General features: G+C 44.2%; 1 protein-coding gene across 1 annotated transcript; it reads left to right on the top strand.

The window, feature by feature from the left end:
• The first annotated feature begins 53628 nt into the window (after positions 1–53628).
• Positions 53629–65995, top strand: LOC127347458 (probable ATP-dependent DNA helicase CHR719). Its single transcript, XM_051373643.2, has 12 exons — positions 53629–54133; positions 56341–56476; positions 57080–57144; positions 58168–58362; positions 58454–58603; positions 59445–59801; positions 61294–61553; positions 61656–61871; positions 63407–63608; positions 63799–63952; positions 64376–64975; positions 65085–65995. The coding sequence occupies exons 1-12, from the start codon at positions 53846–53848 to the stop codon at positions 65753–65755; spliced, it is 3294 nt and encodes a 1097-aa protein (XP_051229603.1). The 5' UTR covers positions 53629–53845; the 3' UTR covers positions 65756–65995.
• Positions 65996–71343: the final 5348 nt, after the last annotated feature.

Below are 71343 nucleotides of genomic sequence, written 5' to 3'. Positions count from 1 at the left end.
GCGACATCTAGTCTGTGCCCGATCTGCGGCCAGGAGGATGAGGATACATTCCATGTGTTTTGTCGATGCCCCCATGCTCGCCAACTATGGACTGCCATGAAGGAGGTCTGGGACCTCCCCGCTGATGAGCTTCTTAAGGCCACGGGTCATGAATGGCTGCTTCATTTGCTCCTCTCGATCCCTGAGTGTCAGCATGCTCCAACCTTGATGACCTTCTGGAGGATCTGGCATGCTCATAATGAATTAACCCATGATAAGCCTTGCCCTTCAATTGAGGGATCCCGACGTTTCTTGGTAAGCTATTTAAATTCGTTAATGTTAATCAAGCAATTCCCTGCTGCAGATATTGTTAAAGGTAAAATGTGCGTGGACCTGGCGCAAGGGTTCAGACAAGTACGTTTGTATGATGATGGGAGACAGAAGGTTAGGCAGAGATGGGAGAAACCGGCTAAAGGTGTAGCAAAACTGAACACAGACGGAGCTTTCGCCGAGAACGGAGCAGCTGCCGGCATGGTTCTGCGAGATCATATGGGAGAGGTCATTTTTACGGCATGCTGTGTGCTCCCACATTGCAAGAATGCTACAGAAGCTAAGGTCTTGGCCATCGAGGAGGGTTTGAAGCTGGCTTTAGTTTGGACGCCTCTAAACATCACTGTTGAATCGGATTGTGCTGAAGCAATCGAGCTTATCAAGGATACCACACCCAACACCTCATCCTTGGCCTTCAGAATTAATGTCATTCGAGAGTCTATTAGGGAAAGAAATGTGAAGTTAGTTAAAATTAGCCGTGAGGCTAATACTGTTAGCCACGAGTTAGCTAAGTTGAGTAGAACTCAGGGTAGAACCGCCTTTTGGCTACAAGAGGTACCACCAGAAGTAGCTGGGGTGGTCGCGCTTGATTGTAACTCGGTTGTGGCTTAATATATTTCTTTCCCCCGCAAAAAAAAGAGAAAGGAGGACGATCACGTTCACAACAAACCAATCTAGGCGCATCGCCACCCCTTGTTTCGAGGGTTTCTTCCGGGTAAGCACCATGCTGCCTAGATCGCATCTAGCGATCTAGGCGGTATATAGTTTATTCGTTGTTCATGCGTTGCTCGTGCTGAAGCCCTGTTGATGGCGAGCAACGTAGTTATCATAGATGTGTTAGGGTTAGCATCGTTTTATCTTGATGTATGCGTTTATCTATGCTATCCCTAGATATCTAGCTGTCCTTACACCTATCTTAGGTGTAAGGACATCACCTTGCTTAGTCTTTATTCAGTAGATTTGATCTGTTATGATTGATCCTTGTTCTTCAAGGATTAGTTTGATATCTACATAGTTAGGCCTTGCAAACGGGTTGAATGATCCAGTAGCACGTAAGGTATAGTTTGCTTATCCCAGAGAGGATGTTCCGGGAATCAACTCCACGTTGGTTTTTAGGCCTTGTCTAGGGTTGGTTTATTATCATCTTTCGTGTCTGCCAGGCTCAATTACGTGTAGGATGTTCCGGTTATGTGGTGAAAACCCTAGATCGTCGTAGATCGTTTTAACTTAATATTGATCAAGCAGGACCACCATGTTATCGTAGATCTCATACGAATCATGGGTGGATCGGCTCCTTGAGCCGATTCACAGGACAACCTGAGAGCCGATCGAGGCTCGTATTTAATGTTTACGTGTATGCCATGCAGGAAACTAGTCGAAGCAATCCATCACTTTCCTGACTAGGTATAGGTCAGGTGGCACGCCCTTGCACCAGCATCGGACGTGCGTGACGGAGCATTGCGGGCCGTCGCCCGAGGGACCAGGGCCCACCAGCAGTCCTGGGAGCCTCCCGGCTCTACGTGTTGCCCGTCGCTACTCGCCGGTGGGTTTTGGTGGTCAACACATTCTGGCACGCCCGGTGGGACGTTCTTCTACAACAACTACATCAACATCCGCATCAGAGATGGCGGAAGAACCAGTCACGTACGAAGATCTGACTGAGGAGTACAAGAAGAAGTATGACGAGATCAAAGCTCTCTTCGAAGCCGACCTCATCGGCTCTTTCCAGAGGACCCGCTCACATGGCATCAGGTGGAAAGGGTTCTCAGCTGAAGGCGCTCTCGATGGAGTGGATCTGTCTACTCCTTCAGAAGAACGCACCAGGTCTCTAAGTCAGGAGATTAATCACATGGTAGCTCATTCGCTACACCGCCATTCTGAGAGCCTGGTGAACACTCTCGAGCGTGTCGCGCTTCGCGTGGTCCAGGAAATCATGAAGCATCAGTACTCTCCGTCAGGACCTGCCCTAGGGACTCACCAAGGAGAGATACCATTCCAGACCAGACCACAGCTGCCATTCGCGCTGGCAGCACCAGAACTGCCGAGTTCACCGGCATACGTCGTCTACAAGATCGGTGGCGATCCTAGTGATTACCAGTTCTTGTATGAACCGCCTAAGGAGATCCCGCACAGATACATGTGCACATATGTGCCAGACTGCAATAACTGGGCACGCACGAACCAGATTGCAGCAGGAGGGATTTCTGGAACAGCAGGAGGGGTTTCTGGATCGGATTCCGAGAAGCAGGCGTGGCTAGCTAAATATGCCACTGCCACGGATCATCAAAGCTCAATTCCTGCAGCTAGCACCGTGGATCAGATCAGTGCAATCTTGAGAGACCAGTTCGGCATGGTGCCGAAGAGGAGGGCAATCGGCTATTCCAAGCCGTACCCCAATGAGTATGATTTGATCCCACTACCACCCAAGTATCGGCTCCCTGAGTTCTCCAAGTTTAGTGGATCAGAAGGCTCTAGTTCAATTGAGCATGTGAGCCGATATTTGGTGCAGTTGGGCATGATCTCAGCATCAGACCCATTACGTGTGAGGTTTTTCGCGCAATCTCTCACAGGATCGGCTTTCAGGTGGTACACCTCGCTGCCACCAGATTCAATTCGGACTTGGAAGCAGATGGAAGAACAGTTCCACATGCAATATCACTCAGAAGCTTCCGAGGCTGGCATTGCCGATCTGGCACAAGTACGACAGAAGCGCGGAGAAACGGTATCGGAATACATTCAGCGCTTCAGGACCGTCAGGAACCGATGCTATTCGGCTCGTTTGAATGAAAAAGAAGCAGTCGAGCTGGCAGTGGTGGGTCTCGCGTCACCGATCAAGGATATGGCTTCCCAAGCAGAGTACACTTCACTGGTGCATATGGTTCAGAAAGTATCATTATATGAACAGCGCCACCCAGAATTGTACCAAGATAAGTTCAAGCGCTCGGTAATCCTGGTTGAGACAGAAGAAGATGAAGACTCTGCAGGAGATCAGGAGGTAGCCGTGGCTGAATGGACTCGGGGGGCAAACCCCGTGTCCTGCAAATGGGTTAAACCACAAGGTCCTGCAAAAGGGTTTGACTTCGACGTAAGCAAAGCTGAGCAGATTTTCGACCTCTTACTCAAGGAGAAGCAGCTGAAGTTACCCGAAGGCCATAAATTCCCTACGGTGCAAGAGATGAACGGAAGGCCATACTGCAAGTGGCATAACTTGTTCACCCATACCACCAGCGACTGCCAAGTGTTGCGTCAGCAGATCCAAATGGCGATAGAACAAGGCCATCTAATTTTCAGCCAGTACGCCATGAAAGTGGACACGCACCCTTTCCCTGCCGTTAACATGGTGGAGTGCACTTACCCTGGGAGGTGCCAGCCAGGTTTCTCGTTCAGCATTAACATGGTAGGACCTGTGTACCACCCTGGTAAGGACAAAGACGAGAGCAGTCGCTCTCGTGGCAATGAAAAGGAGGAGGCCGTCCCACGCGACCGGCCCCGACATGATGACAAGCGCTACATCACAGAGGAGCAAGTGAGGAATGTGCGATACCAGCGACCTCTCTCCGAGCACCTCCTCAACAAATATGAGCATCAGTACGACCAACGCCGGCGATACGACGACAACGACGAAAGAGATCGTCGGGCTAGTGTGGATAACAGGAAATATCGTCGGTATGATCGAGACGACGAAAGATATGAGCACCGTGCTAAGGAAAAGTCAAGAGAGCAGGACGACGTGGACAGACACTGGGATTGTCCTTTCTTCAAGCATTGCTGGGATTCAGGGATGAGCCGATTGCCTACAATCGGCAACTGCCCAGAGTGTAGACAAAAGAAGAAGGACACAGGAGACGTGTCAGTGTTCAAACGTCTAGGGCCTCTCCCATCTCGGAACAAGCAAGCTGAGTCCTCTCGGGTAGAAGATCTCGAGGAGTTAGAAGATGTAGATGAAGAAGAAGAAGATAGATACCACCGGCCAAGGTGGTGCCCTGATGGACTCAGTCATTCTCAAAAGCGTAGGGTTCAGTGGCTACGTAGTTTGGAGGAAGCCGAGAGGTTATACCTGCACACACTGAGAAAGGCGCGACCTGGCCGCGAAAATTCAGCAAACTTTGGACGAAGAGGGTCGTCCACAGAAGAAAGAGTGGCGCCCCAAGCCGAAGAAAGCCGATGATCAGACATCGACTAGCACAAACATGGTGTTCATACTTCCGTCGGAGTTTTGTGCACCAAGAGCAGAAGAGGCATCTGTAGCACAACTTGACTGCGGCCCGCGGCCAGTTATCTTTGAAAAGCCGCGAGAAAGGAGCTACAGACACCTGAAGGCCCTGTACGTGAAAGGTTATATCAACGGGCAGCCTGTCAACAAGATGTTGGTCGACACGGGAGCGGCAGTCAATATAATGCCATACTCCATGCTACGTCGCTTGGGACGCTCTAGCGCAGATCTGATCAAAACCAACGTCACATTGAACGACTTCAACGGCCAAGCATCAGAAGCACAAGGCGTTCTGAACGTGGATTTAACTGTAGGCCGAAAGACCATCCCTACGTCATTCTTCATCGTCGACAACAAAAACACCTACGTTGTCCTGCTAGGGAGAGATTGGATCCACGCTAACTGCTGCATTCCATCCACGATGCACCAATGCTTGATACAATGGGATGGAGATGAAGTGGAGATCGTCCATGCAGATGATTCAGCCGAAATCTCAACGGCTGGCATGAACATTTGGGAAGCGGAAGACCAAAAGCCGCTCTCCGGAGTCAGTTTGGACGGCTGTGAGTGCATCGAAGTGACAAAAAACGGGGTGAGGCTGGTCTTATCCACCAGCCTGACAGTATAGCAAGAGCAAAGGCAATGGACATACGTGGCAAGGCCGATCCCTGCGATCGGCCCCAAAAAATAAAAAGTGATGATCTCATCTCAAGCATGTCACGTAGTCGCAGTAAAGCACGAACAAGATGTAAACCTTCATTGAGCAATACAATCAAAATGGGGGCCGATTCCAGCAATCGGCCCATACTATCTGCGCCATACGTTTTGCCTGTGTTTAACATCGATCTAGCAGGTGACGGAAAGCTAGGGTATGGGTTTACATCGGCTGATGAGCTAGAAGAGGTTGACATTGGTCCTGGGGATAAGCCACGACCAACTTTTATCAGCAAAAAGTTAGATCCACATCTGAGGAGCCAGATGATAGCTCTGTTGAAAGAATACCCAGACTGTTTTGCATGGGATTACACAGAGATGCCTGGGTTAGACAGGAGCATCATTGAGCATCGGCTCCCTCTCAAGAAAGGATTTCGGCCGTTCCAGCAACGTGCACGTCAGATGAAGGCCGATATCCTAGAAGAAGTCAAGAAAGAGGTCGAGAAAATGTTGACCGCCGGGTTCATCAAGCCATACAGACAGGATGACTGGAGAGCCGATATCTTCAATTACTTGAAAGATTCGGCTCGGGGGGCACCTAACCCATGAACAGTGAAATATGGGGGCCGATGCATAAAAAATCGGCCAGTAAAAAAAATGTACATACAAATCACAGCCGATGCACAGACATCGACTTGAGAAAATATGCAAGACAACAGTATAAAAGTACAGCCGATGCACAGATATCGACTTCAGAATAAAAAAGTCGATGCATAGCCATCGACTCTAGAGGAACAAGTTCAATGAAGCATTTATCAGTTTACACAGAAAGGCTCTACTGAAGGAATACATTGAGGGCATGGAGGGCGTCAGCACGGATACGATCCACCTCGGCGATCTTAGCCTTGTCATCCTCATCCTTGCCCGTCACCAGCTGGCTGTTCAGGGCACGTATTTCAGCCAGATCAGTCTTCAGTTCAGCTGTGAGGCCTTTTGCTTCCTCTTGAGAGCGGGCAATAAGAGCTTCCTTATCTTGGATAAGCTGCTTGGTCACCCTGACCCTCTCTTCAAGGTTCTCCAATTCCTTACGCAGGGTCTCAAGTTCGGCACTGCTGACAGAAATGTCAGTTTTGGCGTCCAAGGCAGCCTTCTTCTCATTAAGCCGTTGACACTTGTCTGCAATATCGGCTTTCAACGGCAGCTGGGCGTGGCGAAGGTCAATTCTCTGGCGAGCCAACTGCACTCTTGACCTGAAGGCTGACAGGGTCACAACTAGCCAAAGTTTCACCTGCAGTGTCACCGGGAGATGGGGCTGAATGTCTTCAAGAATGCCATTTACTTCCTCGGGGTTTTCAACCAATGTCTCAATTGAGGAGGAGAGAAAAGCCTTGAGACGCTGGAGTTGACCATGGGTTGTGCTAGGTCTTGGCTCTTCACTTGCCCTGGAAGTAGCTGGTTCGATGGATCCAGGGTCGAACGTCAGCAAGCTTGAGAGGTCATAACCCTGACAGACAAACAAGAACAGCGTCAGTATGCAGCAAAAGAAAATGGTAGAGCCAAGGGAATGTAGTGTACCTCTTCTAAGACCGGAGGGACAGCCGATGTTGTGGTGATCGGCTTTTCTGTGGGCTTGGCTAGGTTGGCCACCTTGTCAGCCGCGCTCTTTGAAGTTGCTAGATCCAGGGTGGCGGATGGCATCAGTATCTCCTCGACGTCCCCACTAGAGGTGTCATCAGTCTACAAAAGAAATGGTTAGCCGATCCGAGTAGCGATGGGATAGTATGAAATATGAACCAGTGGAAGTGGTTACATTTGAAACCTCCTGGCTTGGTGAAGAAGCTTGCGGTTATTTGCGAGCCCTCTTGACGCATCGACTCTTCGTGCGTAGCCCTGCTCTGATCGGAGCTTGGAAAGCAACAGGTTCGGGAGCTGACCTTTTCTTGGAAGCCGACGGTGGCAAGTCTGTCTGGCTCTATGTGGTGGCTCTCCCAGAGTTGCCTGAGCTCGAGTCCCTTCGACTGGACTGTGTCTCCTCGCTGGAGTTCTCCTCGGTGGAGGTCTGTAGAAGAAATACAAGTATGTTGCAGAAACCTAGAATGGCAGATGAAATTAGCTAAGGCACAGATCAACTTACGTGTAAACTCTCTTGAGCGGGAGTAGGGTTTTGGGGCCTCAAGGTCTTCCTGGCAGCTACTTTCCTCACCGCTTTCCTTGCCTTGGTTGAGGCTCGGGGGGCAGCTAGCCCAGAGGATGCTTTGCTCTTGGGAGCCGATTTCGGTGAAATCGGCTGGTTCTGCATCACAACCTTCTTCAAGGGTGGTGAGCTTTTGCAGAATAGAACCACCGGAGCTGGTGGAAGGAATTGGAAGGGGGAGCCGTTAGTTTGCACAGGTTCTGGGCCATCTTGTTGCTGCAAGGAAATAGAGCCAGGTTACAGACAATCATTGTGAGTCACTGCAAGAAAGTTGTGAGTAGTGGTACCTGTGCTGCAGGAATATCGTATTCAGCATCAAGTTGCTTCAGCAACGGACCTAGAGCTCTCCTGAAGGCGTGGGTCTTCCACATTGACCACCAAGTCTCAAAACCATCAGTGGTGGTGGTGAAATGAAGGTTGTGAGGGATTGGAATGGCCAGAGCATCAAAGAAGGAGTAGCACCTCTGGCCAGTGAGGACATCAGGCAACTCGGCTCTGCTTTCTGTCAAATGGTGAAGGAAGAAGTGTGGAGACACTTGCCCGAGACCAAACTGCCTGGCCACTACCACCGGCTGATAAGACTCATAACCAGGTTTGATGATCCTGTTTGAGGTACTCATGCCAACGGGGAGGAAGCAAGGACGGATCATGATGGAATACAAGTGCCGAGTGCTGGGGTCATCGGCAAAACTGTCCAACCTAAAGGAGACTGGATTCTCAAAATTTTCAGATTCAGTGTAAGGAAAGAACAGGGGGTTGTCCAAGCCTTGGAAAAAGATTCTGAACCATTCCGATGCTTCCTTAGGGATCAGCCTGCTGCCTGGAAGGCTATATAGAGCTTGGCCGTAGCTAGTGCATCGGATCTGCTTCCCATTAGCATCTAGGAAGGTGCAAGTGGCCAAAGGTGGGGAGTTTGGGATCTGGTTTTGGAAGTACAGTTGAGCCCATAGCTGAATAAACCACCAGGGGCCTCCTGTTTTTACTGTCTTTTGGGAAAATAGTTTGACAGACATCAGTTGGAGAGATCGATAGACCTCTCCAAGGAATAGTTTGTCGATGCCAAGCTGAGTGCCTTTGGCAAGTTCATAGGCCAGGGAAAGGTAATTCTTGGTTGGGGCGAGTGAAGGGCCACAGAATATGAAGTGTTCCAACCAGAAGTTCAGGAAGGCCGTGTGTTCTTTCTCTGTCACAGGGCCTTTGGTTTTCATGTAACGTCTAAGGTAGGCACCCCAGCTTGTACACTCTGTTTTGGAGGAGAGGGTAAAAGGAACCTTTGGCAGCATAAAAGCAGAGGGGCTTGGGGATGCAATGTCTAGACCTGTGATCATGGCCACGTCTAACAGAGTTGGTGTCATGGGACCATGGCCAAACATGAAGCAATTTAGTGCATCAGACCAGAAGTAGCCGATGGTTTTCAGAAGGTTCTCGTGCTTCTCAAGGGGAGACAATGATAATGACAAAGCATCGGCTATTCCTATGGTTTCCCATGTGGCATGGTGAGTTTTGGATACTGTACTGTACCATGCCACCCAACCCTCAGGAGGATTAGGCCAGGCTCGCAGGCAGTCGGCCCAAGAAGTCAGATCTAAATTCTGGTTTACGAAGGGAATTCTATTGGCCTCGCATGAAATTAAATGAGCAGGACTCTCGGAAGAACGGGGGCCAAGACAAAGAGAATTTGGGAGAGAAGGATGCGGCAACAGGATGTCTGAAACCTAAAATTAATAACAAAATAGGACATTAATTCAGGTGTTTGCTGTTAATCCTAACATTTACTTGGATGGCGAGGGGCGGTTAAGGATTACCTTCAGACCGGAGACCATGGCGTTGGCGTTGAATGATTCCGCCATTGGGTTCGCCGCGGAGTTGATTTGGCGCGGTTGAGATCTGGGATTCGTGTGGCCGTGAGTTGGATCTGTTTGAGCGGCGATTTGGGGATCTGAGTTTGCTCTCTCGGACGGAGGTTGCAGGTTACCGTTTGAAGGGGCAATTGATTTGGCCTTACTCGCGTTTTATGGGAAGGGCCGATGCGCTGCCATCGGCTCTTTGGGAGTTGACTGACTTTGATTATCGGCAAGATTAATTGGAAACACTTCTTCATTAATAAAGGGGTTTTTTTACAATGAAGAGCCGATTGCTCAAGGAAGGAAGAACAAAAGAAGAGCCGATTGCTCAAGAACTGCTACTAGTCCTATACTAGTAGTTCCTATTCTAAGGGCCGTCGCTGGCCTCGTCGTCGCCGTCGTAGCTGCCGTCGGCGCTGCTTCCGGCGGGCTCCTCGTCGCTACTGTCGTAGCCCTCGGCCGGGGCTCCTTCCTCCTCATCATCATCGTCGTCGTCGTCCTCCGACCAAGCGCGGAAGCGCTTGGCCGGCGGGTACTCGTCGGAGGAGTCGTCCTCCTCCTCTTCCTCCTCCTCGTCGTAGGAGGTGAAGCTGGCCCAGGAGTAGAAGTCGTCCTCGCTCTCCCCCTCCAATTCCCCATCGACGAGGAACTGGAGGTCCACCTCCCCGTCGGTCAGGGACAGGTCGTCGTCTGATCCGACGGCAGCTAGGGGCAGGTCGTCGTTCGCCCTGACGGTGAAGTCCCATTCTTCGTCGTCCCAATTCTCGGGAGCCTCCTTCTCGTATTGCGCCATCAGGACGTGCTCTGGTATCGGCTCGCTGGAGGAGGAGGATTGGAAAGAGAGACCCGACGAGGCGGAGGAGGAGGAAGAGGAAGACATTGCTACAGAGGAAGGGGTTTTTTTGTGCCGATGGCTAGTACAGAGCAAGGGGATGAAGAGGTGAACTGTTCGGCGCGGTTAAATAAAGGGGATATAGTGGAGATTTAATGCCACAGCGGTTTCCGAGGAAGCAATGCCAAAAAACTGTCAAATCGTGCAGAGAAGTTGAGAAGGCAAGGCATCATGATGAAGGATACTGCGACGGTTCTGCTCTGCCACGACATGACCCGACGAAAAAAAAACAGAGTGGTTTTGGAATTATCATTGCCAAAACCAGGGGGCATGTGTTATCACCAGATTTTAACCAAATCAGAGGTGGGCCGTGATTGAGATGGGCTTAGAGAATATGCATGGAAATTATTCATGAATCGGCCTTGTATAAAGAGTTTGGGCCAAATTGCCCGTGTATCTGTAAATTATAGTAGGATACGTGTCGGTTAGGATTGAAAGATAGAGTCTAGCTCGTACACGGTTGGGATTATTCCCAAGTTAGAGAGTCTACGGACTATAAATATGTATCTAGGGTTATTGAGAAAGGAGGACGATCACGTTCACAACAAACCAATCTAGGCGCATCGCCACCCCTTGTTTCGAGGGTTTCTTCCGGGTAAGCACCATGCTGCCTAGATCGCATCTAGCGATCTAGGCGGTATAGAGTTTATTCGTTGTTCATGCGTTGCTCGTGCTGAAGCCCTGTTGATGGCGAGCAACGTAGTTATCATAGATGTGTTAGGGTTAGCATCGTTTTATCTTGATGTATGCATTTATCTATGCTATCCCTAGATATCTAGCTGTCCTTACACCTATCTTAGGTGTAAGGACAGCACCTTGCTTAGTCTTTATTCAGTAGATTCGATCTGTTATGATTGCTCCTTGTTCTTCAAGGATTAGTTTGATATCTACATAGTTAGGCCTTGCAAACGGGTTGAATGATCCAGTAGCACGTAAGGTATAGTTTGCTTATCCTAGAGAGGATGTTCCGGGAATCAACTCCACGTTGGTTTTTAGGCCTTGTCTAGGGTTGGTTTATTATCATCTTTCGTGTCTGCCAGGCTCAATTACGTGTAGGATGTTCCGGTTATGTGGTGAAAACCCTAGATCGTCGTAGATCGTTTTAACTTAATATTGATCAAGCAGGACCACCATGTTATCGTAGATCTCATACGAATCATGGGTGGATCGGCTCCTTGAGCCGATTCACAGGACAACCCGAGAGCCGATCGAGGCTCGTATTTAATGTTTACGTGTATGCCATGCAGGAAACTAGTCGAAGCAATCCATCACCTTCCCGACTGTGCATAGGTCAGGTGGCACGCCCTTGCACCAGCATCGGACGTGCGTGCCGGAGCATTGCGGGCCGTCGCCCGAGGGACCAGGGCCCACCAGCAGTCCTGGGAGCCTCCCGGCTCTACGTGTTGCCCGTCGCTACTCGCCGGTGGGTTTTGGTGGTTAACAGTACCTTTTCAAGTAAACCATTTGATTACAGTGGAATTATAAATTTGTACACATAAAAGAAATTAAGGAAATGGAGCATGGCATGTTTAGAATTCTCACTTGCCGATTTTTTTTTCTATTATTGTGTTCCTAATGTTGTCGTTTCTGACTGCTGGAACTGAAAAATTATTAAAGGTTGATGAGGTTGATATGGATTGAACATTCATGTATTATCCGCCTCATACAAAATTGGTCATGGCCAAACGGGTCAATGCACCGAAAGTATTTAGGTTGGCCTATTTTTTGTAATCTGAAAGATTATACAGCTAACAATACACTTCTATGTTAAGTGGGCTCACAATATATACCTCACCTAACATAATGTGCATGCCAAAACAATTTTCTCTTATGTATGTGTTATTCATGTTTGTCCTCTACAGTAAGCACAATAGATATCGTCATGAGATATGTACATAGGTTCTAAGTTAACTAGATGATATCCTGCGCATTGTTGCAGGAACATAGGTACACTATCAGTGAATCACTATATAAATAAAAGCAACATTGATAGTATGTCAATTTGATAAGAGATAAACTGAACCTTTAGCTGAGTACCTTGTCAATTTATGAAATTAATATCGCATACGATTTGAGAGTTCGTAAAATCATGGTACTATTTGACTTAATGCGGCAATTCAACACGTTTCAATGAAAACATAAATTTAGTGTAGATAGCACACTAAGTACAAAGTATCTAGCTTCATTCGACGATTATTGCATTCGGGAGAGCTGGCGTTTAGGTCACCGGCCTGGAAAAAGAGTAGGCAACCTTAGTCATCTACATGGTGAAAATATTGGATGGATTCTTAGGAGGCCCCTATTTTTTAAATAAAAAAATTAATATTGTAACATGTAGCTAGTTAATAACAACATTGGTAGGAAAGTAGCAAACTTAAAACAAATTATAGAGTGTTGTAAGTTGAGAGCAAATATGGCACTGCTACAAAATTGTGATAAACCTTCAATTAAGGGGAAAATGGCATACGACTGATAAGATTGCTTGATCGACAAATCAGATTGAGGTAGATTTACCATGGGGCATCGTTTCAAATACCTGCACAGTAGATGTAGCACCAGTACCAACAGATTTATGAGTTAATGAATCAGATGATTGAAAGAAAGAAAACAAATGTTCCATTCTAATAAAGGCTTACCAAAACTGAAACACAATACCTAGATTGTGATTGGGAGTCTTACCGAAACTGAAATAAGAAAAAATATTGGGGGACATGACTGAAGAATAGGAAAACGACTCTTCATGTTTATTCCAAGTTTACGTAAAAAAAATTACTCTGAATATTTTGGTTCATAACGGGACATGAGACTGCGGCATTAATATGGGAAATTAGATAGCATAATTTGAACACCAACCAATAAACTTATATCGTACAGATGGCAAATACAGAGTAACACAGATATTCACTCATGTATGAACACTTCTACAGAAGGCAAGGAAGAAACATAATTAACAATCATGGAAGATAATCTCATTGTAATTTAAGAAAATAGTACAGGAGGATTAGGAGAAAAACCTGCTATAGTCAAGGGACTAAAACATGCCACGGGCTGAAATCTGAAATGGCAGGCCTAAAATTCATGTATGGGAGAAAACAGATCACGCAGGAAACAATAATAACTGCATTGCGTGGCTAATCAGGAATATTTAATTAGGGACTAAAACAAAAGGGTTATTTACATGATCATGGGCAGAGATACCAAAGACGAAGCCACAACATCGACATTGGAAGGCATCCGCCACAACCTGAAGCTGAAGGCACCACAGGGACGTTCGGGTCAATGCCTCCTTCTGAAACCATGGGACCGACGGGAGGGGTTTCAGTTCGTCGACTCCAACATGTTGATTTTTTTTTACAGTGAACCCTGAGGAATCCTCAAGAGCATGCTTAAAACATTATAATATAATTATTAATTAGCACAACGATGAACTTTCTTTTCCAATATGGTAAGCCAGTTGCAAAGACAATGGCGCGTGAGCTGTGTAGTACAACTATGTGACAATAAAGGCAAATAAAAACAATCTTAGAAATTCCGCAAAAACAAACACGATTAGCTTCAGGTGTAGAACTCAAGCAATGCTACAACAGTCAAAGGAGGACGGTATGTATATTGTATAATGATTAAAATAGAACTTACATCTATAGATCGGAATTTGGATTTTGAGAGCACTGTCACGGAAGTTTTCATCCCAGCTAATAAATAATAAATCACATGGAACTGCACTTGGCATGAAGACAGAAGACAGAGGTTAGCACCTTCAAATTTACATACGTCTATACAGGTCCACGCCCTAGAGAACTGCAGATCCAATCAATATATATAGTTAATTATTAAAAGAGCACTTCAGTGTTAACAAATATAAAAAACACGTGTTGGACGAAAAGAAGATTATAGAAGCATAGATGAGACTATGAGAGGACCCTGTGTAGTTCTGCAAGGTAATTTATCCACTCACAGTAAATTTGGATGAACAATACATACCTGATACCCCCATGGTCCATGGATGACAACATCGCTTTCCTCAGGGGCTTCAGCAAGCTGATTTATAAATCTATGGTTTTGCAAACGGAGACGGCTAGAGCAAATCGGAATAATCGATAGAAATTATGCACCCTAGATGGATATTTAGATCTCGTGTGTACCTAGATAGTATTGACATGGGATGTCTCTTCTAGTCGTTGGAATCGTTGTCGGGGAACCCTCGACACAGCAGCGCTACTCGTCATTGCCAAATCGATGCTTCCATCGGTTGCTGCTTCGGTTGGACGTAGTAGATCGAGGAGAGGCACGTCACCGCCGTAGTAGAGGAGGTGGGGATGTGTTCGATGGTTGGGATTCTAGATGTGAGAATAGGGCATGTGCAGCATAAATAGGAGAAGAAGACCAACGGGAATGCAAAGTGACAGAAAGATCGATGGGGAAGAAAAACAGTAATGATCTCTGCATGTGGACCGTTCGTATGATTTTGCCATGTTGAACAAACTGAACGAATGAGTGGAACATGGACAGAAGGAAACTTGCTGATGTGGCAAATATGTGATGTGGCATAGCTGCATGTTGAGAGAAATAGGTTAGTGGGGATGAACTACTTAGTTATATAGGATGATATGTCATCTTAACAATTTTTTTTTTTGAAGTATTTCTTATCTGACTGTGAGTTGCTACCATCTTTATGTTAGAACTTTCCACAATAACTAATTTGTGTCCCTTATTTTGTAATATTTTTATCATACCTTTGAACTTACAATCCATACATGTTCTTTTGTTTACATATCTGAAATCGTGTATCATTTCCACCGAAACGCGCGGGGTACCAACTAGTTGTATATATTTTCTAGACCCATCGAAAGTTAGTAATCTTAATATATACTAAATATACGTAAACATACTACTATTATTTATGATGCACATGGAGCTCGTCTCTGCATGAAACTAGAGTTTATGACATTGATTTTCTTTACGTTGAGATTATTGTGATGTTGTCTTCTAGAATTTGGTATCCAATGCTTCTATCACTATGTTTGGTAGCAAATGCAGCCGGAGAGGGAGATAGAGTGAGCACTTAAAATGATCTATGTTCTTTATCACCAACCCAGTTTAGCATGATGGATACATACCCCACTACAATTAGTTATTGTGCACATTAACTATAGTTAGGATAACTGATATTGTTCACTAACATGCATGTCCAGAGCTTACTGTGATGGTGTCTTCAAGCCTTATGTGTTCCAATGCTTCGGAGTAAAATAAACTGTAAATCCTATAAGTGTTTAGGGGGTGCCAAGTTATTCCCAATTCTTCAATAGTGCACATCCTGATTATAATTTTATTGTATGTGTGTCACCATGGTCCTAACCTCGTTAACGACAATTATGCAAGTTCTTCCTAAAAAAGTATTTAGAGCAGCTTTGACTGAGCTTTGATCGGTGCCAATTATGCAATTACCCCCTAAAAAGTTATTCCTTCTAGTTTTATGCCCCTATGTAGTCAAGTGCTTGATTTGGTTCTATCCTAGACGTTCCATGAAAAGAAATCCCCAAAAAGATATAAATATGTAGCTACATAGGTTCACCACATATGTACCGAAGATAAATTGAGATTTGCACCACGCTGTTGTGTGTTGTGTGTGCAATTGTTGTTGCTTTCACGAACTTTTATTGTGTGCACAACTGTTGCTTGCACAAACTCCTCTGCAATCTGATGGCAAACCATATGTGGGGTCGCACAAGAGATGGATGTCGGTCCATGCCATTTCTCCTAATTGGCATGGGCGAGTTGCGGCTAGATGAGTCGGGATTATGGTGGTGGCATGGAATGGTGGTCTAGGAACTAGCAGCAAGGCGGTGCTTGCGGCATGATGGAAAACCAACATGGATTCTGACTTGGTTATGCAATGACTAAAGTCATGTGATACTGATTTCCTAACTAGTCCTTTAGTATGGTTCAAAGAGTGTACACTTCAAATATCATACGACGAATACTTAAATACATGTACAACCAATCATCATGCTAATGAAGCACTATAACTCGAGCCATGATGACCGGTATGTAAAAAAAGGAGCTAGGTTGGCCGCGTGCGTTGATGTAAAGCTTATATATATCTAGTGTGCGCTTGTCCAAGACGGTATCGGTCGTTAATTTGCTAACAAGAAGAGGCTACACTACAACATGTCTATAAATCGATTTTGTTAGTGATAGTCTATCAGAAAATATAGATTTATGAATGAGATTCATCGAGAAATCTTTGACAACAGAGAGGTGAAGTACCACTCGGTCTCGGGCACCGGTCACCGCAGCGTGCGCAACCACAATTGTATTCAACCGCCGCTGCAGAGGTTTTAGCCGCGCGCGCCGAGCGACGACGACTACGATAACTTTGAAGACATGCAACATAGGGCTAGACATGAGTACAACAAAGCAGCTCATGAGCTTTCAAGTCATGTCTCGACATCTTTGAACTAGGAAATATGACTTCACAACGTTCCTAAACCTATCTCTCATGTAATCGAACAAGATTCTTCTCCTCGTATTTTGTATGAATACTACTAATCTAAAAGAAATATGATTATTGGAAGGATTCTTTTCTCTAACACTAAGGGATTAGTTCCCATCGACCAAACAAGACCTACATGGACCTTTTTTTTGGATTTTCCTCGTAGCTGGCTTGGAAAAAGCCATCATGGATATCGATTTAGTTACGCGATGAGTAATATTGTGGAATACCAATTTCCTTATCCTTCAATTTGGTGGTGGAGTTTTAATAATCTAGAGAATTAACCCTTCAAGTCTCATACAAGGAAGGTACAACCAGTCAACATATTAATGAATCACTTTAAGTTAGGCCAAGAGAGCTAGGTTGCCTGTCCACGTTAATCTTAAGCTACCTATATATAGCACCAATCGATCCAGAGTCCGGAACATAGGGTCCCCCTCTCGAAAAAACCCTATATATATAGCTAGTGTACACTTGTGCAAGGCAATATTGGTTGTTACTTTGCTCCGAGGTAGAGACTATAATTCACCATGTAGACTGATTTTAGGTTGGGAAGAGTATGTAAGAAACCAAGATTTATGAATGGGAGATATCAAGGAATCTTTGATAGCAAGTGGAGAGTGATTGCCTTCGGTATCTATCGTGAAGCAAACACTACATCACATAGCATTGAGCCCTTCTCACGCACTCGGCATGCTACTGCCTAGATTGGCCACCCTACGTTAGAGATGACCAAATATGTTAGCTGTTTGGGGATCTAGTAGGGATGTTTCCTGATCGCTAGCTCTACGACATGATCATGTGATCAAGGCGGTTCTTGCTCGTTGTGGTAGCCCCAAATTGGCTACACGTATCTACACCGAGAAAAGATCAAAGAAAGCAAACTCTGATCCATGGTACTAGTACGCATACAATATTTTCCTTTTATTAGAGTAGATAGGAATTCAATTTGTACTTAATTCCAACTAGCCATCATTTTCTAGCGGGCTATAGGCCATAGAGATAGCCTACGAAAAAGACACAACCATCTTTTAACGGTAGCCGCAACTTTCTAAAAGGCTAACAGGGTTATAGCTGGCTATTTAAGCTTATACCTACGACTCAAGCAAACTAAGGTAGCTTGTTCCTCGAAACTTAATCAATCATATGATAGCAACAATTAGAATGGTCAGTTGATTTAGGAGGTGACTCAGATAGGAGTCTAGATAGGATTTACCCCATGAATTATTGTTGTTGCCTCTGTACCTAGTATATCTATGAGTGAGAAAGTTGAGCAACAAAGTTTGCCATCGAAAAAATAGCTAGGTAGGTACCATGTAGTAGTTGTTGCGGAACTGATTGTAGAATTTGGTATCAAATGTACCAAGAAAAAGATGGTAGAATTACTTTCAAGAGCATAAAGGCACCCTTAGAACATGATACTATAATTTCCACACGTATAGACGATCAGTTTTAGTTGAACAATACTAAGGACACTAATCGCATACATACGATATTGACTCTTGGTTCGCTGACCGGAAATACAACACGGACTATACTATGGCCAACAAATACCCAACCTTGTTCTCCCACGCAACCCGTCTGAATTGCAACATGACATTCGGTTTGTCCTCTCTGACCCTAAACCTTGCTCTTTGGCTTCTTTGGAGCTTTTCTCCTCGAAACTTCAAATGGCTTATGCTGCTACTTTAGACTTACTGGTTCTAGATGTTCACGTGGGCGTCATCTCAACCGCGAAATTTTGACTACTAAATTTGCTTGCATGTTTGCCTTCCACCATAAGCTTGATGTAGTGTTTGCAACTCCGTCTTGGAAGAACTTTGTGATGAATAAATGCCGCCTATTCACCTGGTTGGAAGGGAAACAACAGTTGTTCACCAATTTGTGCCACTTATGGAGGGGTTTAGCAACGAACTTTGTGATAAATATTTAGTGTGCCGTTTGTCTCTGGTTGCCGAATCTACCCCAAAGGTGCTTAAGTCACTAGCAATATATAATTTCCTGGTTGCCATCATGTTTAAAAGAAAACCTCAGTTTGAATCCCATAAGCATGCAGTTTAATGGTTTACCAATGGATGAATTTGGAGTACCATATTTGGTACTCCTTCCGTTTCTTGAATACAAAGCCACTATGAAAATACTTTTTTCATGTATACAAGGCTACTAGCAATAATTGTGTGAATGTTGCATGATCCATAGAGAAAGAGACACCACATGCAACACATTTAATTAACCCGCAACACAAAAGCATTTTCACATAATTAATCGTGTTATTTATTGGTTTTCTATGTTTTCTTGGTACCTGGAATTTGAGTTTGTGGCTTTGTATACAAGAACATAGGGAATCTATACTTCTTATAAAACAAAACCCCACTAAGTGCAATTAATATTTGTCTATCTCAACATGCAAGCTATCCACATCACCTATTCCCTTAGCCAATCATTTGTCCACTTTATCCCACTAATAGTTCTTATTTATTATCTATCTCTACATGCATGATATTCATATTATCTATTTTTAACCATTTAACTAGCAATGCCATCTTTTGTTTTCCGCTCGATTGATAGTATCGCACCCTCATATTATATCATTATATAGTTAAGTCATGTACAATTTGAACATCGAATAGTTTGACAACGAAAATAACTCTTTGCGAATTAAACTCAATGTTAATTACGTGCCCTCATATGTAACCACATATGACGTTTTTAAAAACATGCGGCAATGTGCATGTATTTTTCATTCAAGTCATCAATATCATTTTGTTCTTTATCTTATCTAAATCAATCACGTACACCTCTGAAATATAATGATCCTTAAATTTTCAAATACCTATCCATTTTATGGCTATTAAATTTACTGTCTCAACTCCTATGACCAACTAAATATTGCATATTTTATAAACCAAGTTTTCTGTGTTTTATTAGATTTCTTAAAGAGATATCCGCTGCAACGCGCGGGGTATTGTTCTAGTATTAAATAATATATAGGACATTTTCGACGAGGAGACTACCCATATTGTTATTTTCTTTCTTGCACGAAGGTAGTTGTTATTTAAGTAATCGGTGTAAAAAAATCTAAAATTACATAGTCTTTACTGAAAAATGGAGCAATAACTCGAGACCATTAGAATAGTACTATAATTTCCACACAGTCTCTTTCGATTGAACAAGTAGCAACTAGTAGGGACACTAGTACCGTCGTTTACTAGACCGCAGTGAACTCATGTTGGCATCTCAAATAATTGTATGGAAAATTGAGAATGATTTTCGGCTCAAATTGACAAAGCTACCCCTTTTTGAAATGTGCTTAGGCCACCCAGTAATTCAATTCCTTACTTGCCATCGGGTTTGGAAGAAAACCTCACACTGAAATCTACGAGTCATATCGACTTACAATAATAAGAACGAAATTCGGGGTGTCATATTTGTGTGAAATCCTATATAGTGCCCGTTTTGATAATTATTGTTCGCAACATTTTTGTGACATATAAATATGCACGTACTTACATTTTGATCCCGTCAGGGTAGCTATGTTCTTAATTAATTAGTCATGCTACGTATTCTCAAACAACAAGCCGTTGTACCGAAAACGCAATCACCTAACAAGGACGTGAGTACCAGTTGGACAAAGTACTTCGTATCTCACAATTCCCCAGCATAAATATTTGTGGATCAATAGGACACCAATAAGCTCACACATTGCGTGGAGTGATATAAAAAGAGAGGGATACGATGAAAGTTAATCCACAATTCAGTTATAGATATCCACACGGTAGGAAGCTATTGATCATGCCAACAAAATATCAACACATGCAAAAAAGCGGTTCATACGAAATTGGCATAAGAGGCATCATGAATTCAGCCACAGTGCAAGAGTCATGACATGAGTCTTCAGGAACAACAGCTAGATACAACATTTTGTGCACTGCTCGTCACACTGGGTGACGGCGAGCTGTAGTGAACTCCAACTCATTTGACGGAGGCTATGGTTGTGTTAGGCTCGAGAAAGCCAATAGCTACACCAATCTTTTTTGACGAGAGAGTAGGATAGATGCATCGCCATGATGCAACCAACGTAGCATTCTTTTTCTGGCCAGAGAGAGTATGACAATATGTGTTTGGAAGAGCTTTTGAGGTGCATGGCTCTTGTTTCTGTGAAACATCGTCTTTGTGAGGTGATTGTACATGCTTGTAAGAAATGAAACTCATTACATAGCCCACCGCTGTTTTCCAAGACTAACCGACAAGGCGATAACAATCACCAAGTTTGAATAGGTTCTCCTTAGTTATTTTTAGATTCTTTTGATGATTATTAGTAGATCGGTGAAAAAAAGTTAGACATGCACATGTTTTTTTTTCATTTTTTAAAGGTGGCGTGCGTTTTTCATGTACAACACAAGCACGGACCGAAAGGCTTTGGCTTAGCGTGGCCTCTTGCGAGCCCTGCAGGCTGCAGTACTCAGTTCAGGCCCACAACTCCCTTTCCTCGAACCCCGATCTAACCCAACCGCCCGGCCCGAACCGACCCGATCTGACATATATTATCCCGATGCAGTAGCAAAAGAACGAAGAAAAAGGAAACCTAGAAATTCCCCACCCGAAGCCCAGCCTCCCCGATCGAAACCGAAGAAGCTTCTCCCCTCCCCAATCCATCCTCTGTGACACCCCCGCGCCAAAACATAAACACATCACATCCCTAGTAGAGTAGTAAACCTAGCGCATAGTGATACGCGTACAACACGCGTCCGTTGGGAACCCCAAGAGGAAGGTGTGATGCGTACAGCGGCAAGTTTTCCCTCAGTATGAAACCAAGGTTTATCGAACCAGTAGGAGCCAAGAAGCACGTTGAAGGTTGATGGCGGCGGGATGTAGTGCGGCGCAACACCAGGGATTCCGGCGCCAACGTGGAACCTGCACAACACAACCAAAGTACTTTGCCCCAACGAAACAATGAGGTTGTCAATCTCACCGGCTTGCTGTAACAAAGGATTAGATGTATAGTGTGGATGATGATTGTTTGCAGAAAACAAGAGAACAAGATATTGCAGAGATTGTATTTCAGTATAGAGAATTGGACCGGGGTCCACAGTTCACTAGAGGTGTCTCTCCCATAAGATAAACAGCATGTTGGGTGAACAAATTACAGTTGGGCAATTGACAAATAAAGAGGGCATGACCATGCACATACATATTATGATGAGTATAGTGAGATTTAATTGGGCATTACGACAAAGTACATAGACCGCTATCCAGCATGCATCTATGCCTAAAAAGTCCACCTTCAGGTTATCATCCGAACCCCCTCCAGTATTAAGTTGCTAACAACAGACAATTGCATTAAGTATTGCGTGTAATGTAATCAGTGACTACATCCTTGAACATAGCACCAATGTTTTATCCCTAGTGGCAACAGCACATCCATAATCTTAGAGATTTCTGTCACTTCCCCAGATTCACGGAGACATGAACCCACTATCGAGCATAAATACTCCCTCTTGGAGTTACAAGCATCTACTTGGCCAGAGCATCTACTAGTAACGGAGAGCATGCAAGATCATAAACAACACATAGACATAACTTTGATAATCAACATAACAAGTATTCTCTATTCATCGGATCCCAACAAACGCAACATATAGAATTACAGATAGATGATCTTGATCATGTTAGGCAGCTCACAAGATCCGACAATTAAGCACAATGGGGAGAAGACAACCATCTAGCTACTGCTATGGACCCATAGTCCAGGGGTAGACTACTCACACATCACTCCGGAGGCGACCATGGCGGCGTAGAGTCCTCCGGGAGATGATTCCCCTCTCCGGCAGGGTGCCGGAGGCGATCTCCTGAATCCCCCGAGATGGGATTGGCGGCGGCGGCATCTCTGGAAGGTTTTCCGTATCGTGGTTCTCGGTACTGGGGGTTTCGCGACGGAGGCTTTAAGTAGGCGGAAGGGCAGGTCAGGAGGTGGCACGAGGGGCCCACACCACAGGGCCGCGCGGCCAAGGGCCAGGCCGCGCCGCCCTAGGGTGTCGCCACCTCGTGGCCCCACTTCGTCTCCTCTTCGGTCTTCTGGAAGCTTCGTGGCAAAATAAGACCCTGGGCGTTGATTTCGTCCAATTCCGAGAATATTTCGTTACTAGGATTTCTGAAACCAAAAACAGCAGAACAAGAATCGGCACTTCGGCATCTTGTTAATAGGTTAGTTCCGTAATGCACGAATATGACATAAAATGTGCATAAAACATGTAGATAACATCAATAATGTGGCATGGAACATAAGAAATTATCGATACGTTGGAGACGTATCAGCATCCCCAAGCTTAGTTCTGCTCGTCCCGAGCAGGTAAAACGATAACAAAGATAATTTCTGGAGTGACATGCCATCATAACCTTGATCATACTATTTGTAAAGCATATGTAGTGAATGCAGCGATCAAAACAATGTATATGACATGAGTAAACAAGTGAATCATATAGCAAAGACTTTTCATGAATAGTACTTCAAGACAAGCATCAATAAGTCTTGCATAAGAGTTAACTCATAAAGCAATAATTCAAAGTAAAAGCATTGAAGCAACACAAAGGAAGATTAAGTTTCAGCGGTTGGTTTCAACTTGTAACATGTATATCTCATGGATATTGTCAACATAGAGTAATATAATAAGTGCAATATGCAAGTATGTAGGAATCAATGCACAGTTCACACAAGTGTTTGCTTCTTGAGGTGGAGAGAAATAGGTGAACTGACTCAACAATGAAAGTAAAAGAATGGTCCTCCATAGAGGAAAAGCATCGATTGCTATATTTGTGCTAGAGCTTTGATTTTGAAAACATGAAACAATTTTGTCAACGGTAGTAATAAAGCATATGTATCATGTAAATTATATCTTACAAGTTGCAAGCCTCATGCATAGTATACTAATAGTGCCCGCACCTTGTCCTAATTAGCTTGGACTACCGGATCATCACAATGCACATGTTTTAACCAAGTGTCACAAAGGGGTACCTCTATGCCGCCTGTACAAAGGTCTAAGGAGAAAGCTCGCATTGGATTTCTCGCTATTGATTATTCTCAACTTAGACATCCATACCGGGACAACATAGACAACAGATAATGGACTCCTCTTTTATGCATAAGCATGTAACAACAATTAATAATTTTCTCATATGAGATTGAGGATATATGTCCAAAACTGAAACTTCCACCATGGATCATGGCTTTAGTTAGCGGCCCAATGTTATTCTCTAACAATATGCATGCTTAACCATAAGGTGGTAGATCTCTCTTACTTCAGACAAGACGAACATGCATAGCAACTCACATGAAATTCAACAAAGAGTAGTTGATGGCGTCCCCAGTGAACATGGTTATCGCACAACAAGCAACTTAATAAGAGATAAAGTGCATAAGTACATATTCAATACCACAATAGTTTTTAAGCTATTTGTCCCATGAGCTATATATTGCAAAGGTGAATGATGGAATTTTAAAGGTAGCACTCAAGCAATTTACTTTGGAATGGCGGAGAAATACCATGTAGTAGGTAGGTATGGTGGACACAAATGGCATAGTGGTTGGCTCAAGTATTTTGGATGCATGAGAGGTATTCCCTCTCAATACAAGGTTTAGGCTAGCAAGGCTATTTGAAACAAACACAAGGATGAACCGGTGCAGCAAAACTCACATAAAAGACATATTGTAAACATTATAAGACTCTACACCGTCTTCCTTGTTGTTCAAACTCAATACTAGAAATTATCTAGACCTTAGAGAGACCAAATATGCAAACCAAATTTTAGCATGCTCTATGTATTTCTTCATTAATGGGTGCAAAGCATATGATGCAAGAGCTTAAACTTGAGCACAACAATTTCCAAGTATCACATTACCCAAGACATTTATAGCAATTACTACATATATCATTTTCCAATTCCAACCATATAACAATTTAACGAAGAAGAAACTTCGCCATGAATACTATGAGTAGAAGCTAAGGACATATTTGTCCATATGCTACAGCGGAGCGTGTCTCTCTCCCATGAAGTGAATGCTAGGATCCATTTTATTCAAACAAAACAAAAACAAAAACAAACCGACGCTCCAAGAAAAGCACATAAGATGTGATGGAATAAAAATATAGTTTCAGGGGAGGAACCTGATAATGTTGTCGATGAAGAAGGGGATGCCTTGGGAATCCCCAAGCTTAGACGCTTGAGTCTTCTTAGAATATGCAGGGGTGAACCACCGGGGCATCCCCAAGCTTAGAGCTTTCACTCTCCTTGATCATGTTGCATCATACTCCTCTCTTGATCCTTGAAAACTTCCTCCACACCAAACTTAGAACAACTCATTAGAGGGTTAGCGACAATAAAAATTAACATGTTCAGAGGTGACATAATCATTCTTAACACTTCTGGACATTGCATAAAGCTACTGGACATTCATGGATCAAAGAAATTCATCCAACATAGCAAAAGAGGCAATGCGAAATAAAAGGCAGAATCTGTCAAAACAGAACAGTTCGTATTGACGAATTTTATCGAGGCACCAGACTTGCTCAAATGAAAATGCTAAAATTGAATAAAAGTTGCGTACATATCTGAGGATCACTCACATAAATTGGCATAATTTTCTGAGTTACCTACAGAGAAAACAGCCCAGATTCGTGACAGCAAAGAAATCTGTTTCTGCGCAGTAATCCAAATCTAGTATGAACTTTACTATCAACGACTTTACTTGGCACAACAAAACACTAAACTAAGATAAGGAGAGGTTGCTACAGTAGTAAACAACTTCCAAGACACAAAATAAAAACAAAGTACTGTAGGTAAAAACACATGGGTTGTCTCCCATAAGCGCTTTTCTTTAACGCCTTTCAGCTAGGCGCAGAAAGTGTGTATCAAGTATTATCAAGAGACGAAGTGTCAACATCATAATTTGTTCTAATAATAGAATCAAAAGGTAACTTCATTCTCTTTCTAGGGAAGTGTTCCATACCTTTCTTGAGAGGAAATTGATATTTAATATTACCTTCCTTCATATCAATGATAGCACCAACGGTTCGAAGAAAAGGTCTTCCCAATATAATGGGACAAGATGCATTGCATTCAATATCCAAGACAACAAAATCAACGGGGACAAGGTTATTGTTAACGGTAATGCGAACATTATCAACTTTCCCAAAAGGTTTCTTTGTAGAATGATCAGCAAGATTAACATCCAAATAACAATTTTTCAGCGGTGGCAAGTCAAGCATATTATAGATTTTCTTAGGCATAACGGAAATACTTGCACCAAGATCACATAAGGCATTACAATCAAAATCTTTAACCTTCATCTTAATGATGGGCTCCCAACCATCCTCTAGCTTTCTAGGAATAGAGGCTTCGCGCTCTAGTTTCTCTTCTCTAGCTTTTATGAGAGCATTTGTAATATGTTGCGTGAAAGCTAAATTTATAGCACTAGCATTAGGACTTTTAGCAAGTTTTTGCAAAAACTTTATAACTTCAGAGATGTGGCAATCATCAAAATTCAAACCATTATAATCTAAAGCAATGGGATCATCATCCCCAGTGTTGGAAAAAATTTCAGCAGCTTTATCACAGGCAGTTTCAGCAGTTTTAGCAGTTTCAGGCAGTTTTGTACGCTTTGCACTAGGAGTAGAAACATTGCCAACACCAATTATTTTACCATTAATAGTAGGAGGTGCAGCAACATGTGTAGCATTGGCATTGCTTGTGGTGGTAATAGTCCAAACTTTAGCTACATTCTTCTCTTTAGCTAGTTTTTCATTTTCTTCTCTATCCCACCTAGCACGCAGTTCGGCCATTAATCTTATATTCTCATTAATTCTAACTTGGATGGCATTTGCTGTAGTAACAATTTTATTTTCAATATCCCTATTAGGCATAACTTTCGATTTCAAAAGATCAACATCAGAGGCAAGACTATCGACTTTAGAAGCAAGTATATCAATTTTCCCAAGCTTTTCTTCAACAGATTTGTTAAAAGCAGTTTGGGTACTAATAAATTCTTTAAGCATGGCTTCAAGTCCAGGGGGTGAATTCCTATTATTGTTGTAAGAATTCCCATAAGAATTAGCATAACTGTTACCATTATTATAAGGATATGGCCTATAGTTGTTACTAGAATTGTTCCGGTAAGCATTGTTGTTGAAATTATTATTTTTAATGAAGTTTACATCAACATGTTCTTCTTGAGCAACCAATGAAGCTAACGGAACATTATTAGGATCAACATTAGTCCTATCATTCACAAGCATAGACATAATAGCATCAATCTTATCACTCAAGGAAGAGGTTTCTTCGACAGAATTTACCTTCTTACCTTGTGGAGCTCTTTCCGTGTGCCATTCAGAGTAGTTAATCATCATATTATCAAGAAGCTTTGTTGCTTCACCAAGAGTGATGGACATAAAGGTACCTCCAGCAGCTGAATCCAATAAATTCCGCGAAGAAAAATTTAGTCCTGCATAGAAGGTTTGGATGATCATCCAAGTAGTCAGTCCATGGGTTGGGCAATTTTTAACCAAAGATTTCATTCTTTCCCATGCTTGTGCAACATGCTCAGTGTCTAATTGTTTAAAATTCATTATGCTACTCCTCAAAGATATAATTTTAGCAGGGGGATAATATCTACCAATAAAAGCATCCTTGCATTTAGTCCATGAATCAATACTATTCTTAGGCAGAGATAGCAACCAATCTTTAGCTCTTCCTTGATACGTCTCCGACGTATCGATAATTTCTTATGTTCCATGCCACATTATTGATGTTATCTACATGTTTTATGCACACTTTATGTCATATTCGTGCATTTTCTGGAACTAACCTATTAACAAGATGCCGAAGTGCCGATTCTTTGTTTTTCTGCTGTTTTTGGTTTCAGAAATCCTAGTAACGAAATATTCTCGGAATTGGACGAAATCAACGCCCAGGGGCCTATTTTGCCACGAAGCTTCCAGAAGTCCGAAGAGGAGACGAAGTGGGGCCACGAGGAGCCCAAACCATAGGGCTGCGCGGCCCCCCCTTGGCCGCGCGGCCCTGTGGTGTGGGGCCCCCGTGCCGCCTCTTGACCTGCCCTTCCGCCTACAAATAGCCTCCGTCGCGAAACCCCCAGTACCGAGAGCCACGATACGGAAAACCTTCCAGAGACGCCGCCGCCGCCGATCCCATCTCGGGGGATCCAGGAGATCGCCTCCGGCACCCTGCCGGAGAGGGGAATCATCTCCCGGAGGACTCTACGCCGCCATGGTCGCCTCCGGAGTGATGTGTGAGTAGTCTACCCCTGGACTATGGGTCCATAGCAGTAGCTAGATGGTTGTCTTCTCCCCATTGTGCTATCATTGTCGGATCTTGTGAGCTGCCTAACATGATCAAGATCATCTATCTGTAATTCTATATGTTGCGTTTGTTGGGATCTGATGAATAGAGAATACTTGTTATGTTGATTATCAAAGTTATATCTATGTGTTGTTTATGATCTTGCATGCTCTCCGTTACTAGTAGATGCTCTGGCCAAGTAGATGCTTGTAACTCCAAGAGGGAGTATTTATGCTCGATAGTGGGTTCATGCCTGCATTGACACCGGGACAAAGGATGTAAAGTTCTAAGGTTGTGTTGTGCTGTTGCCACTAGGGATAAAACATTGATGCTATGTCTAAGGATGTAGTTGTTGATTACATTACGCACCATACTTAATGCAATTGTCTGTTGCTTTGCAACTTAATACTGGAGGGGGTTCGGATGATAACCTGAAGGTGGACTTTTTAGGCATAGATGCAGTTGGATGGCGGTCTATGTACTTTGTCGTAATGCCCAATTAAATCTCACTATACTCATCATGATATGTATGTGCATGGTCATGCTCTCTTTATTTGTCAATTGCCCAACTGTAATTTGTTCACCCAACATGCTGTTTATCTTATGGGAGAGACACCTCTAGTGAACTGTGGACCCCGGTCCAATTCTCTTTACTGAAATACAATCTACTGCAATACTTGTTCTATCGTTTTCTCGCAAACAATCATCTTCCACACAATACGGTTAATCCTTTGTTACAGCAAGCCGGTGAGATTGACAACCTCACTGTTTCGTTGGGGCAAAGTACTTTGGTTGTGTTGTGCAGGTTCCACGTTGGCGCCGGAATCCCTGGTGTTGCGCCGCATTACATCCCGCCGCCATCAACCTTCAACGTGCTTCTTGGCTCCTACTGGTTCGATAACCTTGGTTTCATACTGAGGGAAACTTGCCGCTGTGCGCATCATACCTTCCTCTTGGGGTTCCCAACGAACGTGTGTTGAACGCGTATCAAGCAGCTTTTTCTGGCGCCGTTGCCGGGGAGATCAAGACACGCTGCAAGGGGAGTCTCCACTTCTCAATCTCTTTACTTTGTTTTCGTCTTGCTTAGTTTTATTTACTACTTTGTTTGCTGCACTAAAATCAAAATACAAAAAATTAGTTGCTAGTTTTACTTTATTTGCTATCTTGTTTGCTATATCAAAAACACAAAAAAATTAGTTACTTGCATTTACTTTATCTAGTTTGCTTTATTTACTGTTGCTAAAATGGCCAACCCTGAAAATACTAAGTTGTGTGATTTCACAACCACAAATAATAATGATTTCTTATGCACACCTATTGCTCCACCTGCTACTACAGCAGAATTCTTTGAAATTAAACCTGCTTTACTAAATCTTGTTACGCGAGAGCAATTTTCTAATGTTAGTTCTGATGATGCTGCTGCCCATCTTAATAATTTTGTTGAATTATGTGAAATGCAAAAGTATAAGGATGTAGATGGTGACATAATAAAATTAAAATTGTTCCCTTTCTCATTAAGAGGAAGAGCTAAAGATTGGTTGCTATCTCTGCCTAAGAATAGTATTGATTCATGGACTAAATGCAAGGATGCTTTTATTGGTAGATATTATCCCCCTGCTAAAATTATATCTTTGAGGAGTAGCATAATGAATTTTAAACAATTAGATACTGAACATGTTGCTCAAGCTTGGGAAAGAATGAAATCTTTGGTTAAAAATTTCCCAACCCATGGACTGACTACTTGGATGATCATCCAAACCTTCTATGCAGGACTAAATTTTTCTTCGCGGAATTTATTGGATTCAGCTACTGGAGGTACCTTTATGTCCATCACTCTTGGTGAAGCAACAAAGCTTCTTGATAATATGATGATCAACTACTCTGAATGGCACACGGAAAGAGCTCCACAAGGTAAGAAGGTAAATTCTGTCGAAGAAACTTCTTCCTTGAGTGATAAGATTGATGCTATTATGTCTATGCTTGTGAATGATAGGACTAATATTGATCCTAATAATGTTCCATTAGCTTCATTGGTTGCACAAGAAGAACATGTTGATGTGAACTTCATTAAAAATAATAATTTCAACAACAATGCTTACCGGAACCATTCTAGTAACAACTATAGGCCATATCCTTATAATAATGGCAACGGCAATGGTAATTCTTATGGGAATTCTTACAACAATAATAGGAGTTCACCCCCTGGACTTGAAGCCATGCTTAAAGAATTTATTAGTACACAAACTGCTTTTAACAAATCTGTTGAAGAAAAGCTTGGGAAAATTGATATACTTGCTTCTAAAGTCGATAGTCTTGCTGCTGATGTTGATCTTTTGAAATCGAAAGTTTTGCCTAATGAAAATCATCATAACAAAATTGTTACTACAGCAAATGCCATCCAAGTTAGAATTAATGAGAATATAAGATTAATGGCTGAACTGCGTGCTAGGTGGGATAGAGAAGAAAATGAAAAACTAGCTAAAGAGAAGAATGTAGCTAAAGTTTGGACCATTACCACCACTAGTAATGCTAATGCTACACATGTTGCTGCACCTCCTACTATTAATAATAAAAGAATTGGTGTTAGCAATGTTTCCACTTCTAATGCAAAGCGCGAGAAACTGCCTAAAACTGCTAAAACTGCTGAAACTGCCTGTGATAAAGCTGCTGAATTTTTTTCCAACATTGGGGATGATGATCCCATTACTTTAGATTATAATGGTTTGAATTTTGATGATTGCCACATCTCTGAAGCTATAAATTTCTTGCAAAAACTTGTTAAAAGTCCTAATGCTAGTGCTATAAATTTGGCTTTCACACATCATATTACAAATGCTCTCATAAAAGCTAGAGAAGAGAAACTAGAGCGCGAAGCCTCTATTCCTAGAAAGCTAGAGGATGGTTGGGAGCCCATCATTAAGATGAAGGTTAAAGATTTTGATTGTAATGCTTTATGTGATCTTGGTGCAAGTATTTCTGTTATGCCTAAGAAAATTTATAATATGCTTGACTTGCCACCGCTGAAAAATTGTTATTTGGATGTTAATCTTGCTGATCATTCTACAAAGAAACCTTTTGGGAAAGTTGATAATGTTCGCATTACCGTTAACAATAACCTTGTCCCCGTTGATTTTGTTGTCTTGGATATTTAATGCAATGCATCTTGTCCCATTATATTGGGAAGACCTTTTCTTCGAACTGTTGGTGCTATCATTGATATGAAGGAAGGTAATATTAAATATCAATTTCCTCTCAAGAAAGGTATGGAACACTTCCCTAGAAATAGAATGAAGTTACCTTTTGATTCTATTATTATAACGAATTATGATGTTGACACTTCGTCTCTTGATAATACTTGATACACACTTTCTGCGCCTAGCTGAAAGGCGTTAAAGAAAAGCGCTTGTGGGAGACAACCCATATTTTTACCTACAGTACTTTGTTTTTATTTTGTGTCTTGGAAGTTGTTTACTACTGTAGCAACCTCTCCTTATCTTAGTTTTGTGTTTTGTTGTGCCAAGTAAAGTCTTTGATAGAAAAGTAAGTACTAGATTTGGATTACTGCGCAGTTCCAGATTTCTTTGCTGTCACGAATCTGGGTCTACCTCCCTGTAGGTAGCTCAGAAAATTAAGCCAATTTACGTGCATGATCCTCAGATATGTACTCAACTTTCATTCAATTTGGGCATTTTCATTTGAGCAAGTCTGGTGCCATTTTAAAATTCGTCAATACGAACTGTTCTGTTTTGACAGATTCTGCCTTTTATTTCGCATTGCCTCTTTTGCTATGTTGGATGAATTTCTTTGATCCATTAATGTCCAGTAGCTTTATGCAATGTCCAGAAGTGTTAAGAATGATTGTGTCACCTCTGAATATGTTAATTTTTATTGTGCACTAACCCTCTAATGAGTTGTTTCGAGTTTGGTGTGGAGGAAGTTTTCAAGGATCAAGAGAGGAGTATGATGCAACATGATCAAGGAGAGTAAAAGCTCTAAGCTTGGGGATGCCCCGGTGGTTCACCCCTGCATATTCTAAGAAGACTCAAGCGTCTAAGCTTGGGGATGCCCAAGGCATCCCCTTCTTCATCGACAACATTATCAGGTTCCTCCCCTGAAACTATATTTTTATTCCATCACATCTTATGTGCTTTGCTTGGAGCGTCGGTTTGTTTTTGTTTTTTGTTTTGTTTGAATAAAATGGATCCTAGCATTCACTTTATGGGAGAGAGACACGCTCCGCTGTAGCATATGGACAAGTATGTCCTTGGTTTCTACTCATAGTATTCATGGCGAAGTTTCTCCTTCGTTAAATTGTTATATGGTTGGAATTAGAAAATGATACATGTAGTAATTGCTATAAATGTCTTGGGTAATATGATACTTGGCAATTGTTGTGCTCATGATTAAGCTCTTGCATCATATACTTTGCACCCATTAATGAAGAAATACATAGAGCATGCTAAAATTTGGTTTGCATATTTGGTTTCTCTAAGGTCTAGATAATTTCTAGTATTGAGTTTGAACAACAAGGAAGACGGTGTAGAGTCTTATAATGTTTTCAATATGTCTTTTATGTGAGTTTTGCTGCACCGGTTCATCCTTGTGTTTGTTTCAAATAAGCCTTGCTAGCCTAAACCTTGTATCGAGAGGGAATACTTCTCATGCATCCAAAATACTTGAGCCAACCACTATGCCATTTGTGTCCACCATACCTACCTACTACATGGTATTTTCCGCCATTCCAAAGTAAATTGCTTGAGTGCTACCTTTAAACAATTCAAAATTTATTACCTCTGATTTGTGTCAATGTTTTATAGCTCATGAGGAAGTATGTGGTGTTTATCTTTCAATCTTGTTGGGCAACTTTCACCAATGGACTAGTGGCTTCATCCGCTTATCCAATAATTTTGCAAAAAGAGCTGGCAATGGGATTCCCAGTCCCAAATTAATTAATAAAAATAGACACTCCTCCATGGTATGTGATTGATTGGACGGCACCCGAAGGATTCGGTTAGCCATGGCTTGAGAAAGCAAAGGTGGGGAGGAGTGTCATCATAATAAAACTAAAATGAAAAGGCACTCCTTCATGGTATGAGATTGTTGGCAGGCACCCGAAGGATTCGGTTAGCCATGGTTCGTGAAAGAAAGGTTGGAAGGAGTGCCACACAAAAATAAAATAAAATGGGAGCCGCTCTTTGAAGGTTTGTCTGGCAAGGGGGTTAGAGTGCCCACTACCATTCGTTGACAACAACAAACACCTCTCAAAATTTTACTTTTATACTCTCTATATGTTTTCAAAATCAAAGCTCTAGCACAAATATAGCAATCGATGCTTTTCCTCTATGGAGGACCATTCTTTTACTTTCAATGTTGAGTCAGTTCACCTATTTCTCTCCACCTCAAGAAGCAAACACTTGTGTGAACTGTGCATTGATTCCTACATACTTGCTTATTGCACTTATTATATTACTCTATGTTGACAATATCCATGAGATATACATGTTATGAGTTGAAAGCAACCGCTGAAACTTAATCTTCTTTTGTGTTACTTCAATGCCTTTACTTTGAATTATTGCTTTATGAGTTAACTCTTATGCAAGACTTATTGATGCTTGTCTTGAAGTGCTATTCATGAAAAGTCTTTGCTATATGATTCACTTGTTTACTCATGTCATATACATTCACTGGTGGAAAAACAGGCTTCGGGTGAGCCCCATAAGTCGCGATGCTGCAGGAACCGCGACTAATGGTACCTTTAGTCGTGGTTCGGGAGGAGAACCGCGACCAAAGGCCTGGGCCCAGGCGCTCGGTGGCCAGCCGGTGCACGTGGGGGGTCTTTAGTCGCGGTTGGCCCCCGAAGGCCTTTAGTCGCGGTTGGCCAGGCCAACCGGGACTAAAGCCCCTCCCCTATATATACCCATCCAGCAGCCAACACTTAGCCATTTGGTGCCATTCTCTTCACAAGCTTCACAAGTGGGTGTTAGGTTTGCTTTTGGTTCCTCTTATGCACATAAGGTGTTTGATGAAATGCCCCAAGAGCATGAAACAAACATGATATGAAGTGTTGGAGCCACACTTGAGCTTTCTCATTTATTTTTTCCTCCTCGATCGCGGTTAGCAACTTGAACCTTTGATGTGTCGTTGATAAAATGTGCATGTGTGTGTAGTTCATTGTTTAATTTATATTGTTTGTAGCTAGTTAGTTTAACAAATGCATGATGGTTAATTATATATTTTATATTATAATAATGCAGATGAATCGACAATGGATGTACGGTAACCGACTCTCCGGCGAGTTCAGTGCGGGTTTGAAAGATTTCCTCGTAGTGGCTAATGCGAACAAGCAGGGGGGTTTTGTTATCTGTCCATGTGTTAAATGTAAGAATCAGAAGGGTTACTCTTCCTCAAGAGATGTTCACATGCACCTGCTTCGGCACGGTTTCATGCCAAGCTATAATTGTTGGACCAAGCATGGAGAAAGAGGGGTTATAATGGAAGAAGATGAAGAAGGGGATGATTTCATCGATGAAAGCTATCTTGCTCATTTCGGTGATACTTTCATGGAGGATGCTGAAGGTGAAGGGGAAGGTGAAGGGGAAGGTGAAGAAGAGGCACGTGATGATCCCGTTGATGATCTTGGTCTGAACATTGCTGATGCACGGAGACGCTGCGAAACCGAAAAAGAGAGGGAGAATTTGGATCGCATGTTAGAGGATCACAGAAGGCGCCGTACTCGGATGCGATGATGGTCCGAAAAAGCTGGGCTGCACACTGGATTTGCCGAGATGGAAGGCACAGCAGGTGTAGCTGACTCGGCATTTGAAAACTTGCTGAAAATGTTGAAGAATATGTTTCCAAAGAATAACGAGTTGCCCGCCACTACGTACGAAGCAAAGAAGGTTGTCCGCCCTCTAGGTTTAGAGGTTCGAAGATACATGCATGCATCAACGATCGCATCCTCTACCGTGGTGAATACGAGAATTTGAATGAATGCCCGGTATGCACCGCATTGCGTTATAAGATCAGAGGCGATGACCCTGGTGACGATGTTGAGGGCCGTAAACCCGTGAAGAGGGTTCCCGCCAAGGTGATGTGGTATGCTCCTATAATACCACGGTTGAAACGTCTGCTCAGAACAAAGAGCATGCCAAGTTGTTGCGATGGCACAAAGAGGACCGTAAGTCGGACGGGAGTTGAGACACCCCGCAGATGGAACGCAATGGAGAAAGATCGACAGAGAGTTCAAAGATTTTGCACTGACGCAAGGAACATAAGATTTGGTCTAAGTACGGATGGCATGAATCCTTTTGGCGAGCAGAGCTCCAGCCATAGCACCTGGCCCGTGACTCTATGCATCTACAACCTTCCTCCTTGGTTGTGCATGAAGCGGAAGTTCATTATGATGCCGTTGCTCATCCAAGGTCCGAAGCAACCCAGCAACGACATCGATGTGTACCTAAGGCCATTAGTTGATGAACTTTTACAGCTGTGGGGCAGACCTGGTGTCCGTGTGTGGGATGAGCACAAAGAAGAGGAATTTGACCTACGAGCGTTGCTTTTCGTAACCATCAACGATTGGCCTGCTCTTAGTAACCTTTTGGGACTCACAAATAAGGGATACAATGCATGCACGCACCGCTTACATGAGACCGAAAGTGTACATTTGCCAAATTGTAAGAAGAACGTGTACCTTGGGCATCGTCGATTTCTTCCGAAAGGTCATCCAAGAAGAAAGAAAGGCAAGCATTACAACGGCAAGGCAGATCACCGGCCGAAGCCTCATGGAACACACCGGTGCTGAGGTATTTGATATGGTCAAGGGTTTGAAAGTCATCTTTGGAAAGGGTCCTGGCGGACAATCAGTTCCGAAGGGAGCCGACGGGCACGTAGCCATGTGGAAGAAGAAATCTATATTCGGGAGCTAGAATATTGGAAAGTCCTAGAAGTCCGCTCTGCAATCGACGTGATGCACGTTACGAAGAATATTTGCGTGAACATCCTAAGCTTCTTGGGCGTGTATGGGAAGTCAAATGATACAAAGGAAGCACGGCAGACCAGCAAAGTTTGAAAGACCCCGATGACCTCGCATCCGGAACGGTTTCAAGGTCGTGCCAGCTACGCTCGACCAAAGAAGAGAAGGTCATCTTTTTTGAATGCCCGAGCAAGATGAAGGTCCCGTCAGATTCTCGTCCAATATAAAGGGAATAATAAACATGGCGGAGAAAAAGTTCCAAAACCTGAAGTCTCACGACCGCCACGTGATTATGACGCAATTGCTTCCGATTGCTTTGAGGGGCTCCTGCCGGAAAATGTTCGAGTAGCCATTGTGAAGCTATGTGCATTCCTCAATGCAATCTCTCGTAAGGTAATCAATCCGGAAGTTCTACCACGGTTACGTAACGATGTGATCCAATGTCTTGTCGGTTTCGAGTTGGTGTTCCCGCCATCCTTCTTCAATATTATGACGCACCTCCTGGTTCACCTAGTCGATGAGATTTCCATTCTCGGTCCTGTATTTCTACACAATATGTTCCCCTTCGAGAGGTTCATGGGAGTATTAAAGAAATATGTTCGTAACCGTGCTAGGCCGAGAAGGAAGCATCGCCAAGGGCTATGAAAATGAGGAGGTAATTGAGTTTTGTGTTGACTTTGTTCCCGACCTTAAGCCGATTGGTCTTCCTCAATCGCGGCACGAGGGGAGACTAAGTGGAAAAGGCACGATCGGAAGGAAATCAATGATATGTATGGACGGCCATTCTCTCGATCGAAGCACACCACACGCTTCGACCAATTCCAGCTTGGTGGCTCCGTACTTTGAGAAACACAAGAATATTTTACGCTCGGACAACCCCGGGAAGCTTGAATCCTGGATTAGGAAGGCCCACATGGAGACTTTCGGCAGCTTGGTTGAGAAAACATTTAATGAGTGACAATAAGGTTGTAGATCAGCCGTACATGTTGGCCAAGACACCATCTTCGACTATAACGACTTTCCAAGGGTACGAGATAAATGGGAATACATTTTACACGATCGCCCAAGATAAAAAGAGCACCAACCAAAACAGTGGTGTCCGCTTTGATGCAAAGAACCGAGAATGGGCAAAAGGTCACATATTATGGTTACATAGAGGAGATATGGGAACTTGACTATGGACCCTCCTTTAGGGTCCCTTTGTTCCTGTGCAAATGGTTCAAGCTAACGGGAGGTGGGGTAAAGGTGGACCAGCAATACGGAATGACAATGGTGGATTTCAACAATCTTGGTTATCTTGACGAACCATTCGTCCTAGCGAAAGATGTCGCTCAGGTTTTCTATGTGAAGGACATGAGTAGCAAACCGAGGAAACGGAAAGATAAGAAAACGATCAGTACATCATGCGATGATTCAAAGCGCCACATTGTTCTTTCAGGGAAAAGAAACATCGTGGGAGTGGAGGACAAGACAGACATGTCGTAAGATTATAATATGTTTGCTGAAATTCCGCCCTTCAAAGTGAACACCGACCCAAGCATTAAGTTAAATGATGAGGATGCTCCATGGATACGGCACAATCGTAAGCAAGCAGGGACACAAGGGAAGAAATGATGTGTAATAATTTATTAATTGTACCAAACTTTGTTGAATGAATCATGTGAATTATATTACCCGTGATGTGTTTGGTGTCCATTTTCGAATGATTCAATTGACTCGAGATAGCACCGATGATACATGAAATTTGGAGTGACTAAGTCATACTCCCCGCATACATGAAATTTGGAGTGACTAAGTCATACTCCCGCATACATGAAATTTGGAGTGACTAAGTCATACTCCCGCATATAGGAAATTTGGAGTGACTAAGTCATACTCCCGCATACATGAAATTTGGAGTGATTTAGTCATACTCCCGCCTAGGCGTATAATATGCATACTCGTAGTCTTCATAGCCACCGCCGTTGTACCGGTAGTCGTCGCCTTCTAAGTTGCCGGCGTCGCTGCCGCTGCTGTCGTCGCTGTCGTCGGGCGGCGCTCGTGGCTCGAATCGAGGGTAGCGCAGCGGGGGATATCGCCGGCCGTGATGTAGTCCATGACGCTCTGCAGAGTCCGGCCGTACCACCATAGCCGACGGCCGGCCTCGTGGAAGTTTCCAGGAGGCAGACCGTCCTCCTCATACCTGGCGAGCGCCCTCTCACGCCGATTGATGAAGAAGGCGTCCCAAGTATGCTGGTTATCGGGATGCCAGCGGGGATTCATCCGCTGCTCCGGCGTGAGGTCGAGGTAGTAGTGGTTCGTGATGGCCGCCCGGCGCGCAGTACCCTGAGGGACGGGAGGGACCGGCACGCCGCCGGCGCTTAGGCTCCAGCCGGCAGGGACGCGGTAGCCCGGAGGGCAAGGGTAGTTCGAGGCGCAAAGCTCCTCCACCTGCTGGTAGGTTAGAGTGGGTGCGGCGGAGGCCATGAGAGAGTGATGAGAGATTGTAGAGATGTGATGTTGGCCAAGCCGGGCTACCTATATGTAGTGACAAATGGCGGGAAAAATGGGAGCGGGAAGACATGAGGCGGGAAGAAAGAGGCGGGGAGAAAGTGGCGGGAAGAAATTGGCGGGAAGAAAGAGGCCGGAAGAAATTGGCGGGAAACAATTGGCGGGAAGAAAGAGGCGGGAAGACAAGGAAGAAATGGCGGGAAGACGAGGAGGGAAGAGGGGGTCGGCGGAAAGAGGCGGGAAGAGGGGGCCAACGAACTTTTGAATTGAATTAATTTTATTTTTATGAATTTTTGATAATTTGTATTTTTAAGATTTTGAATTGAATTAGTTTTATTTTTCTGAATTTTTTGATATATTATATGTATTTTTAAGATTTTGAATTGAATTAGTTTTATTTTTCTGAATTTTTTGATATATTATTTGTATTTTTAAGATTTTTAAATGAATTAGTTTTATTTTTCTAAATTTTTTGATATATTATTTGTATTTTTAAGATTTTTAAATGAATTAGTTTTAATTTTCTGAATTTATTGATATATTATATGTATTTTTCAGATTTTGAATTGAATTAGTTATATTTTTCTGAATTTATTGATATATTATATGTATTTCCAACATTTTGAAAATGAAAATAAATTTTGAAAAGGACCTTTAGTCGCGGTTGGCCTGGCCAATCGCGACTAAAGGTTAATTCCGCGGGAACGCTGGAATTCGGCGAAACGCTTTGGTCGCGGTTGGTGTGGCTAACCGCGACTAAAGGTACCTTTAGTCGCGGTTGGCCACACCAACCGGCGACCAAAGGTCGCTCCCTATATATAGCGCGCCCGAACCGCCGCCGCCCATCTTCTTCTCCGCGCGGTTTTCGTCGAATCTCTCCCAGCCGCTGCCACCGCCAACGTCGCCGCGCCAACGCTGACGCTTGCCGCTGATCGCCGACGCCGACCGCCGACGACGCCGCCGCCCCGCCCTTCGACGCCGACGCGCCGACGTGTGTACGTCTCCTCGCGCGCGCCGCCGGCCGCGTCGCTCGTCCCGCATGCATGCGCGCGCCGCCGCCCGGCCCGCACGCGCCACCGCCGCGCACACGCGCTGCAGCGCGCGCCGCGACGCTGCCGTGCAGCGCTGCTGCCGCACTTCGCCGCACGCGCCGCCCCGGCCGGCCACACACGCGCACGTTACAGAGAGGGAGAGAAAGAGAGATCGAGAGGGCGCCGCCGAATTTTTTTTCTTTTTTTTATGTTTTGTTTGTTATTTTTAATTTTAACTATGCTTAACAAAACTTTGTAATTAACTTCACAAAAACTTAAAACTTAAAACTTTGTAATTAACAAACTTAAAACTTAATAAAATTAACTTAACTAAAAAATTTACTTAACAAAAAATTAACTTAACTAAATTTTGACTTTAAAATTAAAACTTAACAATTTTGTCTACAAATTTTTGACTTAATAAATATGACTTAAATTTTACAAGAACTCAAAATAACTTAACATATTATTTGTATTTTTTCACTTTTAAAAGAACTCAAAATTTGACTTAAAAATTTGTCTTAAATTTTTTGACTTAACTAAAATTTGACTTAACCACCGCGCGAATACGGAGGGGGCCGGCAGCGCTCGTCGCCCCCTCCGTATACGCGTGGTGTTTTTTTGGGATCGAGAGGGGGCGGCGAGGGTTATGTGTCCTCGTCACCGCCACCGCCCTTTCGCCACCGGCCTTTCGCCACCACCACCGTTCTCTCGGTCACGCGATCACTGCGTCCCCCCTCTCGCCTCCCTCGTCGCCCTCTCTCTTTATATGTAGAAGAGATGTGATAATGCTGGCATATACACAATTAATTTGTTTTGACTACATGTTTTCAGGACTGACATATGGCGGACGATAGAGCTGACCCGATTCTGGACAACTATGATCCGGACGCTGAAGACCATATGTTCGGCATCATAAATGGCGATATTCCATTTGTGCCGACTCCGAGAAGAAGAAGATGATATCCCTTCTTATCTGAACCTTGAGGGTGAAGATGAAGGGCGCCGTCAGCAAGATGATGCCGAAGAAACGTCGATAAACGACGATCTTCAATTGGAAGTAGCAACCACCTCCGGCGCCGAGGTATATATATATACATATTGAGCGTCTGGTGATACAACTAACTGATTTGAATAAATGTGTGTGTACTAACGCGCGCGACTCGTTTTCTTATTTTAGCCCTCGGCCGGATCGTCGAAAAAATCGAGTACGTCGTCAAAGCGTGGCGCAACCAAGACGATGAAAGCAGGAGAAACATGCACCATCGATGTTGTCGACGAAGCAACCGGCAGGCCGCTGGAGCCCAGCAAGAACGCCACCAAGTTTGTCAGCCAATGCGGAGCCGTTGTTAGAGACAACGCCTCGATCACCCGCCAGGAGTGGAATGAGCCAAAGAAGGCACGTGTTGGTTTCACTTTTGTCGATAAGAGAGAAAAAAAAAATTGCTTCAACAAGCTTATGGAACATTTCGTTCTACCTCCGGAATACCGCAAATACGATGAGGAGGGTAACAAGATTGCGGAAAACAAGAAGAGGCGCAAGCTAGTCAAACAGTTCGCTCTTTCTAGGATGGCCAACGCATTCCGGAAATACAAGCAAAATCTAGCCCATGACTTTGTCAACCAGGGCAAGACTCCGGATTTCAAAGGACAATATGAGAAACTGCAACATGATTGGCCAGAATTTGTGAAGCAAAAGAAATCGGAGCAGTTCCTTGAACTATCGAAAAAAATAAGGAAAATGCGGCCAAGAAGGAGTACAATCATAAAATGGGGCCAGGAGGGTATCGCTTTTGGCAGCCTAAGTGGGAGAAGATGGAGAACGAGCTGAGGGCGCGAGGAATCCGTCCAGTGCGGAGGATGGGACCCAAGGGCCAAAAGCTGGTGGTACGGGCATGGGGGATCGCTGAACCCGGAGACAGGGGAGTGTGTTTATCAGGGCAAAATAATTACACCCACCCAAAAGCTTATTGAGGCAATGAGGGAGGCTCAAGAGGGGAGGATCAGGTTCAACAGAGAGAACGACGCCCTGACAAAAGCCCTCGGGAATCCTGAACACGGAGGACGTATACGAGGCATGGGGCCCATTCCGTGGAAAATAGGGTTCCCCGTAACGATGACCCGTACGGTTACGTAAGCCGTAAGAGAAAGATGGATCGGGATGCGGATGTTGTGGCGAAGTTGGTAACGGAAATGGATGTGATGAAGAAAACCGTGAGTGTACTAGTCGCCGAAAGAGATGCAGCTCGGGCGCGAGATGCTGAAGATCATCCAATGGATCTCGGAAGCCAGCAGCGGAGAAGAAGCAGCGTGGCTTCCACGGAGGCCTCACCGGCTGGTGCACCGACGATAGAAATTACTGCACCGGAGCCTCTGGTGGTCGAAATTACTGCACCGGAGCCTCCTCGCTACCCCGTGGACGATATAAAGGAGATGAAAGCATGTCATCTCGTATTATCCTATCGGGAACATGTCCATGAAGGTAGCCATCGGCAGTGCTTTACCACTGGAGCACTCCACCACAACAACCCCATTCAAGATGGCTATGCTCGTGTCACGGTGGAGGAGATAGTCCAAGGGTTTGAGGACCTGGACATTGACATTGCTACACCTGAAGGGGTGAAAAGACTTGGAGATGTCAAGCGCCAGTTCATTCTATGGCAGAAGAAATTTATCAAGTTTCCAGGCGAGGCGCCAACAAGTCCACCCCCGTACGGTGGTGGTGGTGGCGGTGGCGGTGACGGTGGCGGTGGCGGTGGCGGTGACGGTGGCGGTGGCGGTGACGGTGGCGGTGGTGCTTCACCTAATACACCTCATTCACGTCAGCCCGACGCCGCCCCCGCCTCCTCGTCCGGCGGGTGATCGACACCGGTACCGCCCCAATCCACCTCCGGCGAAGAAGCGTACAGTCCCGGATTATTAACCCGGACCCTTACGTACCTAAGAAAACAAAGGTACCGGAGGTATCACTGAAGCCTCTCCCCAGGAGGTCTTGGGAAAGTAGTGCCGAGGAAGTCGAGGCGGGCGCGGCTGCTGATTTAGAGAAATGGAAGGCGAGCGTCAAGAAGAAAATAGAGGGCGAGCCCAAGCCGATATTCTCGACAAGGAAAAGCAAAGTGGGCTAAGTCATTTTTGAACACACCGTCCCAAGCCGCGAAGAATCTGCTCGACGACTATTTACGTGAACTTCGTAGGCAAGCACTCGCGTTCAAGAACAGGAAAGAGTTGGCGGAGAAGAAAGCCTTGAAGGACGAGGCCGAGTCAAAATTAGAAAGGGGGAAAGAAGTTGCCCAGCTCGGGGAACAAAGTAAACAATCGATCGCCCCGCTCATAGTGCAAGCCGCCGATCCGGATGCCCCCGATATCATAGCAGCTGCGGCAAAGACATGGATTGACCGTAACGAGTGCCGAGAGAACAAGCGGCCGAGTTAGGTATCACTCTTCGTGCACTCGCTAGGCCTTGATGAGGCGCCAATGAAGGACGTAGTATTTACATATGTGAAGAATGGCCCTCTCGTCGAGCCTGCGCAGAAGAGGATCTACCTCGACAAATGCTAGGTCTCGCTAAATTGGTACAAGGGTTACATAAAACATAAAAACGCCAAAGAGTATATCTATGCGGAAGTTAGATATGAGCATCACTTCAAACATTACCGGGTACAAATTCCTCTCGAGTGAATTGTTCCAGCTGTTCAATCTGCGCGACCTCGACAAATCTATCATCGCTGCTACGTTCGTAAGTGATTTATTAATTTCTACCCCATCTCGTTCATTGCCGGCCTGCACTATATATATATATATATATATATATTTATATATATTGTCCTAACTTTCTTGTTGTGTACGCTATATATTATGCGTAATGAAGACGCGGGAAATGCGAATACGGAACATCCATGATGTTGGGTACATTGACCCACACATCGTTAATTCATATGTGTTAGAACACCACCCCGCCGACGTGGAGGATGACCTGTGGCGGTTTATTAGAAAACAGCAACAGAAAAGTGATATTCTATTTCCTTACCATTTTGGGTGAGTGTTTCTGTCTTGAGCACATTCTCTTTTGTTTATGGTATGTGGCTAATCGATGAGTTATGCATGATCGTGCATGTATCGTGTCCGCAGGTTCCACCGGATTCTTATGGTAATTAAAGTTCAGACCTCCTCGGTTCTCGTCCACGACTCTCTGAATATGGATCCGGCGCTTTGGGGCGACATGAGAAAAATGATGCAAAAGTAATTATTTTCATTCATTTGCGCTCTATATCGATCGGCCTATTTCGTTCATCATTTCCTAATATCAAGTAACTAATTAATAACTCTCTTGTTTATTTAATTTTCTTTGCCTCGTAGGGTTTGGAGACGGTTCGTAGATACCAAGGTCGGTGAATTCAAAAAGGAGCTACATTTTAAAATGGCAAGGCGGACGATCGGGGATATTCAGCCACCGGGGACCAATCTATGTGGATACTATGTTTGTGAGAGGATCCGGAGATACCGCAATGAGCGGGACCAGACGTGTGAGAACAACATCCCGAGATATAACCTCCGAAGACGCTTAGTCCGTAAGCTCGTCTCCGACCACTTCAAGAGGAACTAGCTGGATGGTTGGCGAGGGAAGTCATCGATCCTAGAGGAGAACACTATTACGATGACGTAGAACTTTATATGCACCAGAATTTGTAACTAACTTGTTCAAAATTGTATATGGTCATCCGATATTGAATATATATTGTATATGGTCATCCGATATTGAATATATATTGTATATTCCTCTTGAATTCTTTTTGGTTCTAATTTCAAATTTGTTTGAAATTGTACATTCATATGCATGTATGTATACAAGATCCGTAGAATATGTGAAACTCCTTCAAAATTAAAACCCAAAAGAAATAAAACAATACAAATTAAAAAGAAACCAGATTTAGGGGGAGGGGGCTAAAACCCTAAACCTCGCGGAGGCCTTTAGTCGCGGTTGGCCGTAAGAACCGCGACTAAAGGTCCTCCGCCCTGGCGCTCCCCTGCGGCCCACGTGGACGGGCCTTTAGTCGCGGTTCGTAAGGAACCGCGACTAAAGGGGGGGGGGGCCTTTAGTCGCGCTGCTTTGGTCGCGGTTGGGCCACCGCGACTAATGGCAGTTGCCAACCGCGACCAAAGCCCTTTTTTCCACCAGTGATTGTTTTGATCGCTGCATTCACTACATATGCTTTACAAATAGTATGATCAAGATTATGATGGCATGTCACTCCAGAAATTATCTGTGTTATCGTTTTACCTGCTCGGGACGAGCAGAACTAAGCTTGGGGATGCTGATACGTATCCGACGTATCGATAATTTCTTATGTTCCATGCCACATTATTGATGTTATCTACATGTTTTATGCACACTTTATGTCATATTCGTGCATTTTCTGGAACTAACCTATTAACAAGATGCCGAAGTGCCAGTTGCTGTTTTTGGTTTCAGAAATCCTAGTAACGAAATATTTTCGGAATTGGACGAAATCAACGCCCAGGGGCCTATTTTGCCACGAAGCTTCCAGAAGTCCGAAGAGGAGACGAAGTGGGGCCACGAGGAGCCCAAACCATAGGGCGGCGCGCCCCCCCCCCCTTGGCCGCGCGACCCTGTGGTGTGGGGCCCCCGTGCCGCCTCTTGACCTGCCCTTCCACCTACAAATAGCCTCCGTCGCGAAACCCCCAGTACCGAGAGCCACGATACGGAAAACCTTCCAGAGACGCCGCCGCCGCCGATCCCATCTCGGGGTATCCAGGAGATCGCCTCCGGCACCCTGCTGGAGAGGGGAATCATCTCCCGGAGGACTCTACGCCGCCATGGTCGCCTCCGGAGTGATGTGTGAGTAGTCTACCCCTGGACTATGGGTCCATAGCAGTAGCTAGATGGTTGTCTTCTCCCCATTGTGCTATCATTGTCGGATCTTGTGAGCTGCCTAACATGATCAAGATCATCTATCTGTAATTCTATATGTTGCGTTTGTTGGGATCCGATGAATAGAGAATACTTGTTATGTTGATTATCAAAGTTATATCTATGTGTTGTTTATGATCTTGCATGCTCTCCGTTACTAGTAGATGCTCTGGCCAAGTAGATGCTTTTAACTCCAAGAGGGAGTATTTATGCTCGATAGTGGGTTCATGCCTGCATTGACACCTGGGACAGTGACAGAAAGTTCTAAGGTTGTGTTGTGCTGTTGCCACTAGGGATAAAACATTGATGCTATGTCTAAGGATGTAGTTGTTGATTACATTACGCACCATACTTAATGCAATTGTCTGTTGCTTTGCAACTTAATACTGGAGGGGGTTCGGATGATAACCTGAAGGTGGACTTTTTAGGCATAGATGCAGTTGGATGGCGGTCTATGTACTTTGTCGTAATGCCCAATTAAATCTCACTATACTCATCATGATATGTATGTGCATGGTCATGCTCTCTTTATTTGTTAATTGCCCAACTGTAATTTGTTCACCCAACATGCTGTTTATCTTATGGGAGAGACACCTATAGTGAACTGTGGACCCCGGTCCAATTCTCTTTACTGAAATACAATCTACTGCAATACTTGTTCTACTGTTTTCTGCAAACAATCATCTTCCACACAATACGGTTAATCCTTTGTTACAGCAAGCCGGTGAGATTGACAACCTCACTGTTTCGTTGGGGCAAAGTACTTTGGTTGTGTTGTGCAGGTTCCACGTTGGCGCCGGAATCCCTGGTGTTGCGCCGCATTACATCCCGCCGCCATCAACCTTCAACGTGCTTCTTGGCTCCTACTGGTTCGATAACCTTGGTTTCATACTGAGGGAAACTTGCCGCTGTGCGCATCATACCTTCCTCTTGGGGTTCCCAACGAACGTGTGTTGAACGTGTATCATTCCTCTTAATGAGAAAGGGAACAATTTTAATTTTATAATGTCACCATCTACATCTTTATATTTTTGCATTTCACATAGTTCAACAAAATTATTAAGATGGGCAGCAGCATCATCAGAACTAACACCAGAAAATTGCTCTCGCATAACAAGATTCAGTAAAGCAGGTTTAATTTCAAAGAATTCTGCTGTAGTAGCAGGTGGAGCAATAGGTGTGCATAAGAAATCATTATTATTTGTGGTTGTGAAGTCACACAACTTAGTATTTTCAGGGGTGGCCATTTTAGCAGTAGTAAATAAAGCAAACTAGATAAAGTAAATGCAAGTAACTAATTTTTTTGTGTTTTTGATATAGCAAACAAGATAGCAAATAAAGTAAAACTAGCAACTAATTTTTTTGTATTTTGATTTAGTGCAGCAAGCAAAGTAGTAAATAAAACTAAGCAAGACAAAAACAAAGTAAAGAGATTGGGAAGTGGAGACTCCCCTTGCAGCGTGTCTTGATCTCCCCGGCAACGGCGCCAGAAAAAGAGCTTGATACGCGTACAACACGCGCCCGTTGGAAACCCCAAGAGGAAGGTGTGATGCGTACAGCGGCAAGTTTTCCCTCAGTATGAAACCAAGGTTTATCGAACCAGTAGGAGCTAAGAAGCACGTTGAAGGTTGATGGCGGCGGGATGTAGTGCGGCGCAACACCAGGGATTCCGGCGCCAACGTGGAACCTGCACAACACAACCAAAGTACTTTGCCCCAACGAAACAGTGAGGTTGTCAATCTCACCGGCTTGCTGTAACAAAGGATTAGATGTATAGTGTGGATGATGATTATTTGCAGAAAACAAGAGAACAAGATTGCAAAGAGATTGTATTTCAAGATAGAGAATTGGACCGGGGTCCACAGTTCACTAGAGGTGTCTCTCCCATAAGATAAACAGCATGTTGGGTGAACAAATTACAGTTGGGCAATTGACAAATAAAGAGGGCATGACCATGCACATACATATTATGATGAGTATAGTGAGATTTAATTGGGCATTACGACAAAGTACATAGACCGCTATCCAAAGATGCATCTATGCCTAAAAAGTCCACCTTCGTGTTATCATCCGAACCCCCTCCAAAGTATTAAGTTGCTAACAACAGACAATTGCATTAAGTATTGCGCGTAATGTAATCGTGACTACATCCTTGAACATAGCACCAATGTTTTATCCCTAGTGGCAACAAAGCACATCCATAATCTTAGAGATTTCTCACTTCCCGCATTCACGGAGACATGAACCCACTATCGAGCATAAATACTCCCTCTTGGAGTTACAAGCATCTACTTGGCCAGAGCATCTACTAGTAACGGAGAGCATGCAAGATCATAAACAACACATAGACATAACTTTGATAATCAACATAACAAGTATTCTCTATTCATCGGATCCCAACAAACGCAACATATAGAATTACAGATAGATGATCTTGATCATGTTAGGCAGCTCACAAGATCCGACAATTAAGCACAATGGGGAGAAGACAACCATCTAGCTACTGCTATGGACCCATAGTCCAGGGGTAGACTACTCACACATCACTCCGGAGGCGACCATGGCGGCGTAGAGTCCTCCGGGAGATGATTCCCCTCTCCGGCAGGGTGCCGGAGGCGATCTCCTGAATCCCCCGAGATGGGATTGGCGGCGGCGGCGTCTCTGGAAGGTTTTCCGTATCGTGGTTCTCGGTACTGGGGGTTTCGCGACGGAGGCTTTAAGTAGGGGGAAGGGCAGGTCAGGAGGCGGCACGAGGGGCCCACACCACAGGGCCACGCGGCTAAGGGCCAGGCCGCGCCGCCCTAGGGTGTCGCCACCTCGTGGCCCCACTTCATCTCCTCTTCGGTCTTCTGGAAGCTTCGTGGCAAAATAGGACCCTGGGCGTTGATTTCGTCCAATTCCGAGAATATTTCGTTACTAGGATTTCTGAAACCAAAAACAGCAGAAAACAACAACTGGCACTTCGACATCTTGTTAATAGGTTAGTTCCAGAAAATGCACGAATATGACATAAAGTGTGCATAAAACATGTAGATAACATCAATAATGTGGCATGGAACATAAGAAATTATCGATACGTTGGAGACGTATCACATAGCCCCCGCACCGTTACCGCGCTCCGATTTGAACCGGGGATGGAGAGCCTCGCCGCCTCATCTCTGTCGCATCGCGCAGCCTGGAGGCGGAAACCCTAGCGATGGTAGCGTCTGTGGAGGCGGTCGCGCCTCCCTCGTCGCCCGCCGCCATCGTCGCGACCGAGGAGGCCGACGGGGGCGACACGGAGCAGGCCAGGACGCTCATCATCACCCTCAACCTGCTATCGTGCAACCTCCCATTGCCCCGCCGTGCTGCGCGCCGTATCGTCCATTTACCGCGGCGGTGATGAGGAGGACGAGGAAGAGGAAGGGGACGAGGAGGACGAGGAAGAGGAAGGGGACGAGGAGGGAGAGGAAGAGGAAGGGGACGAGGAGGAGGAAGGGGCGGCGACGGAGGGGAGCCCGCGAACACCACGTCCCGTGCGGGAGAGGTGCGTGTGGGCACTTCTTGGTAACAAATCAAACAATGTATGTGGTACAAAAATTACGAGGGAAAGGATTTACATGAATTTAGTGCAAAGTATGGGATCAATTGTGGCAATACAGTCGGAAGGGAACAAAACAAAGCAGCTCATGAGCTTGCAAGGCATGTCTGGACATCTCTGAACTAGGAAGTATGACATCACAACATTCCTAAACCTATCTCTCATGTACTCCTCGTATTTTGTATGAATGCTACTAATCTAAAATAAATATGATTATTGGAGGGATTATTTTCTCTAACACAAAGGGATTAGTTCCCAGCGAACAACAAGACCTTACATGGACCTTTTTTTTTTTTGGATTTTCCTCGTAGCTGGCTTGGAAAAAGCCATCATGGATATCGATTTAGTTACGCGATGAGTAATTTTGTGGAATACCAATTTCCTCATCCTTCAATTTGGTGGTGGAGTTTTAATAATCTAGAGAATAAGCCCTTCAAGTCTCGTACAACAACGAAGGTACAACCAATCAACATATTAATGAATCACTTTAAGTTAGGCTAAGAGAGCTAGGTTGCATGTCCACGTTCATCTTAAGCTACCTATATATAGCACCAATCGATGCAGAGTCCGGAGCATAGAGTCCCCCTTTCAAAAAAAAAAAAAAAACTATGTGTATATAGCTATTGTACACTTGTGGCTATAATTCACCATGTAGACTGATTTTAGGTTGGGGAGTGTATGTAAGAAACCAAGATTTATGAATTGGAGATATCAAGGAATCTTTTATAGCAAGCGGAGAATGTTTGCCTCTAGTATCTATCGTGATGCAAACACGACATCACATAGCATTGAGCCCTTCTCACGGAGTCAGCATGCTACTGCCTAGATTGGCCACCCTACGTTAGAGATGACCGAATATGTTAGCTGTTTGAGGATCTAGTAGGGATGTTTCCTGATCGCTAGCTCTACGCATGATCATGTCATCAAGGCGGTCCTTGCTCGTTGTGGTAGCCCCAAATTGGCTACACATATCTACACCGAGAAAATATCGAAGAAAGCAAACTCTAATCCATGGTACTAGTTCGTATACAATATTTTCCTTTTATTAGAGTATACATGAATTCAATTTATACTTAATTCCAACTAGCCATCATATTCTAGCGGGCTATAGGCCATAACGATAGCCTGCGAAAAAACCACACCATCTTTTAACGGGCTAATGCACTTAGCCGCAAATTTCTAAAAGGCTAACATGGCTATAACAGGGTACTTAAACTTATGCCTATGACTCAAGCAAAATAAGATGGTTGTTCCTCGAAACTTAATCAATCATATGATAGCAACAATTAGAATGGTCATTTGGTTTGGGAGGTGACTCAAACATGAGTCTAGATAGGATAGTATATCTATGAGAGTGAGAAAGTTGACCAAAAAAGTTTAGCATCAAAAAAATAGCTAGGTAGATACCACGTAGTACTTGCTGTGGAACTGATTGTAGAATTTGGTATCAAATCTACCAAGAAAAAGATGGTAGAATCACTTTCAAGAGCATAAAGGCACCCTTAGAACATGATACTATAATTAGTTTTAGTTGAACAATACTAAGGACACTAATCACATACATACGATATTGACTCTTGGTTCGCGGACCGGACATACGACACACACAGTACTGGCCAACAAATACCCAACCCTTGTTCTCCCACGCCACCCGTCTGAATTGCAATGTGACATTTGGCTTGTTCTCTCTGACCCTCAATCTTGCTCTTTGGACTACGATTTTGCTTATGGCGTCTTCCTTGGAGCTTTTCTCCTTGAAACTTCAAATGGCTTATGATGCTACTTTAGACTCGCTGGTTCTAGATGTTCGCACGGGTGCCGTCTCAACCGCAAAATTTTAACTACTAAATCTTCTTGCATGTTTGCCTTCCACCATAAGCTTGATGTAGCGTTTGCAACTCCGTCTTGGAAGAAATTTGTGGTGAATAAATGCCGCCTATTCACCTGGTTGGAAGGGAAACAACGTTTGTTCACCAATTTGCGCCACTTCTGGAGGGGTTTAGCAACGGATGCATGCCCGCGTTGTGCGTTGTCCAAATCTTCGGAGCATTTGTTCCTTCATTGCAGGTCTGTTCAACCATTCTGGAATGGTGTCCTGCTCTTCATACCGACGTTACTCTTTTCTCTTCCATTCAAGATTTGTGGGAAGGCGCCGAGCTGCACAAGGTCAGATCCACGGTTCTCATCGCAACTCTGTGGAATATATGGAAATGACATAATGCCAAAATCTTCAGGGACTTTGTCGAATCGGTGCCCCAGGTCTTCAAATGTTGTGCTTCAGACTTGGCTCTTCGGTCACATTGCTGTGTAGATCAAATTTGTAAATTTCTTCTTATGAATTCGAGTGCAAGGTTTGCCAATTTAGCTGCAAATGTAGAGCCGCAACTTGCAAATGTTTCAGAGCAGGTTATTTAGCTAGGTTTACATGTTTTCTTCTTTTTTAGGCAGATGGCAGCTGTATTTTTTCTCTTTCGGTGGAACTTGTGTTATTGCCTCAAAAAATAAAAAATAGTCCAGGCTAGCTTTTGCCTGCCATAGTTGCCCTCAATAAAGATATTTACTTGTGATTGCATACACCTAATATAACATAAACCTCTCAAAAATAGAAATATTTAAAGTGCCGTTTGTATCTGGTTGCCAAATCTACCCCAAAGGTGCTTAGGTCACTAGCAATATATAATGCCCTCTTTGCCACTAGGTTTAAAAGAAAACCTCAGTTTGAATCCCATAAGTGTGCAGTTTAACGGTTTAACAATGGATGAATTTGGAGTATCATATTTGGTACTGCCTCCGTTTCTTGAATACAAGGCCACTATGAAAATACATTTTTCATGTATACAAGGCTACTAACAATAATCAAGAAATATTGGTTAGATTTTTACATTGTAGGATGTTGCTCATTAATGTGAATGTTGCATGGATCCATAGAGAAAGGGACACCACACGCAACACATTTAATTAACCCGCAACACAAAATTATTTTCACATAATTAATCGTGTTATTTACTGGTTTTCAATTTTTTCTTGGTATTTGGAATTTGAGTTTGTGGTCTTGTATACAAGAACATAGGGAATATTAAATACTATATAGGACATTTTCGACGAGGAGACTACCCATGTTGTTATTTTCTTTTTTGCGCGAAGCTAGTTGTTATTTAAGTAATCAGTGTAAAAAAATCTAAAATAATATAGTCTTTACTGAAAAATGGCGCAATAATTTACAAGAACACACCAAGACCATTAGAATAGTACTATAATTCCCACACAGTCCCTTTCAATTGAACAAGTAGCAACTAGTGGGGACAGTAGTGACATCGTTTACTAGATCACAATGAACTCATGTAGGCATCTCAAACAATCGGATGGAAATTTGAGAATGATTTTCGGCTCAAATTGTCAAAGCTACCCCTTTTTGGAATGTGCTTAAGCCACCCAGTAATTCAATTCCTTACTTGCCATCGCATTTGGAAGAAAACCTCACACTGAAATCCATGAGTCATATCGGCTTAAATAAGAACAAAATTCGTGGTGTCATATTTGGTGTGAAATCCTATATAGGGCCCGTTTTGATAATTATTGGTCACAACATTTTTGTGACATATAAATATGCCCAGCTACATACTTACATCTTGGTCCCTACAGTAGCTACATTCTTAATTAATACTTAAGCCATGCTACAAATTCTCGAACAACAAGGTGTTGCACTGAAAACGCAATCACCTAACAAGGACGTGAGTACTAGTTGGACAAAGTACTTCGCATCTCACAGTTCCCCAGCATAAATATTTGCGGATCAATAGGACACAAATAAGCTCACACATTGCATGGAGTGATATAAAAAGAGGGGGATACGGTGAAAGTTAATCCACAATTCACTTATAAATATCCACACGGTAGGAAGATATTGATCATGCCAACAAAATATCAATACATGCAAAAAAGGGTTCATACAAAATTGGCATAGGAGGCATCATGAATTCAGCCATGGTGCAAGAGGCATGACATGGATCTTCAGTAAAGACAGCTAGATACAACATTTTGTGTAATGCTTGTCACATTGGGCATCACTGAGCTGCAGTGAACTCCGATGTATTTGACGGAGGCTATGGTTGTGTTAGGCTCGGGGAAGCCAATGGCTACACCAATCTTTTTGGACGAGAGAGTAGGATAGATGCATCGCCATGATGCAACCAAGGTAGTGCTGTTTGTCCGCCCAGCAGAGGGAGTGTTGCCATTTGTGTTTGGAAGAGCTTTTAAGGTGCATGGCTCTTGTTTCAGTGAAACATCGTCCTCATGAGGTGATTGTAATGCTTGTAAAAATCGAACTTCACCGATAACAATAACCAAGTTCGAATGTGTTATCCTAACTTAGTCTTAAAACTCTTTATATTGTGTTTTGCTGATAAGGTGTGAAAAAATCGGTAGACATAAACTCTACGTGTTTTTTTTCTTGTACAGCACAAGCACGAACCGGAAGGCTTCCTTTGGCTTAGCTCGGCCTACTGCGGGCCCTGCACGACCCGGCTCAGGCCCAGACGTCCGTTCCCTCGAACCCAGATCCGACCCAACCGGCCGGCCCGACCCGACCCGATCTGACGTATATTATCCCGACGCAGTATAGAAAAAAAACGAAGAAAAGGGAAACCTAGAAATTCCCCACCCGAAGCCCAACCCTCCCAGCCTCCCCGATCGATCGAAGCCGAAGGAGCTTCTCCCTCCCCCATCCATATCCTCTCTGACAACCCCGCGCAAAACATAAACACATCACATCCCCCAGTCGAGCAGTAAAGCCCCCGCACCGTTGCCGCGCTCCGATTTGAACCGCGGAGGGACCCTCGCCGCCCCGCCGCCTCGCCACCGCCGCGTCGCGCGGCCCGGAGCCGGAAACCCTAGCGATGGCGGCGTCCGTCGAGGCGGCCGCGGCCGCGCCTGCTGTTCCCCCGCCGCCCTTCGCCGCGGAGGAGGCCGACGGGGGCGACGCGGAGCAGGCCAGGACGCTCATCGGCGCGCTCAACCTGCTCTCGCGCAACCTCCCGCTGCCCCCCGCCGTGCTGCGCGCCGTCTCCTCCATCTACCGCGGCGGGGACGACGAGGAGGATGACGAGGAGGAGGAGGAGGAAGGGGGCGAGGAGGAGCCGGATGTGGTCGGCGACGGCGGGGAGCCCGCGTCCCGTGCGGGAGAGGTGCGTGTGGGCGCTTCTTCGGTCTGTGGGGCTTTTGGTTGGATGCTAGCGTAGTTCGAGTGGTTGGTGCTCCGATGCTGGAGTTCAATCTAGCCTATCAGGGGTTCGCTAGGTTTGGGGGATTCGCGGGATTTAGCTAGGGTTTCACAACAATCGATGGATCCTAGCGTAGCTCGTGCTGGGGATTGTGGGTTCGAGGACCTGTACCTCATCATGTTCATGCGCGCAACACAATTGGGAGCGTTACCTTGCACGGTTAGTTCTGGTAGAGATGCTCAGGCCGTGTGTTTTAGTAAAGTTTCTCTGGCTGGCATTCTAGTGTAGCTGGTGCTGGGGATTGTAGGTTCGACCTGGACCTCATGGTTACGCGTGCAGCACAATCGGGAGCGTTAGCTTGGGCGGATACTTCTGGTAGAGATGCTCATGCCGCGTGTTCTAGCAAGTTTCTCTGGCTGGTATGCTCCCAGTTCGCTTTGGTGAAGGCATGGTTAGGGCAATTGACCTGGGTATTCTGGGCTACAAGTCTAGCGCAACATACAGCTGGCTATGACTCGAGCGATATCTGATGATAGGGTATTATGTTCTTTTGTTTTGTTTGAGTGTGACGGTTTTCTCACGAGGCAGCGGAATCGGAAACACCTAGTCTAGGTTTGAAATATGCCAGTTCCTTGGGTTGGTTGTGCGTGCAGCACAATTGGGAGCGTTAGCTTGCGCGGGTAGTTCTGGTGGAGATGCTCATGCTGCATGTTCTAGTAAGTTGTTTCTCTGGCTCGGCCCATTTTTCTGATTCACGCTCTGTTGACGCCAAATCGGGCCGTCCAGGCCTATTGGCAACATGCTAGCCTAATTCAGCCGTAAAATGGGCCAATCAGGCATGTAGGGCCCAATTTTGTGAGGCCACTTGTCACCTTCGGTAACAACCACGTCTGGCATGGTTAGGACATATTGACCTGGGTATTCTGGGCTACAAGTATATCAACATACAGCTGGCTATGACTCGAGTGATATTTGATGATAGGGTATTATGTTCTTTTTTTTTTTGTTTGAGTGTGACGGTTTTCTGATGATGCGGTGGAATCAGAAACGCGTAGCTGAATTTAGAAAATCACAGTACTTATCTAGGAGTTCCACGTCTAGGCGGGATGATTTGTGTATATGCTCCGGGGCGAGCACGTCCGTGTGTTCTCTGTTGTCATGCCTGCGGTCTAGATTTGAAATATGCCAGTTCCTTGGGTTGTTTGGTTTGTTTTTGGCTGCGGAACTTCAGATTCATGGAACGGAGAATATCTACAATTTTTCTAATGTCAGTTCTTATAAGACTGGTGTAAGGAATGAGGGGTGCTTTGCCTGAGAGTTGGATGAAAATGTGAGATGAGTTGCTCGTCTTCCTTTTATGTGTCGATTAGTTTGCTTTTGTTATCGCTGTTAGTTATGTATTTGTCAAGTATAGTATGCAGTTACAGTGGTAATTGGGCTGTGGAATTTACTTCTCGCCCCACCTGCCCTGGTTTGCGAAAATATTCCTTGCGCAGCTCCTTGTAACACCAATCTCTCTTCTGTCAAAAAAGAGGCATGCTTCTCTTTGTCACTCTTCATTCACTATGTTCTATCTTTCGCCATTGCCTCCTCGTCATTATTTGACTGTCAAGAAAATTACCAGGAAAACAGGGCAACATAATTAAAAAAACCAAGGGAAGTACCAGAAGATCATGTAATGTTTGTAAGAAAATAAAAAAAAATGCATGATGATCCACAGAAGATGAAGAATCACTTTGCAACAAAATGTTCAAACAATTGCAAAAAATATAAATGATATGGAAATTTCACTACAGCTCACAATGTTTACTTTACTAAACTTTTTCCCGAGTTAAGGCTTTGCTAAAATTTGAAGTTTTTCTCCACGTGCGATCCATGATGTTTCCTCAATTGTTTGTCATTTTTCTTGTACTGCTCTGAAATTTCCGTTACTTGTTTTGTTATTCATGTGCCTTGGACCAGATGGTAATGGCAAAAAGCAAACTATACCATTGACAGAAAAGTTGTGCCTTTTGGATTGTTCAAGAGAGAATAGGAACGCAAGTAACGAGTCATTTTTTTCCTTTTAGGCTTAGTGCTTTTTTTTTGAATGGAGGTTCAGTGCCTGTTAATATTACTTCCGAGGCCTGTTTCTCTATATTTTGACTGCGAGTAAATGTTCTACCTTATAGGAAGCCACCTTGATTCAAGAGCTTGAAGATGCTATATTTGGGAACCAAACGATGCACATGTCATCCTCAAAATTGACCGCTGTGAAAGAAGAGCGCTTCAATACCTCCATCCAGCATCGGTTAGCTGAACTCGAAGGTCTTTTATCAAATCCTCCATTATCTTGTTACCTGATTGTTTCTCTTAGTTTCATTTGCTGCAGAAAGTCATATGTTGTAGTTTTTAGCTTCAGCACTTATCTATTTTTATCTTCCTTGTCTCATAGACGCTGGTTGGATTGGCTGGTCTTTCGAGTCGGCTAGTCCTGCCATGGTCCTATACCTTTTCTTTCTCGTCTGTTCTGGAGCTTTGCTAGTTTAGGTTTGCGGAAAAAATAGTAGGGTCTGCAATTCATAAGGGTTGAGAAGATGCAAACTCAGCGATGTTGTTATGTTTGGTTTTCTTACAATCTTCTATTCCCTCTGATCCAAATTAATTTACTTAAGTTTGTCTAGACGTGTTTGTTGGCTAGATACATCTATATCTAGACAAAATTGAGTCAGTTAATATGAATCGGAGGGAGTATTTCCATTTCCATGTTCACACTCTATATTGCATGTATTGCTTGCACAAATAGGATGTTATCCATTTTTTGGCAGCTGCTTTTGAGAGCTTTTTTGTTCCCCAGATTTACTAAAAGTTATGTAGTTTTTTTATCGGTTATGTACACCATTGACAATATCGTTTCTTGTTATGTGCCAGGGCTACCATCTACTCGGGGTGAAGATTTGCAAATGAAGTGTTTGCTTGAACTGTACGGGCTAAAGGTAATGTGATGTCTACTGGAACCAGTGATTAATTTCAGGCATTGCTTTGTTCTGCTATATATGATTACACTTTCCAGTTTCCACTCCTTTGTTATATTTTCCCTGTTTCTCTGACCATCTTAATTCTGCAGATGATGGTTGTAAACTGATAAATGTTATAAGCTGGAATTTGTTGGTTGCATATCATAGCATTGCCCCATTACTTTGCCAAACAACTTTAAAACATTATTTGACATGTTCAGTTGAAAGCTCCAACTAGCCAAGCCATGTTGGCAATGCTAAAAGTTGCCAAAATATAGCGAATGGTTTACTACCAATTACCAGGCCCACATGTTGGTAATGCCAAAATTTGGAAAAATATAATGGATACCAATTTGTTTATAAGTAAACCAACTGGAAGCCAATTTTGTTGGCATGCCAATATATCGGCAAGGCACTAATTGACTGCGAACTGGGCATGCCTTATGTATTCATAGTTTAGACCTATGCATACATCTAACTTTTACAAATTAGTTTTATGTTTGATGTGGTGAACTGGTGATACACTTGATAATTAACAGTGCAGAGAGAATCTTTACAAGTCCGTTTTAGTGGAAACAGGTGTATAATAGTGACAAGTGTAAATATGTATTCATGCTTCTGAACGACACATTCGATGGATACTTCATCACTGTGGCACACTGATAGTTGTTTTCATTCTAATATATTATGCTCCAAGACAGAGACAAGCAATCATTGATGCAACCTTTTAATGTAAATACCCTCGTTGCTATACAAAGCAATCAAATAGTCGAGTATATTAGTAAGGGGGCATCTATAACTTCTTAGGAACGACTAGTGTAAGATGGCAAGTTGGAGGATTATCCTTCCTTTTGCATTATAACACACAATTCTGATCTCGAAAATATCACATATGAATTGAAGCTTAATGATTGTTTAGCATTTATAGGTATATATTTAGAAGTATAATAGTGGCAGTGAGTTACCTTTTTATGTTTGCTGATTAGCTGTATACTTATGCAGTTACTGGACTTTCAGAAGAAAGTACGGTCTGATATTAACTCTGAATATTGGCTACACAAAAAGTGTGCGTACCCTGACAAACAATTGTTTGACTGGGGGATGATGCGGATAAGATATCCTTGTGCCATGTATGGAACAGGGGATGGTTTTTCAATGGATACTGAAGATATGCACCGCAAAAAGAGATTCACGGAGGTTTTGTACTAAATAGCTTTTGATAATCAGTTTTGATAATTTCTATACATCTGGACTAATGATTGCCGTTTTTGGTATTTCTCAACTTCAGAGGATCTCAAAACTGGAGGAGGAGGAAAAGAACCAGGCTGAGAACAGGAAGAGGAAATTTTTTACAGAAATTCTCAATGCTGCTAGGGAATACCAGTTGCAGTCATCAGCTACTTACAAACGAAGAAAGCAACGGAATGATGGAGTTGTGGTATGGTTTGATATGTTTTCTTATTTCCAAATTAGCAAACTCGATAGGCACCACCTAATTTTGTGTCTCCCGTGGGAGCATTAACTCACCATATATTGGATTTGTTTCCAATAATAGGTTTGACTGGACGCTTCTCTTGTATGTTGTGACATCGAATTGAAACATATCTTCTTTGCCAATAGGATAGCCTTCGATTGTTTTTCCTGGTATATGTGTGCAAAGCATCAACATTTTGACATTACAATTTTGTTGTTGTTATTTTGTTGTTTTCTCCAATACTTGACGATATGTCTACATCACCATGTGATGAGTGCTTAGCCTCCCATATGACTAATGCATTTTTGGCAAAGCTCTAAAATTTGTTTACATTTGTATCTGTTGGCTTATCTGAAATGGTCTTGCTTTGCAAGATTACTCCGTATGTCTGAATAATACTTTTGATATGTTCTATATGGATGATGAAATATATTGTCCATGCTCTAATGCCCAAGAGAGATCATATTTTGTGTGTTCCTTTCGTTGAGACTGAAGTGTCGAGAGTTGAAGTTGCTGAAGGGCGCTTGTCGAGTTTCCATCGAGTCACTTAGGAGTTAGTAGGGTAGAGCTACCTAGCACTTTCAGAACGATCTCATGAGGTTAGGGGTTTCTCAGCTCACATGGTTATGGTAGCGCCTTAAGAGAAGATGTTTGCCTTCCTCTCAGCTACCTGTTAAGTTGTTAGAACATCAATGCATTTTTTAATGTACTACATTTCCTATGTTAGACTGCATTTATTCCCATCTATACTCCTTTTTTTTTCCAGTTTAAGTGTATGTGAGCCTTTTTTACTTGCTAAATGTAGGCATGGCATCTTCGGGCACGCCAACGTATCACTCGGCTTGAGAAAAATAGGTTGCAAGTTTTGAAAGCAGGTGATCAGGAAGCGTATTTGCGGATGGTTGAGGAGAGCAAGAATGAACGCCTGACAATGCTCCTTGATAAGACAAATGAGCTGCTCGAAGGAATTGGAAAAGCTGTACAACGACAAAAAGATGCCGAGCATGTTAGTCGGCCTGAAGTGTCAAAAGACTCAGAATCTGATGAATCCCCTGAAGATTCTCCTTCAGACGATGATGAAGATACTAATGTTTCTGCAAATAATAGTAAATTTAATGCTGGCCGCAGGCTTGATTCTACTGTCCATTCCATTGAAGAGAAGGTAGACCAAAGCTTCACTTTTAGCCACATGGATTTTACTAATTTGTTGCTTGAGAAATTGGGTCTGCTTGGTTCCACATTCTTAATTGTTTTCCACATTAGACAACTAGTGTCATGGCGCTTGGAAGCAAGGAGATTAAAGTTGGATGGTACTCCATCCCTATATATGTGGCGCATACGTTTGACCATATATTTTTAACCAAAACACTAGAAATTTTATGTCACCAAAATTATACCATTGAGTTTGTATTCGAACAAACTTTTCATCATCATCATCATCAAAGCGTTTTTCCCAAGCAAGTTGGGGTAGACTAGACCAATTGCTGATCAGAAAAAACGGAAGCCAAAAAAGGAGAGTAAACTAAGATTCCGTCACATCAATTGCTGATCTCCATGTAGTCCTATCAAGAGCCATGACTTTAGGTACATTCCAATCCTCAAGTCTCTTTTTACCGCCTCCGCCCAAGTCAACTTTGGTCGTCCTCTACCCCTTCTAGTCTCCTCCATACTCCTTAGAATTCCACTCGAGCTTCTGGAGGCCTCCACTGGATATGCCCAAACCACCTTAGTCGGTGTTGGACTAGCTTCTCGTCGATCGGTGCCACCCCAAACCTATCGCGAATTACCTTGTTCCTAATCTGGTCCTTTCTTGTATGGCCGCACATCCGTCGTAGCATGCGCATCTCCGTGACACTCATTTGTTGGATGTGTTGTCTTGTAGTTGGCCAACATTCTGCCCCATATAGCATCGCTGGTCTGACTGCCTTCCTATAGAACTTATCTTTTAACTCTTGTGGGACCTTCTTGTCACATAGGATACCAGATGCTTGTCGCCACTTCATCCACCCTACCTTGATCCTGTGGCAAACATCCTCGTTGATATCACCACTGCTTTGCAACATTGATCCCAAGTATCGGAAGGTGTCCCTCTTAGGCACTATCTGTCCTTCTAATCTGACATCTCCGTCAAATTCGAACGAACTTTTCAATAGTATAATTTTTTATAACATGACACATAATATTGGTTAAATTAGTGGTCAAAGTTTGAGCACGAAAAACTAAGGCACCACTTCCTATGGGACGGAGGGAGTATAACTCTGCCTCCCCTACTGCATTTCCTTAAGAAAAAACTTTGTAACTGCACTTGTGTTGATGGTTTAATTGTATGGAACACAGTGGGGGGAAAGCACTACTGTTACTGGACATGCTGATTTAAGTAAATTCTACATGAGTTCTTGATTCTGTAGCATCAAGTGCCTATAACTAGTGCCCTATTAACTGATAGTGCCACTTCACATTTGGTTTTAATTTTACTTCTGACAAACTGCTCAAGGGGCAGGGCAGAAATGTAATATTCCTGTGTTACTTGCTTCACTATTCGGTGTCTTGTTAATTTAATTTATCATTTTGTTCTGACAAATTTTTGGTACAATATGCAATGCTCTGCGCTTCTGGGCTAAATAACGTTTCTTTGTGCTCTATTCAATTTACAGGTAACAGAACAACCATCAGCTCTTGTAGGTGGGGAACTAAGACCATATCAATTAGAGGGCCTCCAATGGATGCTTTCCTTATTCAACAACAATTTGAATGGTATACTGGCTGATGAAATGGGTTTGGGGAAAACAATTCAAACCATATCTTTGATCGCTTATTTATTGGAAAAGAAGGATGTCTCAGGACCACACTTAATAGTAGCTCCGAAAGCAGTACTGCCAAATTGGTCTAATGAATTCAAAACATGGGCTCCCAGGTACTGTTTCCCTCAAATTTGCATGATCAAAATTTCTGTGCTCATTTTCTGTCCCTACTATGAATTGAGGTAACCTAAATCCAACATGTCCTTGGTTTGCAGTATTGATACAATTCTGTATGATGGTCGTCCAGACGAGAGGAAAGCTCTAAGGGAGGCAAATTTTGGTGGACAATTTAGCGTCTTGCTCACACACTATGACTTGATACTGAAAGATAAGAAGTTTCTGAAGAAGGTTTACTGGCATTATTTGATAGTTGATGAAGGGCATCGTTTGAAAAACCATGAATGTGCTCTTGCTCGCACGCTAGTTTCTGGGTACACACTTTGCTCATGAATTACTTTTTTCTTTACTCTGGTGATGTTTCTGGTATATACTCGCTGAAAACTCCGGAGGATGGCTCTGTGAGCCAATAATTCCTTAGTAACCCATTGTCATATAAAAATTCTTGTGTATAGCCGTATAGCTATGGCAGGAAGAAGACCTATTCTAGCCCAGGAGAAAGATTAATTTGAGTTTAGGAGAGTAATTGTTCCAAAGAGTCCCATGATAGAACTAACAATAGACATAAAACTTTTCAGCCTGTCCTATAAAAAGGCAGGGCCTGTGCCCTGCTAATCCTCCAGTCGACCAACTGCTAATCCTTATCTTGGCCATTGGGCCTTAAGCACCTTATCTTGGCTGGTATTACATTTTTCATCATAGAATAAATTGGAGCGCTTCTGTATGTTCGCCAACATTTATCCGAAATATAATGACAACTGAAAATCTGATGTTCTGCAGTATTTGACTACTATTTGTTCTATCAGACTAATCATTCTATAGGCTGTTTTTTGTTATCTTCATGTTTATTGTGTACTTGGAACAAAATACCCAAGGACATTTCCCTTTATCAAGAAAGAGGGAAATTTAAACTTAATAGGACATGAAACTCATGAATTGAGGTTCGTAAGATCTTACTCCTGAGTTAGTTCAGTTGCACACTTCAAAAATTTCTCACAAAATCATGGTACTATAACATGGTATTTCATGTAAGCGTCAGGATATAATAGAACATGTCTTTTCTGCATAATACTCATGTAATCAACATGTTTCGGTACCTTGATCATACATGCATATCATAGTTTCCCAAAGTTCCATCTTCACAGTTTGTGGTATTTGGTCAGTGTCTGGGCTAGCAGGACACAAACAGCTAACAGTACGAGGGAATTATGAGTGAGTTTCCTAGGAATTATGAATTTCAAAATTGTACTAGTGCATGCATATTCTTTGTCCACAAGCTTTTATCCTTTCATTTTGGGTAAAAGAATGTAAAAGTCTAAAAAACAACATTGAAAAGAGGATAACTGACACCATTAACTGTATAAAGAAGCTTGATGCTTCTGGCCATCCATTTGGATTTTTTGTCCCTCAAACCTGCAGCTAATTTTATTCCCACTCCTTAACATACTGACTACTGTAGTACTGTAACAGATGCCATGATTATTTGTGTCAACTATCAAGAGCAAAGGTCAAGTGATAGTTGTTAAATCAGTTAGCATGTTCTGATTTACAGCATAAAAATAATAATTCAGTTTGGTGCAATTCGCCTTGAATTTTCATTGTTTTGTAAGAATGAAGTTTGTTTTTGAGAATGTAATTCATATGATCATGACACCTACCCCATTATATTTCATTATCTGTTTGATACGTTGGTGCTTGCCTAGTCTCATTTTGCGATTCTTGTAGAAGTCTCATTTTTTCCCTCATCCTTCTAGTGATTCCCCTTGACCTTCTTTTCATCCTTAATGACTGAAACTTTGTCTTGATCGTTTGATAATCTGATGTATAAATTGCTGATACTTTATTGTAGATATCAGATCCGGCGCAGACTACTTTTGACTGGCACTCCAATCCAAAATAGCTTACAAGAGCTGTGGTCGTTGCTTAACTTCATTCTGCCTAATATTTTTAATTCATCTGGAAATTTTGAAGAATGGTTTAATGCACCATTTGCATGCGATGTTAGCCTGAATGACGAGGAACAGCTACTAATCATACATCGTTTGCATCAAGTAAGTAATGGTGCTTCAGTCCAACTCAGTAATTCAGTGAATTTAACTGTACCTCCTGGCATCCACAGCTTTGGGGCTGAATCAAACCAACTGTTGACAGCACACAAAGCAGGAGACACATGGAATGCGCACTATTTTTGATATTTGAGAATTTTTGTTTTTATTCATTGCACTCTTGTTTTCCACCCAGGTTCTACGTCCATTTTTGCTCAGGAGGAAGAAAGCCGAAGTTGAAAAATATCTCCCTTCGAAAACACAGGTAATACTGAAGTGTGACTTTTCTGCGTGGCAAAAGGCATACTACGAACAAGTCACAAGCGATGGAAGGGTTGCCCTAGGATCTGGTAAGTTGTACTACCAATCCCTTGTAAAGTACTTCTGACTTAAAAGATTTGTGTGTTTGACCGATCCTTGGAGAATGAAATAGTGCATTAATTACGAACTTCTGCTGTAAGGTGAAAGCAAACCTGGTTCTGTTTTGTCTTGGTTGTATATTTAAGTACGTGGCCTTGTCCTTGTATCTGGGCTTTGCATTTTCAAGAAAAACACTACTCCCTCCGTTCAAAAGTGTCTTAACTTTTTCGGATGTATCAACTAAGATGTGTATGTATCTAGACAAAACTGAGACACTTATTTTTGGACGGAGGTAGTAGTAAATCACCAGGGGAAGGACCCCCTCCCCCCTACCGCAAGACATTGCATTATTGCAATCCTTCTGTTTTTCTTGAAAAAACCACACATTTATTGTTTATATTGTTTATGTGCAGGGTTCAAATCAAAGGCTCTGCTAAACCTATCAATGCAGCTCAGGAAATGTTGCAATCACCCTTACTTATTCGTAGAGCAGTATAACATGTATCAGCGGGAGGAAATTGTTAGAGCGTCAGGGAAGTTTGAATTGCTGGATCGGCTACTTCCAAAACTGCATAGAGCTGGTCACAGGGTTCTGCTTTTCTCTCAGATGACAAAATTGCTTAACATCTTAGAAGTATATATGCAAATGTACAATTTCAAGTACATGAGGCTTGATGGATCTACGAAAACTGAAGAACGAGGCAAATTATTGGCTGATTTTAATAAGAAGGACTCAGAATACTTCATTTTTCTTCTAAGCACACGAGCTGGAGGCCTTGGATTGAACCTGCAGACTGCAGACACTGTTATTATTTTTGATAGTGATTGGAATCCTCAGATGGACCAGCAGGCTGAAGACCGTGCTCATCGTATAGGACAGAAAAATGAAGTGCGTGTATTTGTTCTTGTCAGTGTTGGATCAATTGAAGAAGAGATTTTGGACCGTGCAAAACAGAAGATGGGTATTGATGCAAAAGTTATCCAGGCAGGGTTGTTCAACAATACTTCTACAGGTTTGTATGCCATTGCTGGCTGTGCTTTTCCTGTTGGTCATGTAGTTTTTCTTTTCTTTTCTGTAGATGTATTTTGAGCTCACAGATATGTTGTATTAACCTTGTGCAGCACAGGACAGGCGTGTGTTGCTACAGGAGATCTTGAAGAGAGGGACTAGTACACTTGGAACTGACATCCCTAGTGAGCGCGAGATAAATCGTTTGGCTGCTAGAACTGAGGAGGAGTTCTGGCTGTTTGAGAAGATGGATGAAGAGAGGCGGCAACGTGAAAACTATAAATCCAGGCTCATGCAGGGAAATGAGGTTCCGGACTGGGTTTTTGCTGATACCGAAACCTTAGCTGAGAAGCGCCTTAAAGAGGAAGCCAAAAATCCTGTGATACTCACAAAAAGACGTAGGAAGGAGGTTGTCTATTCGGACTCCTTTGTTGATCAGTGGATGAAGCCTGAGGATGGAAACGAAGACATTCCAAAGCTGACTCCAAGAGCAAAACGGAGTGTTTATATGTCTGACATCCAAGAAGTTGATATACATGACAGGAGAAAAAGGCTCAAATTTGTGGAGGACAGTGCCGTTGGTGCAAGCAACCCGACCTGGACACCAGAGAAAGGAAGAGTTTCTTCCTACAGCAAGGACGAGAATGAAGATGACGATGAAGACGATGTGAACACCAGCGGTTTCCAGCAGGGAAACAGCTTCACATGGAATACCCTCAGGAGGAAGAGGTCAAGCCATTCGACCAATTTACAGTCAGACCTGAAAGGGCGCCCGCCATTCTAAAGCCATCTCAATGGGAGTGCTGTTTAGATGCATATTTATCTGAAGCCTCATTAGCAGGAAGAAGCTCTCCTGTAGAGAAATTAATATGGTTTCGATTTAGAAGTGCATTTAAAGCTCATCAACTTTAGAGTTAGCCGTACATTGTATGGATAGCCGTACTCCATCAGATATCGTAGTCAATGTTCCGTGACTTATGCGATGTTTTCTGCTATGAAACTTGAGATGTTAGTTGTTTCACCAGGGTAGCTGTATGCTTGTCGTTAGCCTTCCTACGTTGGATCAGGCCTAGCATTTGTGTTGATCAGGTGGTGTAAATCCGTACAGGTGGTTTTATGCTCGTGTTTAGCTACATCTTACCAACGAAAAGAGTAGGAAAACATGCCCGTTCAATGGGAGAGAAAAAGAAATGCCACATGGCCGCCATCAATGGTCTGGATCTTGGTGAGCCGCCACCGCTGCTAGACGATGGGACCTGTCGGGAGTTGGACGGCGTGACACACGCCTGGACCAATCTTGGACTGTGGGAATCAAATTATAATCACAATGAGAAAATGATCCAAGATGTAAATAGAATGACGAACCCTCCAACCTACGTGTAAGGAAATGATGAACTCGGTTGCCGCGTGCAGGTTCTATCGTCTAATGGGCTTCATAATATCCCCATTTCAAATTCGAAAAGGTTAGCTAGCCATGCGAGGAAACTAACATAGCTGTGTGCACTATGTCAATGCGTCCATCCATTTGTTCTTTGTCTCGAAATTGCAATTTAAATATTGAAATTATCAGCATTCACTGAGATTAGCACATAAGTAATGAGATTTTGCATTTCAATGCAATCAGTTGGTGATAAGTTTGGCGATAGAAAAACCTTTGTTATTTCAGCTTAACTAGAGGAATTAAAACCTTCATTGCAAGCAATGAAATGTTGCTTTTATCATCTAAGCATAATGCTAGGCTCAGGATACAATCGAATCAACAATGCACTCTTAAGAGAAAACTTGAATTATCACTGTTTTCTAGAAGTTCAGTTAAAAGAAATTCACAAACTACTATCAAGTTCACATGATTACATTTGATTATTCGCTATTAATAATCGATAAAATCTTGACAACATTCCCAAAGATTTGACTACACTGTGTAGCAGCCAAGATCATCGTGTCCAGTTTCAGAATGTTGTCCAACAGAGCAGCTACTTGTCAACTTGCTCCTCGCCTCCTCCTACTTTACTTCGTTCGCAGGTAGTGCAAAGCGATTGAACAAGTCTCAGAAAGCAATACTTTTCTGTAATTTTCTTCAGAAGGGCAGGGTTAGCGCGACGTAGTTTCTGAATTAGGACATTATTTCTCTCTTTAATAATATTTATGGTGTGTTCAAAATTATGAAAGTCTTGCCTACTGACCAGCAATGTTTCATATTGATATGTTGTGCAATTTGAAAATAAAATAAAAGACAATGAATTTTATACTTACAAATATTTTCCATCTTTTGCTATTTCGCAACAGCCACATACGCTTAGATTTTTCTTGATTCTTTTTTTTTTATCATACACTGTCTTGTGAAGTTTCATATATTCATTTCACAGTTAGGCCTTGTTTGGCGAAGGGTTTTTACTGCCCCTAGAGCATTGTGGATGTAAGGGAATTTGATGAATCCCTCCCCCTCACACAATCCCATATTTTCCCTCCTCAATCCAACTTAGATGAAATAACAGTTCTACACTTAATGATCTAAATTTTACGATATGATGGTGCAAATAATAGTACTATACTTAATAATCCAATTTTTACACTGATCCATGGCCGTAAATCACACAAAAAAAATATATATCAAAAGTGCAAATGTGGATCTACCACCAGAATTTTCTCCTTGCAACATACGATAAAGTTCTTGATTGAACCACCACACCCCTGAACTGGAAAAGTCTAAGATGTTCTCACGCAACTCTATTACCGAATTAGCTGAATTTAGAATATGTCAATACTGTTCTAATTATAAATGGCTCTCTAGTTGACCCACTCAACTTGTGATGTGATCTTGATGTCAAACACGATAAAGAGGTCTTTGGCTGACAATTGATCAACTCATGATAAGTAACATTAGAGTTTTTCCTTTTTTTTTCTATAGCGGTAGCTTATTGACTCAAACGTCGCATATGGGTGATACAATCACACATGATTTGGCACCGGGACTTCTCATATCAAAGATGCACACAACCCACCATGCTCCAATATCTGAAGAAGAAAGAAGCTGACAAAGTTCAATGAAAATAAAGGTTGCCTAAGTGTGCTGGAGGATGGTCCGAAGACTAAATGAGGACCATCCATATGAGGAAAACACCTCCTTGGTTGGTCACTCCATCTGTGTACTGGCGATTGCAAAGACATCATTGTGTTATGGACACTAAAGCAAATATCACATACGGAGCCATGTGTACGCAACCTAGACCGGAAAAGAAACCTCTTTTTCTCTATATACCAAATACGTGAACTTCTTACTAACTAGAAGGATACCCCGCCAATGCCACCAGTGGAGGGTTCAAGAAGGTTTATCTGTAGCTATATGGCGTCTCTTTCTAATATTTCAAAATCCACATCAGAGGAGGTGCTGAAGGGGAAGAAGCCGATCGGTTACCTGACTTCTGTGCCAGATGAAAGCCCAGTAGAGGTCACGGTGAACCTTTGGGTGCGACCTCCTGAAGGAGAAATGAAGTTGAATGTAGATGGCTCGTTCATGGCGTCGGATGGCAAGGCAGGAGCTGGTATGTGTAGAAAGGTTATGGGAGATTGCACAGCACCAATAGGGCCGGCTGCTCATATATATATAGGCGGACACATGTACAATTACAGGTACAACCCTGAGAAAACACGGGGACCTATATCTATACAATATGTTACTCAACACCCCCCCGCAGTCGAAGGGTCGGCACCGACAATACGCATCGGAGCGAAACTCAGGAAAAGTCGTGGATGGCAATCCCTTCGTCATGATATCGGCAAATTGCTGAGACGTCGGTACGTGAAGAACTCGAACGCGACCGAGGGCAACTTGCTCACGAACAAAGTGGATATCCAACTCGATGTGCTTGGTGCGCCGATGATGAACTGGGTTGGCGGAGAGGTAGACAGCCGACACGTTGTCGCAGAAGACCACCGTAGCCTTGTCAACAGGACAAGATAGCTCGGACAGAAGCTGACGGAGCCATGTGCACTCAGCCACAGCGTTGGCCACGGCGCGGTACTCGGCCTCGGATCGAGCGGGACACAAGGCTGCCTCTTGGAGGACCAAGAGACAAGCGACGAGCCGAGGTAGACACAGTAGCCGCTGGTGGAACGGCGCGTATCCGGGCAACCCGCCCAGTCCGCGTCAGAGTAGGCGACAAGGTCAGTCGACGTCGAGGGCGAAGCATGCAATGTCAAGCCGTAGCCCATGGTACCGCAGACGTAGCGGAGAATCCGCTTCACTGCAGCCCAATGAACATCCCGAGGAGCATGCATATGCAAGCACACCTGCTGCACGGCGTACTGGAGCTCCGGTCGCGTCAGTGTCAAGTACTGAAGGGCACCGACGATGGAGCGATAGAACGGCGCGTCGGACGCCGGCGACCCATCACTGGCGGAAAGCTTGGCCTTCGTATCGACAGGAGTAGGCGCAGGGTTGCAGTTAAGCATCCCAGCACGCTCGAGGAGCTCGTGAGCATACTTCCGCTGATGGAGGAAGAACCCGTCCGCACGGCGGACAACCTCGATGCCGAGGAAGTAGTGAAGCGGGCCGAGATCCTTCAACGCGAACTCAGCGCGAAGGCGGTCGGTGAGCTGTCGAAGAAGAGCAGCGGTGGAGGCTGTCAGAATGATGTCGTCGACGTACAGCAGCAGGTATGCCATGTCGTTGCCGGTCCGGTAGACAAACAGGGACGCATCGGAACGCGTGGAGCGGAAGCCCAACTGATGCAGGAAGCCGGCGATGCGCTGGTACCAGGCGCGGGGCGCCTGCTTCAGTCCATACAGAGACCGAGAGAGCAAGCACACGTCATCGGGGCGCTCGGGGTCGACGAAGCCGGTGGGTTGCTGACAGTACACCTGTTCCTGCAGATGGCCATGAAGGAAGGCGTTGGAGACGTCCATCTGATGCACGGGCCACGCACGAGACGCGGCGAGGTGCAGCACCGTGCGGATCGTGCCCGGTTTGACAACCGGGGCAAACGTGTCCGTGAAGTCGACACCAGCGCGCTGCCGAAAGCCGCGCACCACCCAGCGCGCCTTGTAGCGCTCGAGAGTACCGTCGGATCCGAGCTTGTGCTTGAAGACCCATTTGCCGGAGATGACATTGGCGCGAGGGTGCCGGGGAACGAGCTCCCAGGTCCTATTGCGCTGAAGCGCGTCATACTCCTCCTGCATGGCGGCGCGCCAATGCGGGTCGCGCAAGGCAGCGCGAGCCGAGGTGGGCACCGGCGAAGGAGCGGTCGCCGAGCCGGCGGGAGAGCCGGTCTGACCGGCCGGGTGACCGGACTGGCCGGGCGACGGGCCGGTCTGACCGGACGCTTGGCCGGGTCGGCCGGGTGGAGGGGACGCCGCCGTCGTGCGGCAATAGGCTGTTGCCGCTGCCCAAGGCCGACGCAGAGACGGAGAAGCCGCGCAGACATACCGGTCGGCGGGGTAGCGTGTAGACGGCCGCCGCACGCCGCGCGGGCGCGGGTGAGCATGGGCTCGGGAACCGCAGCCGATCGGTGGCGAGGGCGCCGCAGCGACGGGGGCGCCGCGGGCGAGGGCGCCGCGGGCGAGGGCGCCGCGGGCGACGGGGGCGCCGCGGGCGAGGGCGCCGCAGGCGACGGGGCGCCGCGGGCGAGGGCGCCGCAGCGGCGACGGGCGCCGCGGCGAGGCGCCGTGGCGAGGGCGCCGCAGCGACGGGGCGCCGCGGGCGAGGGCGCCGCGGGCGACGCCGGCGACGGGGCGCCGCGGGCGAGGGCGCCGCAGGGCGACGGGGCGCCCGCGGCGAGGGCGCCGCGGGCGACGCCGGCGACGGGGCGCCGCGGGTGGCGCGGACGCCGAGGGACCAGGGCGGGGCCGGCGCCGGGGGCCACCGCGGTCGGTCGTCGGCGCGCGGCCGCAGGAGGGCCAGCGGGCGCCGGGAGCGTCGTCGGAGGTGTCGCCATGAGTCCCTGCTGAAACGGAAAAACCAACTCGTCAAAGTACACGTGCCGGGAAGTGATGACACGATGAGAGACCGGGTCGTAACAGCGGTAACCCTTGGTGTTGGCGGGGTAGCCGAGAAACACACAAGGGAGGGAGCGCGGCGCAAGCTTATGCGCGGCGGTGGCCGCAGTGTTGGGAAAACACCGGCAGCCGAAGATGCGGAGGTCATCATAGGTGGGCGGCGCACCGAAAAGGAGATGATGCGGCGTGTAGGACCAACGCACACGACACGGGCGGATGTTGACGAGGAGAGTCGCCGTGGCAAGAGCATCCGGCCAGAATCGCGGGGGCATGGAGGCATGGAACAGAAGGGTGCGGACGCAGTCGTTGAGGGTACGAAGCATCCGTTCGGCACGGCCATTCTGGGAAGAAGTGTATGGACACGTAAGGCGGAAGATG

This window comes from Lolium perenne, chromosome 1 (assembly GCF_019359855.2).
Source record: "Lolium perenne isolate Kyuss_39 chromosome 1, Kyuss_2.0, whole genome shotgun sequence".
Classification (NCBI taxonomy): Eukaryota; Viridiplantae; Streptophyta; class Magnoliopsida; order Poales; family Poaceae; genus Lolium; species Lolium perenne.
Note: the sequence above shows the minus strand (reverse complement) of the source record. Positions and strands in the feature narration are given on the sequence as shown.

Excerpts from the sequence above, each read along its gene's own strand:
- LOC127347458 (XM_051373643.2), top strand. The coding sequence starts at position 53,846 with ATGGCGGCGTCCGTCGAGGCGGCCGCGGCCGCGCCTGCTGTTCCCCCG. Across the intron at positions 58,363-58,453 it reads GCAAAAAGAGATTCACGGAG|AGGATCTCAAAACTGGAGGA; the intron begins GTTTTGTACTAA and ends TCTCAACTTCAG. Across the intron at positions 59,802-61,293 it reads TCCATTCCATTGAAGAGAAG|GTAACAGAACAACCATCAGC; the intron begins GTAGACCAAAGC and ends TTCAATTTACAG.